We start from the raw sequence: 72,089 nt of genomic DNA, 5'->3' as shown, positions 1-72,089 counted from the left end.
CTGTAAATATTTGTTTATAACTGAAAAATATAAAATATATAGAGTTCATCATCGGTCCAAAGCACCTGAGAAAATTGGTTCTTTCTGTAGCAATATGTTCTACTGCTACTGCTCCCACTAATAGCAATCAACATTTATTTGGTGCTGATTCTGTGCCAACTGCTATTCTGTGAGTTTTGTATGTATCGATTAATTGTCTCTTCAACTCTATGTAGTAAGTACTACTATCATGCTTCTCATTATACAGATGAAGAAATCAAGGCACAGAAAGTTAAGTAAATTGAGTAAGGGGCAGTATTAAGGTTTGAACTCAGGCAGCGAGATTCATACGTGGTGTGCTCTTACTTACGTACCTTCCTTCCTCCCCAGAAGGAGCTGTGAATGCGACCCACGGTTTGATAAATCCTGTGCTGCTCTCACAAAGATTGCTCTGAGATGCACAGTTAATGCTTTATCCCAGTCGACCTTAAGTCAGTAGAGAGAATCAATGCCTAAAGGATTATAAACTTCCTTTCTGACAGGAAGACTTACAGGTTACCTGTTTTTAAATGTTCAAAATGTACCTTCAGAGTCATAGAAACTATTTTAGGGTATTCCAATGTCAAAGTAACTTGTGAAATTTCACATGACAACATTAAGAGATAATTCCAACTTGATTTCTCTCCCTGGTTGTTTTAGGTTTTGAGCCTTATCAGGGTGACCGAGTAGAAGTTGAGTTTTCCATCCATCCAGACACGCGGAGCAGAAAGGCCCTCTCAGTGAAGCCTCTTGAGACACAAGCACGTGCACAAGGTAGTTCATCTGATGTTGGCCTTGTTATTTGTTTTTGCTTAGCCTGCCTGTGGTGATAATTTTTGCTGCCCGGGATTCTACTGGATGTTTTGGGAAACCTAAAGGAAAGTATATTCTTTGCCAAAGAGAAGTTTATTTTCTTATTGAAAAGGTGGTGCTTCTGAAAGGAAATAATTAGAGAATAATATAGAAGACATATAATTAAGATCTAAATTTTACAGTTTATTCGGGAGGTATTAAAATGTTCTGAGAGCAACAAGAACAGACAACAAATCATGTTCAGGGAATTGTTGGGGAAGAATGAATGGCTTGGGTGGTGGGACTAGAGCTTACAGTAAATGCTGGGTGTGGTTTGGTAGTGGAGACTGAAAATGAGTGAGAAATACAGTTTGCACGAAGGTACAGATGAAGCTTGAAATGTGACAGAAGAAGTGGGGGAAATGATATTCTATTTGCCACCACATCCTTTCTTACTCAATCCCTTTCACTGTCTCCATTGTAACTACAGAGGTTAATGGAGGTAGTGTGTTATTTATTTAGAGCAGAGTTTCTAATCTTAGACTGAAATCCACAGAGACTCTGACTTAATTGGTGTGAGGTGGGGTCTTGGCATGGGTAGTTTTACAAAGCGCTCCACTCTGGTGTCTCAAATATGCCAACCAGGTTGGGAATCACTGATTTGGAGTGACCTACAGATTTTTCTTTTCTTCTTTTTTTTTTTGGCTGTGTTGGGTCGTAGTTGCGGCACACAGGATCTTCATTGAGGCATGCGGAATCTTTCGTTACAGCACACGATTTCTCTCTAGTTGTGGCATGCAGGCTTCTCTCTAGTTGTGGCGTGCGGTTTTTCTCTCTCTAGTTGTGGCGCCTGGGCTCCAGGGCATGTGGGCTCTGTAGTTTGCGGCATGTGGTCTCTCTTGTTGAGGCATGTGAGCTCAGTAGTTGTGGCACGTGGGCTTAGTTGCCCCACGGCATGTGGGACCCTAGTTCCCTGGCTAGGGATCAAACCTACATCCCCTGCATTGGAAGACGGATTCCTTACCACTGGACCACCAGGGAAGTCCCTGGAGTGACCTACAGATTAAAGCCAGAGCGAGGAGGTGCAGACCCTGTGACAGTGCACGACCCTTTTACATAAATATTTCCATTATTTGTAATTACAGGTCTGCATTACTAGGCTACAGGGAAGAAATGGGGTGGTAGATGATACTATCTTTTTCACCCTGGATTCTCTGAAACTTCCTGATGGCTACATACCTCAAGTATCTGACGTCGTCGATGCGGTCGTGGTGGAGAGCATTCAGTCCTGCTATGTTTGGAGAGCAATTCCTATGACTCTAGTGAAAAGGGGGTAATAAGAAAGCAACGTTTTTATTCCCTGTGCAGTTTTTCTTCTCTTGGCAGTAAAGGGCCTGGTTTAAAGGTGTTTTGGAAAAAAAACCCACCACAACAACAGCTTAGTAAACCTCAACAGTTAATTCAAAGACAACCTTTCAAATCCTGTGTGGGCTGGCTAAATGGAGTGCATCTTCTGGAGGGTGTTTGGCATTTTTCATTATTGATTAAAGACATTTCACCTTCATCCTTTGTAATAATCTTATGTCTATGATTTTCTGTTTTTAGTGGATCTGTTTATTTTAAAATATTAATCTACATTCCATGAGGTTTTTTTCACCTTTAGAATAGAGTTTCTAATCCGAGAAATGTTTCTTTAGAACACATTGTGCATCATAGTTCGGTTTTTTTGATATTCCGAGTTTGTGTCACAGGTCCAGTGGGACCACTCAACCATCCAGTGGTTAGTTCCCCACTTTATGGGTGAGTAGTTGGAGTCAATATTCTCTAAATTTTAGATAGTCACCTATTGGTTCACTTCAGAAATAGTGATTACCTCCTATGTGCTAGATGCTAGGGTTATAGCCTTGAACACAAAGGCCAAAATTCTGTGCCCTGATGGAACTTGTGTTTTGTGAACGCCCACCTGGCTTCCTGACCCCTGGAGTGTTCGGATAGAAAGGGGCATGTGGGAGCTGTTTTGTTGCGGCTCCAAGTCCCCAGGAAAGTGGTTATTCCAAAGCAGCACCACATGCTGCAGGAATTCCAGAAAAGTCCACCATTGGACTTGAGAGACACGTGGGCTGTGGATTCTACCAGCTCCCCACTGAATTCTCCTGTTTGGTTGTTGTGGAAGACTGACTGTTCTTGGAGAGTGACAGTGGATTATCATAAACCTAATCGGTGGTGATTCAATCCCAGCTGCCATTTCACAAACTTCCTCACTGGAGTGAGTGAATCACGTCAGCACCTGGGGTGCAGTGGTTGGGTGGGGGGGTGAATACTTTTCCTTCATCCTTTTAGCAAACTCCAGAATCTGTCTGCTTTCACAGGGCTGGCCCAGCAGTACTTTACTTTGAACATTTTGCCTCAGGGCTATGTTGACTCTGAGGCCTTTGCCACAGTTTTGAATGCAGGGTCCTTGATCATCTCACCCTCCTCAGTGCAGCACCTGGTCTCCCTAACTGGCTGATGTCATGGTGCTGGGACCGGGGAGCAGAAAGTATGAGTCTGGCTTGGGTTAGAAACGGGGTTTTAATAAGTCACATGTAAACACAGGGACCTGCCACCACACACTTCTGGGGCTCCAGTGTTCTGTGGTAGAGCTTCCCAACCGGTGTGTTGGGAACAGGTAGCAGAAGTGCTGATATACAGATTCCCCTCAGCTCATTTAGGGATAAATACAACGAAGGAAAAGAAAGAAGACAATCATTTTGAGCAGTGTCGGCAAACAACAGCCCTTGGGCCAAATCTTACCTGTGCCTTTTTTACTTTAAGCAGCTTTATTGAGATGTAATTCACATAACATTACAATTCACCCATTTAAAGTGTACAATTCAGTGGTTTTTAGTATCTTTGCAGTAGTATGTAACCATCACCACAATCTTAATTTTAGGACATTTTTCACCCCCGCTTGAAAACATCCCATATCAGGAATAAAAATCAGATTGTACATTTCACCTTTTTGATTCCGTCATAGACAAATTCGCTCTCTTTACTGCATTTTAAAGTCAGCTCTTCAAGTGGTTCTGAAGCCTTGTAAACATGAGACCCGAGTGCATTCTATTGGTCACACATATGGCACCAGATGCCACTTACAATCTGAATTTCAAATCTCCACTCCCACCCAGGTGTGCTGCCTAAGTTCCTTAAATGTGTAACCAATCACCTACTGCAGTCTGTCTTGAGCTCAAACTCAAGTGTCATAAAACAATTTTTCACCTGCCATCTCTGGAACTACACCTTGGACTCACTATATTCTATGTCCTAGTGACTAGGACCAGCAAATTCTTCATCCAAAGGGGACATGCACTGCTCTTGCAACGTGCTTCATGCTTTACTTTTGTTTTATTCTTGTTAATGCTGTTCACTCTTTTCTAGAATTTCATCTCTATAATCTTTACAATTCCTATTGCCTGTAAAAATCCCATCTATTTCAGGCAAAAGGCAAACATAAATGTGAAATAGAGACTTAAACAAAGAATCAGTTAGGAAAGTGTTTATTAGTTTCAAGTTCCACACATCATATTACTTTCTTATAGTATCTAAGAGCACGATTTGCACTACATTAATCAGAAAGTATGACAAAGGCTCTAAAATGCTGGCTCTTTGGTGTGAGAATGAGATTGGGGCTCTGTTGTTGGGGAGTGAATTTTTTTTTAATGAATGGCTGGATTTTATTTATTTATTTATTTATTTATTTATTTATTTATTTATTTGGCTGTGTTGGGTCTTCGTTTCTATGCGAGGGCTTTCTCTAGTTGCGGCAAGTGGGGGCCACTCTTCATCGCGGTGCGCGGGCCTCTCACTATCGTGGCCTCTCTTGTTGCGGAGCACAGGCTCCAGACGCGCAGGCTCAGTACTTGTGGCTCACGGGCCTAGTTGCTCCACGGCATGTGGGATCTTCCCAGACCAGGCCTCGAACCCGTGTCCCCTGCATTGGCAGGCGATTCTCAACCACTGCGCCACCAGGGAAGCCCGGGGAGTGAATTTTGACCAACGACATCCCCACAGCACTGGGCTAGGAATTTACATCCACAATCTCATTTAATCCTCAAAAATATGGTCAGAGTTAGTAAACACAGGCACAGAGAAGTCAAGTGATTTTGTAAAAGACAGGCCTTTTAACAAATAGAGCTGGGAATCAGTCGTGTTTGTCTGTCTGTCTCCAAACCTGTAAACTCAGTACACCTGAAAAGTGGAAATTCTCCCTACAGGGTTCTAATGGTTTTCACTCATTCATTCAACAGACATTTTTTTAAATACCAGGCTGGATATAATGCTCTCAATGCAAAGGTGAAAAAAAAAAAGAGGCCGTGGCTTAGCCTCTTGGTCAATGACACTTTTGGTCTAATGGGAAAGGTGGATGTGATCACTTAAGTAACCATGAAAATAAAAATTATGATGGACTGGGGAGGAAGAAATAGGCTGTTCTGAAAGTGAGATAATAGTGGTGATGGGGCCCATGTTAGATTAGGTGTCAGGGAAGACCACTTGAGGAAGTCATATTTAAGTTGAGAAAGGAAGAGTAAGTAGACATTTATTGAGTAAAGGCTATTGAGTAGAGAGGATGGTATGTGCAAAAGTCCTGAAGCAGAAAAGAGCTGGTGCATTTTAAAGACTTGAAAAGCCTTGGGGTTGGCCAGATGGCTCGATACAGCCAATGGGATGTGAGAGTATGTGATGTGAGTAAGTGCCCCTGATGTCGTGGTGACCCACCATGAGAAGCACATACCCCTTCATTCTAGGCCCAGAATGACAGCACACGGAGCTGATCTGAATCCGGCCTGCAGCGTGGAGCCAAACTCAGACAACTCACATCTGAAACAGGGCTACCCAGGCAAGAACTGGCAAACCCTAGCTCATAAGCAACATGCAGAGCTGTGAATATACAAATAAATGCTTGTTATTATAGGTCACTGAGTTTTGGACGTTATTGCTGTAATAGCTAACACAGACTTTTAACAGAAATAAGTGACCCTCACTAATACACACAGACACATGCACACACTATCTGCTCTGCACTGGTTCATCATCAGGCTTGACTAAAGCAAGAACAGGAAAATGATGACTAGGAGTCTATGCAGGGTGTAAAGCATGATTATTAACTATAACAACAGTAGATGATGAGCAGTTGGGTCATAATTTTGTCACTGAATTTAAACCGGGCTGCTACTGTTGATTGCGCTGCTCCAGGCTTTTTAATAAACCCATTATACATCATATTTCAGTTATCCTGCAAAATTACTTTAAAAAAAAGGTAGGATAATAGCACAATGCAATGGCAAAGAGAACTGTATTGACAAGCTACCACATTCATGATCTCAATTTCTGGCTTAGAGAAGCCTCAGTCTTTTCTAGCATATATTTTTTTCTTCACAGTCCAGAAGATGCTGGCACTTAAATGTATTATATTTCCCTCTCCTGTTTAGCCAGGGGATTTTTATGTTGCTGTAATGCTTCCTGCTTCTTAAGGGCTTTTGGGAAACAAATCTTTTAAAAGTGAGATTTTACTGCATAGACTCTAGGAGTGACATTGATGAGCATCTAAAAAAGAGACAATTACATTGATATATTTTGCCATTTGTTAGTGATTGAACTGGTCTAGTATCTGTGATTTTATTAAAATATATCTGATGGCACTTATGCATTATTGTAAGATAAAAATATAAATGCATTCTAAATGAGTTGTTCATGAAGTCTGGAATACTTTCCACTGTGCAGGGAGTCCTTACTATAGGACAATTACATTTCTTGTCCTTAGATATATGGGTTTGTAGAGGAGAAAAAACTTTTACTCTACTCTCTTATGTTCTGTAACTGGGACCTGGAAATTAAACTGATGAAAGCAAGATTAACAAGAGAAAATGCATACAAATTTAATTTTAATTTTATGTGCACAAAGGTTTGACAGAAAAGAAGTGAAAACTCAAAGAAACTATTAGACTTGGGAGTTTATATACCATTTAAACAAAGGGTGATAAATTGTGAAGAAGTGACTAGACAAAGAAAAGTGGGGGAGGGGGTGTTGGGCTTCTATGGGCAGTAAATTGGGGGAAGGTAAATATATGGGAAATTATCAAGATAAGGGTAATTTAGTAAGGGTTTTTTGGTACAGACTCATTTCAATGTCATCTTTAATGTCTAATGATAAGGGTTGTTTTCTTCCTCCTGGAACAAGAGGAGAAGGGACACCTTCAAAAGGGAAATTTATGTCCTGCTTTAGGCAGACAGGAGAAAGGCAAAGAGCTCTTCCTGTATTTGCTTTTTCTCAGTTGCCTTCAGCTCAAAATAATCTTTATGCCAAGATGGGATATTTGCAGTGGCATATTCTGATCCCTTTCAGGCTTGTAGAATTTTAGAGCTGGAAGAGGCTTTAGAAATCCTCTAATGTAGTGTATCTTAAACTTTTGTGAGTCAGTAATGACTTTGAAAATGTAGTGAAACCTATAAACCACCTCCCCAGAAACAATTTCAAATAAAAAATTGGTATATACTTACAGGGAGTTCAGACTCTCTTGAAACATGTCTATGGACACCTTACGAGTCTCAAAATGATTCTCAAAAAATGAGAATCAGGGGAATTCCCTGGCGGTCCAATGGTTAGGACTCTGTGCTTCCACTGCAGGGAGCACGGGTTCGATCCCTGGTCGGGGAACTAAGATCCCGCATGCCACGTGGCATCACCAAAAAAAATAAAATGAGAATCAGTTTTCCCTGTCCTTGTCTAGCTAATTCTCCAGTGCCCTATGGGCTTAGTGGCAGCCAAAAATAAAATGAGAGGCTGGATGATTGCATGATTACTGCTTAATTCATTAACTTGCTTTCGATTAATTTCTTAAGTTTTATTATAAAAAATTCAAACATTCACAATTTTTAAAAGATAAGTTTAACAAGTTTCCCGGATCTGTCCCCCGGATTCAATAAATGTCAACATTTGGCCACCTTGTTTCATTTATCCCTCCCCTGACAGCTTTTCTTTTCCTTTTTCTTTTTTAAAAATCAATTTAAAAAATTTAATTGAATAAATTTGACATGTATCATTGTGCAAATTTAAGATGTTAGATACATTTATATGTTGTAATATGATTGCTAATGTGGCTATATTTATCACATTATATAATTATAGTACAATATTGTCTATATTCATTATACTGTGCCTTAGATCTGTGTGACTTATTTACTACTTGTTACAAGTTTGTAGCCTTAAACACCATCACTCTTATCCCCCCTCCATCCCCTAGTAACCACCATTTTACTCTGTTTTTCACTAGTTTAACTTTTTCAGATTCTACATATAAGTGATATCATACAGTACTTGTCTTTCTCTCTCTGGCTTATCTGACTTAGCATAATGTGCTCAAAGCCATCCATGCTGTCACAAATGGAAAGATAACTTCCTTTCTCGTGCCTGAATAATATTCCATTGTGTATATGTACCACATCTTTTTTATCTGTTCATCTGTTGATGGGCATTTGGTGTCCCCTGACAATTTTGACTGAAGTATTTTAAAAGAAATCCAAGACATCATGTTATTTCACTCGTGATTACTGCATTATACATCACTAAATCATAAGGATATGCCATATCCCAATTAATAGTAATTCCCTGGCCAATTAATAGAAATCACGTAATATCATTTAATTCCAAGTTTATATTCAAATTTCTCTTAATTGTTTTGTTCAAATGAAGACCTAAATAACATCCACATAGTTAATTTGCCTTTTGTACCTCTTAAGTATCTTTCATTCTATTCATTCAATAGTTTGCTCCTGACACCCCTTTTTATTGATTTAAGAATGAGCTTTTTGTTCTTGAAGAATCTCCCACATTCTGGGTTCGGCCAGTTACTTCTTTGTGCCATCATTTTATTTGTTCCTCTATTCCATGTAATCATAAAACCTGGGAATTAGAGATAGATAATGTTTATGTTTTGCTCTATTCTGTTTAGTATAAAAGAGGAGCAAGAGTCTATGAGAATCCTCTTGCCTCATAGAGGGTGGGAAAGACATATCTTTTCATCCAAACTTTCCTTATGTCTTCTATAATATGGATTGTTTCATTATTTTGCTGGTTTATTTCTGTGCTAAGGAACACAGGCCTTTCCGGATATAGGGACCCTCCATTTCCTGCATATGTTTCTATTCTGAAGAGCATGTAGGCTGTAATAAAATGTATTCCAAATCCAGCACTGAGGCAATGTGCATGGAAGTTTCTGGCATAATACCTAAGACATCTCAAGCTGGTAACTGTTAGTTAATGCTGAAGCAAAATAAGTTCAATCCTCACTCAAAATAATTGTATGTCTAGTTATTAAAATAATCATTTTCTGGATTGAGGGAAACAAAATCCTCTAGAACCCCCCCATAATATAAACTAAGGTATTCTCTGTATTGGGTAAAGAATAAAAATACCCCTTCCTATTCATTGGCACAAACAATTTCAACTTCTAGAGAATTTTGTGATTGTCTGGTACCCCAAAATTGATCATAAAAAACCAACCAACAAATAAATAATAAAGCTAGTCAAAAGGCTGAAGGCCCAGCAAACAACTTAGGAGGGTGAAGTCAATTCTTAGTTCACATATAATAGTTGTAGGAAAAATGAATACTCCGTGTAATTATCAAAAGTTTTTCAGCTTATTTACTTCAATAACTATACAGTCAACCCTCAGTATCCGAGGGAGATTGGTTCCAGGAGCCCTGCGGAGAACAAAATCCACCGAAACTCAAGTCCCTTATATAAAATGGTCTAGTGCAGTTGGCCCTCTGTAACTGCAAATTCGGAAGCTGCGGATACGGAAGGACGATTGTCTATTTTCTCTCTTCTTTTTTTTTTTTTTTATAAATGTTTATACGTCTTTCTCCCCACTAAGCTATGAATACTTTTTTTTTCTTTTTTTTAAAATTTATTTATTTATTTATTTATGGCTGTGTTGGGTCTTTGTTTCTGTGCGAGGGCCTTCCCTAGTTGTGGCAAGCGTGGGCCACTCCTCATCGCGGTGCGCGGGCCTCTCACTATCGCAGCCTCTCTTGCTGCGGAGCACAGGCTCCAGACGCGCAGGCTCAGTAGTTGTGGCTCACGAGCCCAGTTGCTCCGCGGCATGTGGGATCTTCCCAGACCAGGGCTCGAACCCGTGTCCCCTGCATTGGCAGGCAGACTCTCAACCACTGCGCCACCAGGGAAGCCCTATTTTCCCTCTTCTTGAGTGGTGCCCAACGTTTATCCTCTTCTCTTCCTATTGCTCACACTCATTGATTCAGTCCATTATTTTAATTCCCACTTCTAGGGTCATACTAATGGTGTTCGCATGCTTGCAACTCAGAGCACTGTGCTTGGACATTGGCAAGAGTTTAATACCAGCTTGTGGAATAAACTTACAAATCTACTTTGTTAGCCTTGATTCTCTCCCAAGCTCCAAATCTACACGTTAGGGAACTAATATAGGGCAGTGGCTAATAGGGTGGGCTATTAGATAAGTGTTTAGGTATAAACCTTGGCTCAGTTACTAGCAAGTTGTGTGGCTCAGAGGAAGTTACTTAAATTTTCTAAGGCTTTTTTTCTTGATCTATAATAGAGGGATGGTAACAAAACAAGCCTTATAAAGCTATTGTAAGTATTAAGCAATGTAGTGCATGTCACGGGCTTAGCAGAGTGTCCAACCCAACACATAATAAGCCCTCTATAAACAATTCCCTGTGCATGGCACACTTTCTCACAGTTCCAGTACTCTAGTCATCGTATTCCCTTAGTGTAGAATACACTTTGTTTCAATTTCTGAATTTTGTACGTATACTTCAACCCCCTTCACTTTCCTGGTTTCCTTAATAAACTTTTTTGGAATTAAGAGCTTCCTTCTCCAGTGTTGTGTATTGAGTAATATGATTTCAAACCCGCTTGTTTTGATCTAAGAATGAAGCTGTTTACATTGCGGAAGTGTGTCATTATTGATATCTGTGGTTGACCATAAGCACTCAGTAGTTCAGCTTTAGCACTGCTGGGGGCTTATCGATAAGAGCATGTGGAGGAGCGGCTATGACTGGCGGACATTTAAGCTTTAAATACCAAGAGGTGTGAACAGCATCTCCAGAGTGTTTGGTCTGGGCGAGGCGACTCTTTGCTGATCTAAATAGCTCTCTGAAGACCTTGCGGGGAGCGGGGAGGGGAGGGACTCTTTACCTGCTGTGGTGAAAACCGAGCAGCGGCCCCTTGAAGGAGACCATCTTGCCCGTCAACATGGCTACTTCCCTCCCTAGCAACGTGCCCTAGCAACGTGCCCTAGCAACAGGGGACTTTTGCTTTGCTGGGGCAGCTGAATGTCAGCCCTTGGTTGCCTAAGCCCACTTGTAGAAAACCGACTTGTAGAAAGTTGCAGCTCAACTAAATTTGGACTTTATTCCTTTCATCTCCTCCTTGCCTGGAACCATAGTGTGCTTAAGCTAGTATTGGTTTGGAGTATGTTATTTCTTCATTGGCTTATTAAGAGATATTATCCTTTATGCTATTGGCTTGTGAAATTATTATAATTCCCCCAGTGAACCTGTGTTAAATAAATTATTGGCAAAGACAATCTCAGTCTCTGAGTATAATTTGCCCCCCCAAAAAACATTCAGTTTTCCATGATATTCCCTAAAACTGTCTTAAAACACTTATTTGTCTATGTTTAATAATGATTTGTGTATATATCTGTCTCTTCTAATAAAGTTAATTGAAGACTTTACTTGATATTAATCATAGGGCTTAACACAGAGGTGGATGGGTTAAAAAATGAATGAATAAATGTATGAATGTATTCTAGTGTATAAATTAAATTACGAATAATGGTATTTTGAAATGTACTGTAAAATATGTGGCAGGAAATACATTTTTCAAAATCATGTAAAATGAAACCCAAAAGTTGTTAGTTAACACTGACCTATTTATAATCGAAATAAATTTACTGGTCAAAAAAATTAAGACCAGAGTTCGAATGAGTTTGAATTACACTCATTTTGTGTAGGATAATTCACATATTCCTGATATAATGGTATAAATCACGTGAAATGTCTTAGTGCCTACAGGAGAATTATTTCAAGTTCCGCCATCTTTTCACTTTGAGCATTCACTGTCTTCTGACCCCTTCTATTTCAGTCCTATCCCATTTCTGGCAATTTCTTCCTCTCTGTATAAGCCCTACAGGTCCACAGCTCCACACAACTCAGGCATAGGACAACCACATTGTGTCCAACCCAAATTTCCAGAGACCACATTCTCTCCATGAACTTGGTACCTTGTCTTCCTGAAGACAAATGGATTAGAAAAAGAGAACACTGCAAATCATAACATTTCAATCACTTAAGTTTTTTTTTAATTGTGGTAAAAAAACTCATTTTGCCTTCTTAACTATTTTTAAGTGTACAATTCACTAGTATTAAGTATATTCACATTGTTATGCACTATATCTCCAGAATTTTTACCTTGCAAAACTGAAACTCTGTACCCATTCAACAATTCTCCATTTGTCCCTCCCCCCAGCCCATGGTAACCACCATTCTACTTTCTGTTCCTATGAATTTGGCTACTTTAAATACCCCATATAAGTGGAATCATACACTATTTGTCTTTTTGTGACTGGCTTATTTCACTTAGCATAATGTCCTCAAGTTTCATCTATGTTGCAGCATGTGACAGGATTTCCTTCCTTTTTAAAGGCCGAATAATATTCCATTGTGTGGATATATCACATTTTGTTTTATCCATTCATCCATTGATGGACATTTGGGTTGCTTCCTCTTCTTGGCTATTGTGAATAATGCTGCTATGAACATGGGTATGCAAATATCTTGTTGAGATCCTGCTTTCAATTCTTTGGATGTATACCCAGAAGTGGGATTCCTGGATCATTTGGTAGTTCTAATTTTAATTTTTCGAAGATTCAATCACTTACGTTTTTAAAAAGAAAGATGGTGCTTTTCAATAACTTTATAACCATTTAGGTTTGCTTTTTGAATCAATTGTTACAAGAAGAAATTAGTCTCAATTTAAAGAGCAGAGTGTACTTAAAAATAACTAGCCTTTTGAAAAAATATTTTTTCCCCTTTCATCTGCAGGCATCCTTCTGTGCAGGCTGAACAATACTTAAGTGAACAAACGAAGAAAACTTTCTGTTTCTTGTCCCATAAATCAGCAATAGGTCAGAATTGCTATCATAAAGCCAGATTATCTCTTAACAATAATAATATACACACCTATATACAAATGATGATTACCCTGTACCCGGATTGTCTTGCAAAAGTCAGTATATTTGTGAGTGTCTTCAATATTACTCTGGGAAGTGAGAGGGTGGGTCCTGCAGTGTGCTGGAGGTGGTTGACACTAGTTCCTGGGAGTACATTGCCTCACAACTGCCAAGAGCTGGTTGTATGTTAGTGACATGATGTTGGTGGGTTGAAATAGACCATAATGACAGTATTTACATGATGGAAATTGGCAAACATTAAAAATCAGGACTTTTATTTATTTATATATATATTTTTTGAGAGCCAGTTGGCAACTATTTACCAGCATACTACTGAGTGGGTACTAAGGAACTTTCAGTTCACTGTCTCGGAGATTAATAAAAAGCATAGTAAAAAGATTTTAAAAAGAGTCTTATGTAAAATAGATGTGAGTAAAACAAGAACCTTGATTAAAATTGAATTAAGTGAAACAAATGGCCTGGAAGAGGGTGAACTAACTTCCTTATTATAAATAGAAGTTTCCGTTTGTTTGCGTTTTTAAAACAAATAAAATAGAAAATATTTAATTTAATTTAAAGCACTTAAGAAATTTATCACAAAATTTTTTTTAAAACAAGTTTCTTATTTTCTTTCTTTTTTTTAATACATTTATTTATTTATTTATTTATTTTTGGCTGTGTTGGGTCTTCGTTTCTGTGCGAGGGCTTTCTCTAGTTGCGGCGAGCGGGGGCCACTCTTCATCGCGGTGCGCGGGCCTCTCACTATCGCGGCCTCTCTTGTTGCGGAGCACAGGCTCCAGACGCGCAGGCTCAGTAATTGTGGCTCACGGGCCCAGTTGCTCTGCGGCATGTGGGATCTTCCCAGACCAGGGCTCGAACCCGTGTCCCCTGCATTGGCAGGCAGACTCTCAACCACTGCGCCACCAGGGAAGCCCACCAAATTTTTAAGAGGCCATTTTTTTCATAAAACTTGATCAAATATTTGATCTGACAGTATAAACGTATACCTATAAAAATTGACTTAGACATCCAAAAATTAACTATTGCCCAACAAAATTACATTTTCTGCAATAAAAGTAAGTTTATAGACAAATTTATCTTCTTTTTAAAAAATTAATGTATTTATCTTTTGGCTGCATTGGGGCTTTTTCTAGTTGCGGCAAGGGGGTCCTACTCTTCTTTGCGGTGCGCGGGCTTCTCATTGCGGTGGCTTCTCTTTGTTGCAGAGCACGGGCTCTAGGTGCGCGGGCTTCAGTAGTTGTGGCACGTGGACTCAGTAGTTGTGGTTCACAGGCTCTAGAGTGCAAGCTCAGTAGTTGTGGCGCACGGGCTTAGTTGCTCCGTGGCATGTGGAATCTTCCCGGACCAGGGCTCGAACCCGTGTCCCCTGCATTGGCAGGTGGATTCTTAACCACTGCGCCACCAGGGAAGTCTCCAAATTTATCTTCTTAAGTTTGCCAAGTTGTATTATTTTACCCTAGAAGATATATTTTTGATAATTTTTCTACTTAAAAACAAATATTAAAGCTCTAGTACTCCATGTACTATTAAAGGAGAGGCTATTGAGGCAATGTTTGCAGTAGCAATCATACTTTACGTCAACCCTTTCCTTAACAGATGCCTGAATTCTGTTAACCTGATACAAATCTCTGGCAGGAGACTCAACAACCTGGTGTTTGAGAGAGATCTCCTTTTCACGTACAACAAAGGACAATCTGATTAAAAGCCACTTTCTGCGAGAATAAAAGCACTATTCAGATTATTTGCTTAAACAAAGCCATGTACAAAAGAGCTGTAAAAACTCTTCATTGAAAAGATCTTTGCACAAATTGTGATTTGTGTCCCTAGTTCAGTAAGCATTCAATGGATATATGTATATATTTAGTTGTAACTTATCCATATCCATCCATTCTCTTTAGGCTACACCAAATGTACCATTAAGTTAGTATGGTGCTAACTGGAGAACTTTTACCTTTTAGCACTCACTTCAGACAGCACTCTTTTTTTCTTCTGGCCGTGCCACACGGCTTGCAGAATCTTAGTTCCCTGACCAGGGATGGAACCCGTACCCCCTGCAGTGGAAGCACAGAGTCTTAACCACTGGACCGCCAGGGAAGTCCCCAGACAGCATTCTTCAGAGGACCGTGTCTGACCCACCCTGTAACGGTGCTTTACTTCATAACTTCATTTTAATATTTACCACCCAATTGTGCACTATTCACCTGACTTTCTCCTTCACTAGATTTTGAGTCCTTAGAGGATAGTAAGAAATTTTATTTGTAATATGTGTATCTCCTAATTCTATTAAAATCCCCAGTACAAAGTGACTGTCAGTTAAATGTTTGTGGAATGACTACTTCAAATTGAGAAATAACTGTTTCTTCTTTATCCCTATGTTTTTTCCCCAGAACTCCCAAATGGCTCATTCATTTTGGGGCAACACGTTAGATACCTTTGGAGCATGCAGTCATTCTTCTGGTATGACTGACTTATATTCTGACATAATTATAACTTAATGGTTCTATCATGAATGTGGGGCCTGTTGGGGATGGGATCTTGGAATTTTTTAAGCTGGAATGCTGCATTTATAAAAATTGCAGTTCCTGCATTTTACACTGCCAAATGGAGTTTGATTTTACAGAAGGATTCCTTTTTTAGGGTGGGATCGCTTTGGTGAGCCTGGTCAGTCATTCAGATAGTAGGCAGGTATGAATCCAGAAGGTACTACAGACAGGATTTTAACTGTTTAGCAATATAAATTGGGTGCATTTTAAAACAGATTATGCCTACACAGAGGCATATATAGACAAAAAGTGCCCTATGCCTGAGATCACTGTTGGGTTTGAAAGATGTCTATAAATATTCTGAACAGTTCTCAGCAAATCAGGGAGCATAAGTGGCCTGATCTTCCCTTGACTTGTCACTAAAGGAAAACCTTTGGCTAGAAATTAGACTGAGTTTGATCCCGCATGCCCTGCATTGGACCATAGGAGCCCTTTGTGGTGGAATTTAAGTCAGGAATAGGCCAAACGTTGGCTAAATGCTTTGTATTGTGACGGTCTTCTTCAGGCCATAGGATCCAGAGTCCCTTCTGTAGAGATGGGCGTGGGATTCCCTCTGAGAAAAACGAATGTCCCGACTCCGGAGTTGTATGCTTGGGGAAAGAATTTCCTCCTTTTTCTGTGGCTAAAGGTTCTGGGTTCTGGGGTGGGGTAATGAAGTGTGCCACGGCTCCCCACCTCGAGGCTGCTGAGATGCTTGGAACGGGCTGGTGATCAGCGAGCAGCCATGTCTGGGAGTAGGTATAAGCCGTTTTCTCCATGGGGTCTTCCCTAAGCCTCCAACAAGGGCTTTACAGCGCTCAGCTCCATGTGGTCTGTGCTGTGAGAAACTGGATGGAGCAGGGTCCCGTCCCACAACCTGGAGTTGGAGGATGAGTCGCCATCCACAGCAGAGAAACAACAGCTGTTCCCAGAAGATCAAGCACCTCTCTGCGTTATCAGCAGCGCCAGAGGCCTGGGAGCAATAGAAGTCAAGGGCAAGCCATGGAGCAGCATGTTCCAGAGCACAGGTGAGCAGGGCCCACGTTCAATGCTCCAGAATACTTAGTGATAACTCTTGGAGTGGGCTGAACTCCAGCAAATAAGGGGGGATAGGTAATTATGCCGTGATGATTTGGGCATGCAAAGAAGAGTAATTTTATTTTGTAGGCATTGGCTATTGAGGAAGGTGACACAGTTACATTATTGACTATATAACTTTGCCTTAAGGTCCTCAATTTTATCCTATGGCTATTGGGATTTAGAATTACTTTGAGTATATAAAATACTATTTTCTATAGGGAGTTATTGTCAGGGAATAATTCAGCTACCAAAAAAATCTGGCTTTGTGCTCTGACCAACAGAAATTTGCTTATAAACATTTCCTTTTTCATGGACAAAAGCAGGAATCTGCTTTGGGGCTTCCCTGGTGGCACAGTGGTTAAGAATCTGCCTGCCAGTGCCGGGGACACGGGTTCAAGCCCTGGGTCGGGAAGATCCCACATGCCGTGGAGCAACTAAGCCCGTGTGCCACAACTACTGAGCCTGCACTCTAGAGCCTGTGTGCCACAACTACTGAAGCCCGTGCGCCTAGAGCCCGTGCTCCGCAACAAGAGAAGCCACCGCAATGAGAAGCAACAAAGAGTAGCCACTGCTCACAGCAACTAGAGAAAGCCCGTGCGCAGCAATGAAGACCCAACACAGCCAAAATAAATAATAAATAAATAAATAGATTAAAAAAAAAAGAATCTGCTTTGGTGTGTTAAAGGTTCTCTTTTTCACAGCTCTATTTGAGTACAAGTGGTTAGGCTGCTGTGGGACCTGACTTTCTTGCATTTATGTTGATGGCCTGCTAGGCAAACAATTGCATACCATGTCCACAAGACTGAAACAATAGATGGAGAGCTAGAGCAGAAAAGTACTTTTTCTGCTCTGACATGATAATGTAGAAGAGAAAATTGGTTTTCTTTAAAGTAGCCCCAAACACCATACAACAAAGCATTATCAAATTAAATACTGACATGAGTTAGTTGACTTCTTAGTTATAAATTGCTATTTAACCATGGATATTCATAACTTTCATAAAATCTAAAGTATATATTTATAACACGCCACTTTTTATTAAAAACACTTATTAAATGTTTACAATGGTTCTTCTATAAAACTGGCACATGGGAAATGGCACATCCATCCTTAAAACTGCTTTTTGTTTAATTTGGTTATTTGCCTTTTACTTTATCAATATTTGAGTTACTGACTAAAGTAAACTGACAACTATGGGGCCAGAAATAAATTATTACTGTTTTCTACACATAGCTCTCAGCTTGAATTATTAAAGAAAGCTAAAATCATCATAACAACAACATTAATAATGAAAGCATTTAAAAAACAAATGCATTTAGTTTTCACTATTATTTTTGCCCTTTCTATATTGTCTGCGAAGAAATGGTCTTTAAATACTTGAAAACTATAGTCTAGGCAAACAAAGAAGAAAGGTCACTTTCCCTCCTTCCCAGGCAACCGTGCAGGCAGTTCCAGGCATCGTACTCATCTGCTTCCTCCCAGCACCATGGCTAAATGAACCATAGATGAGCTTTAAGAAATCACAAATGTAGTGGAGGAACAGCTCCCAAAGTCAGGACACTGCATTAACATAGTTTAATGTCTGGTTTCATTCACAAACAGTTTAAGAGAAAGCAAAGCAACATGCATCAGAGATCCCACAAACTAAGTGGTTGCCATCTTAATAAAGAAAATAATAGATTTCAGCCAGGCACAAAGGTCTCCATGAAAACGGTGAGTTTAGATCCCCATAAGCAACATTTGTGCAGCACAAAAGATCCATCCCACTAGCCTGTCTAGCAAATCTTACTCTTCTAATCTTCATTTCTTTGCCCTGAATTTGTATCTTAATCCTCAGCTATCTGTATCTTACTATTTAAACATCCTGGAAAATTGCAAAATAATTTAAAAACTGAATTTAGGGCTCTGTTTCCTTGATATTCACAGGGGAGAGAGATTCAAGGTTGTGTAGAGTTCATATTTAAGGCCAGTTTAATTTTATTTCAAAGATGGACAGTTGTTTAACAAACATGAGTTTATTCAAATTGTTTCATTTTTTGAAATGAGAGTGCAATTCAACAGAAGTTAAAAAAATGTGGTAAAATCGAACCAAGAAAAGGCTCACAGAAAAGAGAATGTTTGGATGCTGATTTAAAGACAACTTTTATGTACTGATATCCACCCACACCCACATCTAGCACCTGGAGGTACTCTTTTTTTTTAACTTTTTTTTTTTGGCTGCACCACGCGGCTTGTGGGATCTTAGTTCCCCCACCAGGGATTGAACCCGGGCCCTCAGCAGCGAAAGCATTGAGTCCTAACCGCTGGACCACCAGGGAATTCTCTCAAGGTACTCCTCTGAGTAATCTTTTTTTAAAAAATAAATTTATTTATTTTATTTATTTATTTTTGGCTGTGTTGGGTCCTCGTTGCTGCGCGCGGGCTTTCTCTCTGGTTGTGGCAAGCGGGGGCTACTCTTTGTTGCAGTGCGTGGGCTTCTCATTGCAGTGGCTTCTCTTGTTGCAGAGCACGGGCCCTAGGTGCACGGGCTTCAGTAGTTGTGGCACACTGGCTCAGTAGTTGCGGCTCGCGGGCTCTAGAGTGCAGGCTCAGTAGTTGTGGCACACGGGCTTCGTTGCTCCGCGGCATGTGGGATCTTCCCGGACCAGGGCTCGAACCCATGTCCCCTTCATTGGCAGGCGGATTCTTAACCACTGCACTACCAGGGAAGCCCTGAGTATTCTTTTTAGCCAAAACTTTCTATTTTAGCCAAGACTTTCACAATCATAAATTCAGCAAAATATTTTAGACATGTTTTAATGAATTATGTACTAAATGGATTCAGGGTTCATATTTTATAGTTAGGTAATCTGAGGCAAGATATTTTAAAACAGAGATAACATACATGCTCCAATGTAATTAGGTTGCTGTGAGAATTAATAGGGTGGTGCTGTAAAATTATTTTTTAATTCTATAGCAATATACAAATCTACATTGTTAGGGTGATATTTGATGTTGTTCAAAGGAAACAGTAATAGTGCTCATTTATAAAGACTTGTATTTAGTATTATTAGCTCAAATAAGAGCTAAACAAAGTGACTTAAAAATTAGGTTTTGATTATAAAACAAGCTTAGTATAAAAATATTTGAATAGTATATACTTTTATAAAGTAAAAGGTAGTTCTTATTCCACACACTTCCAACCCCTGTCCCACTGTCCTTTTAATATAATTGTTCGTCCAGTCCTAAATCGTTTTCCTTTAGGTCGTGGTTGATTCTGTTTTGCCTTCAAGGCAGTTTTGCAAGATGGGTTCACGGCTGCCTGTGTTTCCTGTGTCAGTGCATATTTGAGATTTCCTGTTGCCTACAAAATAGGTGAATGTCCCTTGCTGTCTCTGAGATTGTGCCCCCTGGAGTTGTGCAACTCAAGACCCTGCTTAGAAAGTTTCACAATTTTTGTCATATATTTCCTCCCTCCTAATTCTGAAAAAATCATTGATATGCCTTCTGTGATGGGATTAATTGTGCCCCCCAATTCATATATTGATATCCAAACCCTCAGTACCTTAGAGTGTGACCTTATTTGGAAATGGGGTTGTTTCTTTTTTTTTTAATTTTTGTATTTCATTTTATTTATTTTTTTATACAGCAGGTTCTTATTAGTTATCCATTTTATACATATTAGTGTATACATGTCAATCCCAATCTCCCAATTCATCCCACCACCACCACCCCCCTCCACTTTCCCCCCTTGGTGTCCATATGTTTGTTCTCTACATCTGTGTCTCAATTTCTGCCCTGCAAACCAGTTCATCTGTACCATTGTTCTAGGTTCCACATACATGCATTAATATACGATACTTGTTTTACTCTTTCTGACTTACTTCACTCTGTATGACAATCTCTAGATCCATCCATGAATCTACAAATGACCCAATTTCATTCCTTTTTATGGCTGAGTAATATTCCATTGTATATGTGTACCACATCTTCTTTATCCATTCGTCTGTTGATGGGCATTTAGGTTGCTTCCATGTCCTGGCTATTATAAATAGCACAGCAAAGAACATTGGGGTGCATGTGTCTTTTTGAATTATGGTTTTCTCTGGGTATATGCCCAGTAGTGGGATTGCTGGGTCATATGGTACTTCTATTTTTAGTTTTTTAAGGAACTTCCGTACTGTTCTCCATAGTGGCTGTATCAATTTACATTCCCACCAACAGTGCAAGAGGGTTCCCTTTTCTCCACACCGTCTCCAGCATTTGTTGTTTGTAGATTTTCTGATGATGCCCATTCTAACTGGTGTGAGATGATACCTCATTGTAGTTTTGATTTGCATTTCTCTAATAATTAGTGATGTTGAGCAGCTTTTCGTGTGCTTCTTGGCCATCTGTATGTCTTCTTTGGTGAAATGTCTATTTAGGTCTTCTGCCCATTTTTCGATTGGGTTGTTTGTTTTCTTTAATACTGAGCTGAATGAGCTGTTTATATATTTTGGAAATTAATGCTTTGTCCGTTCATTCATTTGCAAATATTTTCTCCCATTCTGAGGGTTGTCTTTTCGTCTTATTTGTACTTTCCTTTGCTGTGCAAAAGCTTTGAAGTTTCATTAGGTCCCATTTGTTTATTTTTGTTTTTATTTCCATTACTCTAGCAGGTGGATCAAAAAAGATCTTGCTGTGATTTATGTCAAAGAGTGTTCTTCCTATGTTTTCATCTAAGAGGTTTAGAGTGTCTGGCCTTACATTTAGGTCTTTAATCCATTTTGAGTTTATTTTTGTGTATGGTGTTAGGGAGTGTTCTAATTTCATTCTTTTACATGTAGCTGTCCAGTTTTCCCAGCACCACTTATTGAAGAGACTGTCTTTTCTCCATTGTATATCCTTGCCTCCTTTGTCATAGATTAGTTGACCATAGGTGTGTGGGTTTATCTTTGGGCTTTCTACCCTGTTCCATTGATCTGTATTTCTGTTTTCGTGCCAGTACCATATTGTATTGATTACTGTAGATTTGTAGTATAGTCTGAAGTCAGGGAGTCTGAGTCCTCTAGCTCCGTTTTTTCCCTAAAGACCGCTTTGGCTATTCGGGGTCTTTTGTGTCTCCATGCAAAATTTAAGATTTTTTGTTCTAGTTCTGTAAAAAATGCCATTGGTAATTTGATAGGGATTGCATTGAATCTGTAGATTGCTTTGGGTAGTATAGCCATTTTCACAGTACTGATTCTTCCAATCCAAGAACATGGTATATCTCTCCATCTGTTTGTGTCATCTTTAATTTCTTTCATCAGTGTCTTACAGTTTTCTGCATACAGGTCTTTTGTCTCCCTAGGTAGGTTTATTCCTAGGTATTTTATTCTTTTTGTTGCAATGGTAAATGGGAGTGTTTCCTTAATTTCTCTTTCAGATTTTTCATCATTAGTGTATAGGAATGCAAGAGATTTCTGTGCATTAATTTTGTATCCTGCAACTTTACCAAATTCATTGATTAGCTCTAGTAGTTTTCTGGTGGCATCTTTAGGATTCTCTATGTATAGTATCATGTCATCTGCAAACAGTGACAGTTTTACTTCTTCTTTTCCAATTTGTATTCCTTTTATTTCTTTTTCTTCTCTGATTGCCGTGGTTAGGACTTCCAAAACTATGTTGAATAATAGTGGTGAGAGTGGACATCCTTGTCTTGTTTCTGATCTTAGAGGAAATGCTTTCAGTTTTTCACCATTGAGAATGATGTTTGCTGTGAGTTTGTTGTATATGGCCTTTATTATGTTGAGGTAGGTTCCCTCTATGCCCACTTTCTGGAGAGTTTTTATCATAAATGGGTGTTGAGTTTTGTCAAAAGCTTTTTCTGCATCTATTGAGGTGATCATATGGTTTTTCTTCAATTTGTTAATATGGTGTACCACATTGATCGATTTGCGTATATTGAAGAATCCTTGCATCCCTGGGATAAATCCCACTTGATCATGGTGTATGATCCTTTTAATGTGTTGTTGGATTCTGTTTGCTAGTATTTTGTTGAGGATTTTTGCATTTATATTCATGAGTGATATTGGTCTGTAATTTTCTTTTTTTGTACTATCTTTGTCTGGTTTTGGTATCAGGGTGATGGTGGCCTCATAAAATAAGTGTGGGAGTGTTCCTTTCTCTGCAATTTTTTGGAAGAGTTTGAGAAGGATGGGTGTTAGCTCTTCTCTAAATGTTTGATAGAATTCACCTGTGAAGCCATCTGGTCCTGGACTTTCGTTTGTTGGAAGATTTTTAATCACAGTTTCAATTTCATTACTTCTGATTGTCTGTGCATATTTTCTATTTCTTCCTAGTTCAGTCTTGGAGGGCTATACCTTTCTAAGAACTTGTCCATTTCTTCCAGGTTGTCCATTTTATTGGCATAGAGTTGCTTGTAGTAGTCTCTTAGGATGCTTTGTACTTCTGTGGTGTCTGTTGTAACTTCTTCTTTTTCATTTCTAATTTTATTGATTTGAGTCCACTCCCTCTTTTTCTTGATGAGTCTGGCTAATGGTTTATCAATTTTCTTTATCTTCTCAAAGAACCAGCTTTTAGTTTTATTGATCTGTGCTACTGTTTTATTTGTTTCTATTTCATTTATTTCCGCTCTGATCTTGATGATTTCTTTCCTTCTGCTAACTTTGGGTTTTGTTTGTTCTTCTTTCTCTAGTTCCTTTAGGTGTAAGGTTAAATTGTTTATTTGAGATTTTTCTTGTTTCTTGAGGTAGGCTTGTATAGCTATAAACTTCCCTCTTAGAACTGCTTTTGCTGCATCCCATAGATTTTGGATCGTCGTGTGTTCATTGTCATTTGTCTCTAGGTATTTTTCAATTTCCTCTTTGATTTCTTCAGCGATCTCTTGGTTATTTAGTAATGTATTGTTTAGCCTCCATGTGTTTGTGTTTTTTACGTTTCTTTCCCTGTAATTCATTTCTAATCTCATAGCGTTGTGGTCAGAAAAGATGCTTGATATGATTTCAATTTTCTTAAATTTACTGAGACTTGATTTGTGACCCAAGATGTGATCTGCCCTGGAGAATGTTCCATGCGCACTTGAGAAGAAAGTGTAATCTGCTGTTTTGGGTTGGAATGTCCTATAAATATCAATTAAATCTATCTGGTCTATTGTGTCACTTAAAGCTTGTGTTTCCTTATTAATTTTCTGTTTGGATGATCTGTCCATTGGTGTAAGTGAGGTGTTAAAGTCCCCCACTATTATTGTGTTACTGTCGATTTCCTCTTTTAGAGCTGTTAGCAGTTGCCTTATGTATTGAGGTGCTCCTATGTTGGGTGCATATGTATTTATAATTGTTATATCTTCTTCTTGGATTGATCCCTTGATCATTACACAGTGTCCTTCCTTGTCTCTTTTAACATTCTTTATTTTAAAGTCTATTTTGTCTGATATGAGTATTGCTGCTCCAGCTTTCTTTTGATTTCCATTTGCATGGACTATCTTTTTCCATCCCCTCACTTTCAGTCTGTATGTGTCCCTAGGTCTGAAGTGGGTCTCTTGTAGACAGCATATATATGGGTCTTGTTTTTGTATCCATTCAGCAAGCCTGTGTCTTTTGGTTGGAGCATTTAATCCATTCACGTTTAAGGTAATTATGGATATGTATGTTCCTATTCCCATTTTCTTAATTGTTTTGTGTTTGTTTTTGTAGGTCCTTTTCTTCTCTTGTGTTTCCCACTTAGAGAAGTTCCTTTAGCATTTGTTGTAGAGCTGGTTTGGTGGTGCTGAATTCTCTTAGCTTTTGCTTGTCTGTAAAGCTTTTGATTTCTCTATCAAATCTGAATGAGATCCTTGCTGGGTAGAGTAGTCTTGGTTGTAGGTTCTTCCCTTTCATCACTTTAAGTATGTCATGCCACTCCCTTCTGGCTTGTAGAGTTTCTGCTGAGAAATCAGCTGTTAACCTTATGGGAATTCCCTTGTATGTTATTTGTCATTTTTCCCTTGCTGCTTTCAATAATTTTTCTTTGTCTTTAATTTTTGCCCATTTGATTACTATGTTTCTCGGCGTGTTTCTCCTTGGGTTTATCCTGTATGGGACTCTGTGCACTTCCTGGACTTGGGTGGCTATTTCCTTTCCCATATTAGGGAAGTTTTTGACTATAATCTGTTCAAGTATTTTCTCGGGTCCTTTCTCTCTCTCTTGTCCTTCTGGGACCCCTATAATGCAAATATTGTTGCATTTAATGTTGTCCCAGAGGTCTCTTAGGCTGTCTGCATTTCTTTTAATTTCTTTTTCTTTATTCTGTTCCGCAGCAGTGAGTTCCACCATTCTGTCTTCCAGGTCACTTATCCGTTCTTCTGCCTCAGTTATTCTGCTATTGATTCCTTCTAGTGTATTTTTCATTTCAGTTATTGTATTGTTCTTCTCTGTTTGTTCTTTAATTCTTCTAGGTCTTTGTTAAACATTTCTTGCATCTTCTCGATCTTTGCCTCCATTCTTTTTCCAAGGTCCTGGATCATCTTCACTATCATTATTCTGAATTCTTTTTCTGGAAGGTTGCCTATCTCCACTTCATTTAGTTGTTTTTCTGGGGTTTTAACTTGTTCCTTCATCTGGTACATAGCCCTCTGCCTTTTCATCTTGTCTATCTTTCTGTGAATGTGGTTTTTTTTCCACAGGCTGCAAGATTGTAGTTCTTCTTGCTTCTGCTGTCTGCCCTCTGGTGGATGAGGCTATCTAAGAGACTTGAGCAAGTTTCCTGATGGGAGGGACTGGTGGTTGGTAGAGCTGGCTGTTGCTCTGGTGGGCAGAGCTCAGTAGAACTTTAATCCACTTGTCTGCTGATGGGTGGGGCTGAATTCCCTCCCTGTTGGTTGTTTGGCCTGAGGTGACCCAACACTGGAGCCTACCCGGGCTCTTTGGTGGGGTTAATGGTGGACTCTGGGAGGGCTCACGCCAAGGAGTACTTCCCAGAACTTTTGCTGCCAGTGTCCTTGTCCTCAGGGTGAGACACAGCCACCCCCTGCCTCTGCAGGAGACCCTCCAACACTAACAGGTAGGTCTGGTTCAGTTTCCTATGGGGTCACTGCTCCTTTCCCTGGGTCCTGAAGCGCACACTACTTCGTGTGTGCCCTCCAAGATTGGAGTCTCTGTTTCCCCCAGTCCTGTCGAAGTCCTGCAATCAAATCCCACTAGGCTTCAAAGTCTGATTCTCTAGGAATTCCTCCTCCCGTTGCCGGACCCCCAGGTTAGGAAGCCTGACGTGGGGCTCAGAATTTTCACTCCAGTCGGTGGACTTCTGTGGTATAAGTGTTCTCCTGTTTGAGAGTCACCCACCCAGCAGTTATGGGATTTGATTTTATTGTGATGGTGCCCTTCCTACCGTCTCACTGTGGCTTCTCCTTTGTCTTTGGATGTGGGGTATCTTTTTTGGTGAGTTCCAGTGTCTTCCTGTTGATGATTGTTCAGCAGTTAGTTGTGATTCTGGTGTTCTTGCAAGAGGGAGTGAGAGCACGTCCTTCTACTCCGCTGTCTTCAATGGGGTTGTTTCGAGTGTAATTAGTTAAGATGAGGTCATTCTGGACTAGGGTGGACCCCTGATCCGATATGACTTGGTGTCCTTGTAAAAGGGGGAAATTTGGATACAGGTATGTACACATGGAGAACACCATGTGAAGATGAAGGCAGAGATCAGAGTGATGAAATGGAAGCTAAGTGTGATGGTTAATTTTATGTGTCAACTTGACTGGACTACAGAGTATCCAGATATTTGGTCAAACATTATTCTGGGTGTGTCTGTGAGGGTGTTTTTGGATGAGATAAACATTTGAATTGGTAGACTGAGTAAAACAGGTTGCCCTCCCTAATGTGGGTGACCATAATCCAGTCAGTTGAAGGCCTGAATAGAACAAAAAGGCTGACCCTCCTATGAATAAGAGAGAACTCTTCCTGACTGACTGAGCTGAGACGTTGATCTTTTCTGACCTTCAGATTTGGACTGAACCATCAGTTCTTGGATCTCCAGCTTGAGCCTACTGACTTTCAGACTGGAACTTAGACCATCAGCTCTCCTGCTTTCTCAGGCCTTTGGACTCAGGGTCTCCACCTTGCTGATTGCAGGTCTTGGGACTGCTCAGTCTCCATAATCACATGAACTAATTCTTTATAATAAATCTGCCTATCATCTATCTATCTATCTATTGATCATCTAGCCATCCATCCATCCTATTGGTTCCACTTCTGTGGAGAACCCTGACTAAGGAACACCAAAGATTGGCAGCAAACCACCAGAAGCTAGAAGAAAGGCCTGGAATAGAGTGTCCCTCACAGCCCTCAGAAGGAACCAACCTTGCCAACCCCTTTATCTCAGACTTCTAGTCTCCAGACTGTGAGACAATAAATTTCTGTTGTTTAATCCACTGAGTTTGCAGTTAATTAGTACACGTTTTGACACTAAAAATTACAGAAGAGAATTTTAAAACCAGCCTGATAGCTCCCCCTTGTAAAAAATGACATTTCTGATTTGAGCATTGTGGTAGGAATAACAGCAACCCATAGGTTAGCGCTTTGTTCTCTCCCTTCCACATCTATTGCCTTCTTTTAGTGGCTTTTGTTTCTTTGTGTTTTTTCTTTTCTATTCTATTTCCTAGTATCAGTCCTTTTTCCCCCTGCATTATCCATTCTGATTCCTGATGCCTCTAATATGGTTTCATTTCAGCAATGGCTTTATTTTTTTCCTATTTTTACAAGAATTTTGTCAGCTCATTGTTATCTATTTCTTCCCTTCTTTAATTTCATTTTTTCCCATTATTTCAAATTTCTTAGTGGTATTAAAGAAGAATATGACTAACTTCCTCTTACACTACCTGGGAGTAATTCTTTTTTTCTAGAATTATACTCTCTGCCTTTTGTATATTATTGTTGTGTTACTTTATTCTCTTTCTTATTTCTTTGTTTCTTACTTTCTTTTCAATAGTGTCAACCCATCATCTCATATTTAAACTTTTCTGCTCACTACTTGACTTGAATTACAGCAACCTTACCTCAGCCTAGCATTGCTTAATAACAGATTGAGTCCAAACAATGGGAAGGCCACTGATAGTTTAAAAGGTAGTTCTTGTGTGATTCCCACCTCTGACTTTACTCCCTTTTGTTGGAGCAGAATGTATAGGGCTCTCCGACTCTCTCATGTCCTCTCATGCCTTCTGAACTCAGTGTTCAAGAGCTCTGGGTCACGTCACGTTATGTCTTCCTTCCCTCCTTCCCTCCCTCCCTCCCTCCCTTCCTCCCTTCCTTCCTTCTTTTGTTTAATGAAATCTGTACATTGTGTAATATCTGAAAAAAGTAGTCTGAGCTCTGCATTCCTCCTTTCTATGTGGTTTATGGCTGATTCTGTTCCTACTGTTCTTGTAAATGCAATTTTATTCCCAATATTTGTATTTGTGGTTCACAGCTATAATAGTGAGTTTCTAATCTCTATTCTATAAAAAGCCACTTAGGATCAAGTTGGGTAAACTAAAAATATCTGTTGAAACCCTATAGAGAAACACAGTGTACAGCTCTAGGCAGCATGACTGAGTCTTACCATCACCATGATTGGGCAACAGACCAGGTAAAGCTCCAAGTCACTATGTCCTGCCTATGTCTCAATATCCTCACATATAACATGAAGGGTTTGGAGGAAATACATTCTAAGCTTTCAACAGTTTTAAAATGTTATGACAATAATTGTGATTTTGTGCTTTCATGAATCATGATTGAGTTATTTCAAGGAAGAGAGACAAATTTTAAAAAGGTTTGTGCAGCTGTGCTATATCTAGGAAAAAGAACAAGCAAAGGCGTATTGCCTTTGCTTGCTGTTGGTTGGTTGGTTTTATTGAGTGATTGCCTCATGTTGACCTGTGTTCCACTCACTAGAGAAGTGTGTGTCCAAAGGGGCAAAGCAGTTTTTATGGCAATTTTGCTTTCAGAGAGAAGTTGCAGTCTTTGAGTCTGTACTTAATGCCAGTAGAACTTTAGTTCCTGGACAGATAGAAGTATGCTTTCTTCAGAAAGTTTCCTTCTAATTATAAATGTCAAGGCAGCTTTCAAAGCCAAGGTTATGTTGGCCAGACTAATCAGGGAAATCAGAATGGGAGACCAACAACTGGTTATATGTTCACAGTTTTGATTTTGCTAAGTGGAACATCTGAACAAGATAGAATACAGAGTGGAGGAGAACCCCAGTAAAGAACACAAACTGCATAAAGACAAAAAAAAAAGAAATAATGTTTTAGATTTACTATAAATATCAAGCTAAAACACTATCAAAGTAATGCTGTTAAAAGGCTGGATGTTGTACAGTATAATAAAAATTAGTTGTACTATGTGATCCACCATTTGTTTCTATAGTTACTCTGTTCTCAGTCAATCTCTTTGGAAAGTCAGCTCACCTGCATTGCTTCTCATTTTTATGCAATTCATCTACTTCTTTCAAGGCTTTAGAGACAGGAAGATTTTCTCCATTTCTGAAACTCCTTGAACTTCCTTCCTTAGAATGCTTCCCACTATCTATAGTCAAATAAGCAAGAACAAAGAGAAAAATCCACCCCCTCTTCCCTGTTACTGTGATGACCTACTCATCATCTTCATGAAATCACCGTTAAGCTAGTATTTTGCAGCTTACTACTATAAAAAAGATTAATAAACAGAAACTTCAATTAAAGAGTTGGGAGACCAGAAGGGGGAGCTCTCACGCCCTGCAACAATAGCAGAGCTCAACAGGAAGAAGAAAGTCTCTTCTTTCTGGGCAAGGATTTGGCCAACGAAAAGCCATGGCCTCTTTGTTTACTACAGCCTTCCCAACTTCCCTTTCCCCTCTATAAAAGCGTTCTCCTTCCCTTGCCACCCAAGTACTTGCACGTGACTCGCTGTGGTTTCAGACCCCGATTGCAATTCTCTGCTGATCCCAAATAACACCCCCCCTTTTTTTTTTGCTGGAGAAATAAGTGGCAGTCTATTTGTTTTAGGTCAATACTACATTCACATTATTATCAGAACCTAGAGAAATTGCCATTTTTATAAGTCTAAAAGTGTCTAATATCAGCAGTTCTTTATGGTTTATTGTAAGTATATCATTATATTAAAAAGTAGATCATTTTAAAAACCAGATGATAGTTCACAGGGATATCAATATTGTGTTGACCCCTAAGACATTTTATTCACCTGTAGCTAGAGTCACAAATTCAATTTAGATGCATGTAGCAGATGACATAGGTGTGTGATGTGGCTGGACGTAAGAACTCAGGGTGTCATGGAGACAAAGGTGAACTGAAGAATCCATGCTTAAGGAATTCCCTGGCAGTCCAGTGGTTAGGACTTGGCACTTTCAAAAAAAAAAAAAGAATCCATGTTTATCCAAAATCTATTAAAATCTTTAAACAATTAAAGCAAAATGACAGTCATCATAATGAATTGTCATCATAATGACAATTAACAATCTCACCTGCTATACCTTTCTCACAACAAATACACAATTACTTGAGGGTTCTGTTTGAATGTCAAGCAATATTTTTTTTTTTTTTTTTTTTTTTTTTTTTTTTATTTTATTTTTTTTAAAGTATTTGTTTTTTTTTTTATTTATTTATTTATGGCTGTGTTGGGTCTTCGTTTCTGTGCGAGGGCTTTCTCTAGTTGTGGCAAGCGGGGGCCTCTTCATCGCGGTGCGCGGACCTCTCACTATCGCGGCCTCTCTTGTTGCGGAGCACAGGCTCCAGACGCGCAGGCTCAGTAGTTGTGGCTCACGGGCCCAGCTGCTCCGCGGCATGTGGGATCTTCCCAGACCAGGGCTCGAACCCGTGTCCCCTGCATTGGCAGGCAGACTCTCAACCACTGCGCCACCAGGGAAGCCCAGTCAAGCAATATTTGATTGCATGCAAACTAGGATCATAGTGGCCCACTACTTGTTTCAACAAAGACTGACGGTTTTAGATGCAAAAATTTTAAGTTAAATAGAACAGTTTCTTCTAGCTGTGGCTTACTTTTCCAATCATAAAGATTAGGTTCTTAAACTTTTATGTCTTAATATAGAGACTTTACAGATAGCAAGCTTTGCAGTGTATACACTGAAAGGTTTTCTAGATTAAAATAACATCAATAAGTAATGTAATAATCATTCAAATGATGATACTAATATTACTTCTAATTGCCATTTGATGAACATCTACAAAATTATTGATCTTTGTTCCAAGAACCTCTACAAATATTATCTCATGTAATTTCCACACATTAAGCCTATGTGATATTTTTCCCAGTTTAGAGACAAGGAAATGAGGATCAGAGGCTATCCTTAAATCTTCATTGTTCCCTAAAAACAAGCAAACAAACAAACAAAAAACAGCAACAAACCTCAGCATGCAAACCCATTAGGTAAACAAAGTATTTTTAAAAATCTCACATAAAGCATTACTTGTGTAAAACAAATGATAACTTGATTTGTTATCAGCAGTAGTTCACTTTAATTTTTGGTAATCTTTTTTCCAGGCAGGGTTAGGAAAGCAATCTTTTGGAGGAGTAAGTTGCTGATAATGATGATAATACTGTTACTAATAAAATATATATATTTTTTCATTTTTGCCATATTCAAAGGGATTTCCCAGGAGCATTTGTGAGCAATAGATAGGGGCCCCCACAGCCAGTATCTCTGTTGTGAGTGTAGACATCAAACACAGAACCCACCTCCTCAAGGCATGACTCTCTAAAGAATTGTGTGATGGGGAGAAATGCAACACATTCCTAAATGTTTGCATATTAAAATATTTAACAGCATGATTTATTATTGGAAGTAATATTTTTAAAATAGAGAAGTAGAAAACTTAGTCAAAAAGTTAAGAAAATGGAAACCTCCTTCTCCCATCCTTCCCATAAATATGTCATCCTGGACTCTTCCTCTCAAATGCCCTTCATATCTACTTTTACTACAATTCAGTCCATTTTGCCTTCAAAATGTCTTCTTAACCTATCCCTTCTCCTGATTTTCACTGCCATTCACTTGGTAAAGTTCTTTGTCATGTTTTGCCTGGGCTACTCCAATAATCTCCTAACCTATTTCCAAAACACAACACTGAATCCTCTCCAATTCATTCTAAAATACAAATCTGATCATGTCACTCTCCTGCTTAACATCCTTCAATAAGTGACACATATATGCAATACAAAAACCAAACTGCATCGCTGCTATGGTCTCAATGTTTATGTCCCCCCCCAATTCGTATGTTGAGATTCTAATACCAGTGTGATGGTATTAGGAGGTGGGGCCCTTGAGTACTTAAGTCATGAAGGTGGGGCCCTGATGAATGGGATTAGTGCTCTTATAAAAGAGTTCTCACTGAGATCCCTCCACCCTTCCACCATGTGAGGACATAGTGAGAAGGTGCTGACTATGAACCAGGAAGAAGACCCTCACCCGACCATGCTGGCCTCATGATCTTGGACTTCCAGCCTCTAAAAGTGTGAGAAATAAATTTCAGTTTTTTATAAGCTATCCAGTGTGTGATATTTTGTTATAGCAGCCTGAATGCACTAAGACAATCGCCAAGCATACAAAGGAACTTTATCATTGGCCTCCTGCCCATTAACCATCACACTTATCATTTTAAGCCGTTCCCAGTTCCCCAGACAACTCATGGTCTCTTTTCTGTCTTTGACCTTAATCACTTTGCATGAACTGTCCTTTGTCTTTCAGTACTAACCATTACCTAGACTCTAGGGTAATGATTAATTTAAACATGTGGACTCTAGCAGCAGTATACCAAGATTCAAAACCAACTTCTACTACTAACAAGCTGTGGCTTGGGGCAAGGTACTATACCTACTTAAACTGTTCTTTTTCTGCTGTAATATGGAGTGGGTAACTGGATCTAACTCATAGCTTAGCTATAAGGGTCAAATGAGGTAATTCATGTAAAGATTTTCATACAGTGCTTGGTTCAAGTAATGAAATTTATTTCCTCCAATTTAATACAAGGCTCCTGATCCTATCTCTGTTTTCAATAGTGTATAACCTAATGCAATGGGAGTTATTTTGCTACAGCAGTGGAGACTTTAGTCTAGGACAGGAAGTGAATACATGATTGAATCGCCATTCTTCTTCCTTCCTATACAACATTGTGAAGAATATTTAGCATTAGTCAAATATCAAGAGAAATCTGTCTTGTTCTTTTAAATAATAGTCTGGATATAAACTGTAAAGGATCACCATTCTAAATTTGGCAATTTTCAAATTGCCACAACTGAGGAACAACTTAAGCTAAAAGTGATAGAGACAAAGATGAAAGTGACAGAGACAAAGACAGAGAGACTAAGGTGCACTTTGTTGGGAAGATAAAATCAGTGTCAGAATGGGCTGGAAGAGAATGAAGTCCATTATATCAGCCCACTAGCACGCTAATAAAAATCATGAAACTGTTGACTAACATTAAGCAACAACACAGCAACCTAAATGCATAACTAAAAAGAAAAGCCAAAAAATCTGGAGAGTAGATTTAAACTATATTTGTCAAACAATGTTACAAATAAATAAGAAAGCATGTTTATTGAAAATGACATGAATCTCTGATGCTACTTCATTTCTATGGTAACAAGGGAGGTGAAACACAGTAAAAAAGCACGTGTGACTCCACAATCTCTTGTGCTCATCCAAGCAAACATTAAAAAAAAAAAGCTTTTCTACCACAAAAAGCTTGATCATTAAAAATTTTGATATAAAGCATCACTGTATACACTATGGGTTTAATATGAAATAAGTAATGCCATTCAGAAAAATTGTATCATACTGACATGAAAATCTGTTGAGAGAAAAAATTAAAATTTTTATTAACAAAATGTAATGATTTTGACCACTACACCAGCTGCATTGTTTTAATGTTTCTATCCATCAGGCAGTGAATCTCCATTAGACGAAAGCAGAGGAAAGTGAATAAAGCAAATATCTTGAAAGAAATTGTGTTTTGCTAATTTATCATAAGATGTGGTATTTTTTGTGAGTTTTGAGAATTATTGTGTGTTCGTTTGATATTTCAAACCCACTTGTTCTAAGAATGAAGCTGTTTTGCTCTAAGAGGGAAGTTGTTCACACTGAGGAAGCTGTGTCAGGATGTCATCACTGACATCTGTGGTTGTCGATAAGCACACATTAGTTCAACTATTGACAGGCACTGCTGGGGGCTTATCCATAAGAACGCGAGGAGGAGCGACTATGGCTGGGGAACATTTACGCTTTAAATACCAAGAGGTGTAAACAGCATCTCCAGAGTGTTTGGTCTGGGCAAGACGACTCTTTGCTGATCTAAATAGTTCTCTTAAGACTTTGGGTTGAGAGTGGGTGGGGGTGGGGATTAGCTCCTGCCTGGACAAAGCGACTCTGCCTGCAGTGGTGAAAACACTGCAGCGGCCTAAGGAGACGCTTTGGCCGCCAACATGACGTCTTCCTTCCCTAGCAACGTGCCCCGCCGGCCAACATGGCGTCTTCTTTCCCCAGCAACGTGCGCTAGCAACGTTTCGCCCTGGCAGTTGAACATCAGCTCGTGGTTAGATAAGCGCACTCTTTCGAGAACCCACTGTAGAAATTTGGACTTAACTAAATTTGGACTTTATTCCTTTCATTTCCCCCTTGCCAGGAACCATAGTGTGATTAATCTAGTATTGGTTTGGAGTATGTCATTTCTTCATTGGCTTATTAAGAGACATTATCCTGTATGCCATTGGGTTGTGAAATTACTCTAACTCCCGCAGTGAACCTGTGTTAAATAAATTATTGTCAAAGACAATCTCAGTCTCTGAGCATAATTTGCTGCCTGGAAACCAAACAAGCAATTACGTTTTCCCCAAGCATACATGTACTCCACAAAAAGTCAATGTTTTTCAAAGATGACTTTCATTTCAAAGGTACATATTTCAGGGACTAATTTTATTATTTTTAATGAAGATTTAAATATATAATAAAGAAAAATAAATATTTTGATTCCTAATTATGTAACCATGTTTTAAAAAAATGTGTTCAATGCTTTTTCCATACTCTATGTTAACATTTTCATTTGATTAGTTCTATAAATTCTAAAGCTTATGTACTAAATTAAATCACAAACTATAAAGGTATATGGCTGAAATTTGTTTAAAAATTATTATTTACTCTATATAATATGTCAAAAACACCATACATGTTAGAGCACATAAGTAGAGGTCCAAAAATATGTTTTAATGAATGAATGAGTACATGATGATGCAGTCAGTAAAAGACTATGTCATCTGACAAGTATTTAATCATATGGAAACATAGTTGCAATATATTTCTGAATTTTAATTCTGGTTAATTCTTGAGCATGTAATTATAGAAGATTCCTATTTTTTTCTTTTACATTTTCACTGTTCTAAAATTTCCACTAAAATAAATGATTTTTTAAATATGAGGTATGATTTTTAAGCTATTACAAAACTACAAAATATAAAATTCAAACTGTAAAAATATTTGTAAAATGTAATGTGTTAAAATGAAACTAGCCAGAGGCACAAAGAGAGTGGCTGTGGAGCATATCTGCTTTGCTGAAATCTCATTGCTCCACTTGGATTTGAAACCCATTTTTACAAGGTACTGTGCTTTATCTTAGGCAAGTTATTGAAGTTATTTGAATCATAGCTTCCTTATCTGAAAGACAACGCTAAAAGTACCTACTCCATAGCATTATTGAAAGGAATATACAATGCCCATGAAATGTTTGGCACGGGCCCTGAGAAATCAACAAATCTTAATTATAATGTAAGCTCAATGAGGGCGGGAATATTTATATCTTTTGGTCACTGTTGTATGGCTAGCACACAGAAATGTCAATAAATATTTTTTGAATGAATTGATGAGTGTTGTTATTATCAGTAATTATTTCAATAATTAAAGTGCCAACTTAAATATAGTATATCTGGAAATATATGTATACAGGGAATATATGATATTGAGGGAGTTTAACACCACTTGTCCCTCTGTGCTGTCTCTTTCTCCAGGTCCTGCCCCTCTCCATCCAGGCTGAGAGCTTCTAATTGTCATTTAAAGGCTCCCTGGGGGAGTCAGGGTAGCGGGGTGAACTGGCCCTAAGTACTCCTTGGTCTGTAGATCGTAACAACTCTTAGCTTTATCACATCCATTAATAAATGGATACAAAGTTGCAAATGGTTTCAAAATTTTTTCATGGACCTCCATCAACTAATTTTGCAAGCACAGTATTGAAATCTACAGTTTTAGAATTCCTCTATTTTTACTACAAGTTGTCCTACTGTTTCTCAGAATAAATATTTTTAGACATTATGTAGAAACACTCCTTAAGCCAGTTTTGTAAAGGCATAGGAAGACATATCTGGAGCTGGAAGAGGGAAGTTGGTGAATATGGTTAGTGGTGGATTTTGTGTGCCCAGGCAAGTTCTGAAGAATCTGGTCTGAAATACCTGCACCTGTGGGATCCCAGAGGCATCATCTCCAACCCATATGGCATGGCATCACCTGAGAGCAAAAAGGCAAATGGCCTACAGATTTTGGAGGAGAAGTTGTGAGCGCTAGAGAGATGATAGAACTAATACCAGGATGCTCTAAAATTCCTTGCATTGTAGGTACACCAGAACATCAAGCCATGTCCCACTGTATCGTAGCTTCTACACCCATCACTCGTTCTTCCTGACTGCCTAGTTGCTGTCTATCAATTGCTGAGTGCACCCTTAAAGTCTCAGCCTTCTTCAAAGTTCTTTGTGGACTCACTCCTCTCCTCAGTGATTTCATCCGCTGCTGTGTGTCGCAAGGCCTGAAATTCTGTGTGCTGCCTTGACATCTCTGAGCCTCACAGGGTCCCAAAGGTCTAGCCACGATTCCCCCTGCTTTTGCAAAGTATGCTCCCGACCCAGTGGGAAAAGCTCCACACCCAGGTAGTTCCCATATCGGCTGGACTGGCTGCAGTCCGCCTGGTCCTTAACCAGAATTATTCAAACAAACCAATTACATCCTCCCATATGAATGAAGGGCTAATCCGCATTCTTGTCACTACAAAACCTACCTCCCCCGGTTCCTGCTGGTCCCCTCAGCTCCTGAATGCAACCCCTGTGTGGTCCTGCATAATGTGCCGTGTCCTCCTTTCCTGGGCTGTGAGTATATGTGACTAATAACTGCTGCCAATCTCATCTGTCCAGAATTGGATATTGTGTGTTCAGGTATCTCATACTATTTAGGCCAGGGAATCCCTCCTTCGTCCCTTGTGCAAGGGTGCTGAGATCAATGTATTATTCAAATGTCAGGAGAGCCACTGGCTTCATGAGAGGTTAGGAGAAGTCAGTTCTGGTTCAGAAAACCACAAAGGGAGGGCATTGGCTCACTTCCACTCATTTCCCTAGAGAAGAGCATTTCCAAAGTTCTCTGAAAATGAGAGGCACTATTTAGTACCTCCTTAAGTTCTTAGCAAACACCCAATATGTGCCCAGTATTAATTCACCAGGGAGAGCTGCTTAAATTTTCCACAAAAGGGTACACATGTATTCAGGATTTAGATTTGCCTTCCTCACTCTTAGTCATTCTATGAGAGCCATAATTCTTGGACTCATGAACAATTTTTCTGACATTACTTTTGTCCAGTAACACTTTTAATAGCAGCTGAATTTGTATATGAGCCCAGGCCCTTGTAATCCACTGGTCTTGCCATCCCACAGAAGCATCTGGCCTCATATGGTGCTGGAATAGTGTGCTGAGACTTCTATATAGGAGACAGAAGCCTGCAAGGCTGGAGGGCTGTCCGAGAGAAGGCAGATCAAGCTCTGGACCCACAAGCGACCTATGGTGCCATTCCCCCAGGCCAGGATGGGGAGACAGTGACTCCTCCCATTCTTATACCTAAAAAGACAATTACAGATTTTTTTTTTCCTGTCTTTCCCCTCAAAGCTGGACTTGGAGGGTCTGAAGGTTAAAGTACTCAAGGCAAGAACGCCTCTCCCATGGAACATTGTCATAGTTCTGTTAAATTGGAAACTGACATTAATCATTGTCTCCTGCCCATTTTTAGGTCTTTGGGCAACAAAACTGATAGCTGACCACTAAGGTTATAGTTTAGGTTCCAGACAGGACTATGGCCAAATTGATCTCACCTTTCAGTGATAAGGTGACTGATAGCACTATGTTACCCTGTGCTGGGCAAAGCGTTTCTTCATCTGAGCAAACCAACAGTGGGTGCTAGCTGTGGAAAAAGCAGCGGATTGTTCTACTTATTCTGTTTGTCCGAGCAGGTAAATCCTACTCCCTTCTTTCCACTGCTCTATGCCCCAGGAGGCTGAAACCCATAGACCGCGTTACTGTGGTTTTCTTGCCCTCTGGCTGGCAGATAGCTTTGGCCAATGAGAGACAGCAGGCAGAAATTCAAGAGCTGAAGGAGACAGTACGTAATTCCGTGACACAGTCGTGAGGCGCTCTCCAATCAGCCTGTAGTCCCCGAGCGTCACCTGCATCCAGATTCTCTGTTACAGCCTCCACAAACATCTCCTGAGAAAAATTCATTTAGGAGGATCCCAACCAAATCTTTCTGCCTCTATCTCTGTCTGTTTCTGTCTGTCTCTCTCTCTCTTTCTGCCAGCCACTCCCCTTTTGAATTTGGCATTTGTGATGCTTGAGACCTCATGCTCCTGGTACGTGAGGGATATTTTCCTCCTGTAAGTTCAGCACATCACCGAACCTCTGTGAGGAGGCCCTCTCTGGGCTTGAACCCACCCAGAATCTCACGTGAGTCCACGCCTCCCCCCTGTGCGGGTGCGGGGTCAGAGGTCACACGAGTGCACGTGATGCCTCCCTCAGCAGTCTGTCCTCCGCGGATGGTCAGGCCACCCCTGGGAGATGTGGAGTATGGGTACCAATCGCTCTGGGGAGTCAGCCAAGTCTGAGGCAGGCAAGATCAGCCAAACATCTCACTGGTCAGCAGGCTTTTTCCCGCACCCACACTGCTCCGGCCGCGCAACTCTCCCTGTCCTTCCTCCAGCTTAGCTCCCACTCTGAGTGCCCGATTTCCCACGTACTTCCATTTCCAATGTCTCCCAGTGAGCATCTGGCTCTCCCGGCACATCCCTTTGGGAAGCTCTCTTTGTGGGCGCCCTCGCAGTTGACCTAGGAGCTGGCCTCATTTCAGTCCAGTGGATTTTCTCCCCCCAGCTGTGGCCTGAACAGGTGTGCTTCACATGGCACAAATAAAGGGAACTGGGGATTCCACTTCTTTGGTTACAATAACAAGAACAAGTACCTTTAGAAGGCCTTGAAGGTACGATGTTCCCATTTCTAAATGCCTTGTGTTCTGATGTTTTCATATTAAATAGAACCAACAAAGACTCCTTGATGCTGTAGAATATCTAAATGATATTCTCATGAGCATCAAAATTTTAAAAAGAGTATCCTAAATGCCCCCCAACCCCGACTCATGACCTGTTCTTAATGTCTTCTCACCAGGATAAGCAACCAGGTTTTAGAGGGGAACACAGTGGATGTCTTTCCAAAACACCTAGGGGACAGGAGACTTGGGTCCTTGAGTGACCTAGAACTACATTAACTATTCCCTTGCTTTTTTGTTTGGATTCAAGGTGAAAGAAATCTGACATGCAGTGTGATCTCACCATCTCTGCTGTGTCTGAGAACCCCTGCATAGACTGTTAGGATGAATAGAATCCCCTCTCCAGTGTAACCCAGGAAAACTACTGGTATAAAAAAATATCAAGCCAAGAGGAGTGAAAATGCAGCTTTTATTTTAACAGCTGAAACAAGGGAGGAGTTTGTTATTCTACATTTTGTTGTCTTTTTTTTTTCTAAAATTACAAGCAGGCATAAGTAGGTAGCTTTTTTGACTTTTTGGCCCTGGGTGTGACTTAAGTCAGCATCCACAGCCACTTGGACAAATCCACATCACTTCTGTGTCTCCCCAGTTGCCTACAAAGTAAAAAGATCACCACACTTTTGGGAACCTCCTTGGATTTGAGGCATTTTTCTTTCTTCTTGATGGTCAATGTAGGCGTGTCGGGACTGACTTCAGAGGTTCCTTTATCCATGACTGGTTGACGCCACAAACGGCTTCAGGAAGAGAGCACAACCGAGACGGCCTGAAAAAGATGATGAAACCCACTTAATCCAGTGGACCCTGGGGCCTCTTGCTCTAACAATCTCCCTGCCACACTCACACATCACTTCTCTATAAGCAAACGACAGTCCCATACCCTTCCCCTTTTTCTCTAGTAGGGTTGGGGTTCATCAGGTGGAGTAGTATGGTGATGGTACAAAACAATATTACATTACCTTGGTATATATGGATACCTTGCCTCCCAGACCACTCAGGTTTCTCTGGAAGGAGCGTCCTGAAGAGAGGGCAAGAAGTGAGAGGGAGAATTCTCTCTCTCCCTGTCTTATTCTGAGTGCCAGGGCCTGATTGGTCAGAACCAAGAGGAGTCATTTAGTTGCGTTCATGTATGTCAGCATTCTTGGAAATAGAACACAGATTAATCTCTCTGCTTTGTAAAACTACAATATGTCTTGGCCACTCAATAGTTAGAAAATAAAAGCCTCCATGGGCTTTGGTCTCCATATATATTTATTTTGTGTAGACAACAATGACTTTTCACCATTTCCTTTCCAATAATTCCATGATTCTCAAAATGATAATTTCATTCGTTCATAGTAAAAAGTTCACCAAACCTTTTAGTACTGTTAACATTTTCACATCTGTTTGGGGATATAGCTAGTTGATTTTCTTCTGATTTCTTCCATTTTTGGAATCCCACATGACTGTAATGTTAAAGTATACCAAGAACAACAGGAAGTTCAATCAGGAGACAAACACACCAATACAGAAAAGAAGTCCGGTAATGTCTGAGGAGGATCCAGTGTGACAGTCATCAGTGTCACAAGGACCATAGTGATTGTTGAGATAAGAAACAAACGTTGCATAATTCTGGGAAGAAATGTAAAACATGGAAGATATTTCCTAACAGAAATGGAAAAGGACTTCAACTGCAGTTCTTCTTCAGAAGTCTTTTCAAATATTGAAAAGGAAGTTGCACAAGCTATAAAAAATGCCATTATTGTCACAACTGTGGGCATCAGGAGTTCATCCTTCAATAGAAGAGGTAGCTTTCTAAATGTTGACACAAGTAAAAACCAAGCAGACATGAAAGGAAGCTCACTTAACACCAGGCAGACTGGTAATGATACCGAGAGAATGGACTTTCCATGTACTTGAAAAGAAAATGAAAAGAATGATAGTGCACAGCCAACTAGAGTGAATTTGAATCCTTTGGGAGAGGGCTGAAGTGTTCATTTTACATACAGGAAGCAGGCTGAAAAATGTAAAACGAAAGCTGATTATTATGTGGATGTGATGTGGCAGAATATCCTTAATGTTCAGAAAGACACTGAAGCCGCACCAGATCTTGGCTCCTTTATCCTCAAGTAATCCACGATCACCTGGAAAGAGTCTTCTCAGAACTTGCAGGGTTTGTTCCCTTTCTGTAAAGGATGACAGCCAGCAGAGAATGAAGGAAGCCACAACAGTACAAGCTAGCTTAATTAACAAACCAAATCCCTTTCCTTTGAGGCCTTTTTAAAAAACACTTTCCAGGTTAAAAAAAAAAAAAAGGTAAGGGGTGGTAAATTTTCAACTGTTTATAGCTAAGCAAAATGACAGTGACCCTAGCACATTCCAGTCACAAGATACTCCAAGAATACCACACAAAGCAAAGCCAAGACTCACAGAATTATACTGAAAGTGTCCATAGTTGATTAGAATGAGGCCTGGGCACAGCGATATGCATAATGCATTAGCAATCTTTTTCTTACTTGAGATTTCTTTTAAACAACAACAGTACAAAACCACTTCAGGTACGTCAATCAGCCAATCAGCAATTAACACAGTTGTACGCATCAAGAGTTTATCTCCTATCCACGTGATATATAGAGAGCAATCTAGTCTGGATTTATAAACTCTGCCATATATGCATCTAAAAGACAACAATAAGCTTAAGAGGTGAATAATCAAATCCCCAATACTGTACATTTTTATCACTGCTGTTAAAATTCCCTTGTTTGGTAAATTATAAGTCATTTCTTTCCAGTGTCTCTCTGCTTCATAACCACCAAACATAGGAGGTTTTCCAGTGCTAGATGACCGGTTTATTATAAAAGGATAGAGCGCAGGAACAGCCAGATGGAAGAGATGCATAGTGCCAGGTATGAGGAAAGGACACAGAGCTTCCACGCCCTCGCCAGGCGCACCACTCTCCCTGCATCTCCACGTGCCCACCAACCTGGAAGCTTCAAAATTATTGGGTTTTGACTCCTGCTTGTTCTCCGTAAGACTTCCACAGACATGAGAATAGCAAAGCCCAAATTCAGGATAGTGTTTACATGAGGGACAAATGTAGTCACTGTGTTTGAAGTTTTATTTCCTTAGCTGGGAGGTGAATATACAGACATTCCTTATACTGTTTCCCATACATTCCATACATTTTCATATTCCTGATATACTTCATCAACAGGGAAAAAGAACAAGGGAGATAATGAGGCAAGCAGTAACGCCCAAGAGAAAAATAATGGTATAGAGTATATCTTTCAAATATTGGTGGAAAATAACTTGGAGCCTAGAAGTCTACTTCCAGCCAAACAATCGAGTGCCAGGGTGAGTTAAATGCATTTTTAATACATGAGGTGTCTGTGTGTGCGTTTCCAGGAAGCAGACCCTGAGAAAGACCCATGAATATAAATAGCTTACTTGAGAGGGAATCCCAGGGAGCCGTGGTATGGGCGTGGGGAAATGGGCCTTAGAAGGAAGGCAGCCAATTAAGGGGGATGATCTAGGAGGTGAGAACTGTGGGTAACTGGAGCTTATTCAGAGAGGGGGGACTATGGGAGACTGTGTAGAATGCACCTCAAATCCATCTCAAGTATGGGACAAGGAAGCTGGCGTATGTAGCCACCAAAACCCCAACTATTATTTAATAAAGCTACTTCCAGGGGTAATAAATCTCTCGCACTTCCGGCTGGCTTTGGGTCATGTCCAGCATGCGCCAAGGGTGAGGAAAAAAACCCTAACGCGGAGAGTCATGGGTGGTTGTAGAAAGCAGTCTAGTGGGTGTAGAGGTGAGACCTGGCTTTGAGGAGCCAGAATCAAAATACATAAGCCAAGGTCAGAATCTTTTTGACACTGTATGCAATACTCTACCCACTGTTTGTGTGAAATTTTCAATAAACTGGAATTACATTTCCTCTCTCAGGCTGATCATGTATTAAACATCGTACCAATTAGCATTTTTAGTTGAAAATTGGTTTCAGGAGCCCCAGTCCCAGAGAATTGTGAGATGACTTTTCAGCTGCCTAAGAAAATGTTTGCATTGCAGACCTTAAAATCTTCTAGAGAAAAAGAGAGCAAGACCTCTGTGGTCTGTTCTGACTGAAGATGTGCCCACTGGGTGGGTGGGAACGGGTCTTTCCCCGGGATTTTATGAAAACCTTGGGCTGCAGGTGTCAGCAACTCAGTTCATGTCATCCAGTCTAAAGGGCCCCAAGCTGCAACGTGTCACATCCTGCCTGAGGGGTTCCTCAGCATGCAGTGGTCAAAGAAGCTCCCCTGGTCTTCCATAGCACCTGGAACTTTTTAATATCCCTATTATTAAGCTCTGTGTTAAGGAATGAGTCGCCCATTAGGGTGTGAGCTACTCCCACCCAGCTATGCTCACCCTCAGCCCAACCAGTATACTGTCCCCATAGTGTTGTTATTGAAAGTGGGGTCCGACTGCTCGCTGCTCTGAAGCCAATAAAGAGGCAAGGCTGGTGGAAAGGAAAGTTTGCTTTACTTCGGAGGCTGGCAGCCAAGGCGGGTGGCAGGGGAGAACTCCTGTCCAAAGGCCAACTCGACTCCCCGCCACTGACAGTCAGTGGGCAAGAGTTTCAGGGGTGTATAGGTGGAGGGAGGGGGCTACGTGCAGAAACAGCACAGGCAGCTCTGACCGTCATCTTGAACTTGGTCATACGGTGGTCTGATCAGTGACCTCTTGATTGTTTCAAGAACAGTTAGTCTTCAGTTCCAGGGTCGGTTTGTTCCCATTTCTTTGAGGCCAGTTCTCGAAATTGTGGCAGCTTCTGTCATGGCTACAGCCTGGTCATCATGTAGTTAACTTCTTCCACCTGGTGTAGGTTTCAGTATCTATAAGACAGCTCACAGGATACGGCTCAGAATGTTATCTATAGCCCTTAAGGAGGAACTAACTTCGCTTAATGACGAAGTTATTATTATTTTGTCCTGTTTGACTGTTTTCCTTTGCTTCTAAATTTTCTCACTTCTCTGATTAAACTTATTCTTTGACTAAAGCTTTTCTACAGATAAAAGGCAGGTGGCAGACATGGGGGGCAGTGGGGAGGGAAGGACCATAGGGTCCTGCTCTGTTTCAGTGTGTATTCCTCTCTTCAGAGATTCTCAGAAATGCTGTTCTGGGTAGTGAGCAGCTTGTAAGGGACTGAGGAGTTAGATGAGCAGAAGTTCAGTGACATTTGGGGTATTATTACCAACTAGACTCCATTTCAGCCTAGCATGGCCACATGTGGCAACGGATGGCCTTCCCAAGCATGTGATGGAAATCCAGTAATAAATCTTTGTCACAATTCAGATGTGGCTTGGATGCCTGGGTCCACTGGCTGTCCAGCCAAGTGTGCGGTGTCTTCCCTCAGCTGTTGGAGGTCCTCTGAGCTATCACCATCCACAGACCAGGGAGAACTTGGGGCTGGTTCAACCTCCCACCCTAACACCCCCAGAGGGACTCAGTGGCAATAAGAGGTGCCTGCTCTGGATGGAGGGGGCCTAGGTTTGAGGAAAGAGACATAATGGGAAGGGAGGTGTTACCTCAACAGAAAGGTAGGACCTACAGGGCAAAAACCAGGAGAAAACTTTGGGAGTCTTGGAGGACTTTTCACATCTGCTTTCCATTTGGGATTAGCAAGTGTAAACAAACAAACCAACACACACTCATAAACAAACAGGCAAGTTGGATGTTTGCTCCTGACTGTAAGCTGAGGCAATACTACAGTTCACTTTAAGTGTTTTTTCACGTGTAGGGACTATTACCCTGGTTGCTTGATGTCCAATGTCACAGAACTAGTGTCTCACATACTTTGAATTTTTTTTACTTGTGAATAATTCTGTATTAGCCGGGCCCACAAGAGATATTTTGCACTTGAAGGTCATGGGATCACCAAGCACTGTTGCAACTCAAGCAGGTGGAGACAAATTTGCTGTCACCTTGTTGGTATGGGGCAGCACCTAAGTCCACACCTCCTCTATCTCCTCACACAGGGAAAATTAACATCTTTAAGATGTTGTGCCATCCTATTTCAGACCTGGGTATGCATTTGTGTTTGCCTGAGTATTCCTTTATATCCCCTCGTTAGCATTTCAAAATGTTCTTTAAGTGACTTTTACGATTTTTCAAGTATATTCCTAGGCACTATTTTTTTTTAGTTGCTTTTCTGAATTGAGTCATTAAGAGTATTGTCTATTTTAACTGATTACTTTCTGAATTATATGAAAGCCTGTAAAGAATATATATTAATTTTGTACTCAGCCACACAAATGAATTCAGATATAACCTGTAATGGTTACTCTTCCCTCCTTCAACTGGTTAATGTCTTAGTTATTTCTTTCCCTTATTCTCACGTATGGAAATGTATAACGTCGTATTTGGAAAGCATCCAACACCTCTTTTGTCTTTCGTTTTCTATACTGATAATCTTCTTTTGGTCTCTTAATATACCAAATTAAGAGATTTCTTATCATTTAACCCTCTTTACATTAACTGGTCATGGTGCATTATTCTCTGACTATGCTGCTCTGAATTATGTTGACCAATATTTGGGCCTTTCCTATTATGATGCAAGGCAACCACACCTACAACCAGCGGTGCGATACGTCTCCAACTGAGAGATGCAAAGATAAGTAGGAAAACGTGTTCACAGAACTGCACCCAAGTAGTGTCCAGGTCCGAGCAATCGGCAAAGGATACGCTAGGGCTGAGGGGCAGAAGGGGTGAAAGGGAGGACTCCTCAATTCCAAGAAGAGGAACTCTGTTCCCCACGTGCTGAGTGAGACTCACCCCTAGTCCTGTAGAGCGGAAAGTCCTGGGCCCCTCCACTCGTCTCCGCCCCTGGCCTGCGGCCCGCCTTGGCAACCTAGGCCCCGGCCCTTCGATTACGCCCCGCCCCCCCCGCCCCTACAAGCGACCATTGGCCAAGCCCCTTTCCCCTTCGCGGGGCGGGGCCCTGGTCCTCTCCAAACAGCGTGCCCGACACCCCGTGTTGCGCCTGCGCACTGCAGACCACCCGCCTCATGGGCGGAGCCTACACCACTCAAGATTCCCGCATCCCGCCTCAGGAAACTTCGGCCCCGCCCCCCAGATTCTGACCCTCCAGGAGCGGGCGTTAGCCCCGCCTCTTTCCCCTACTCCCGCCCCGCCCAACTCGGCCCCCCAGTGTCGCGCCTGCGCACTAGCAACCGCCAGGCTCTGAGGGCAGAGCCGCGCAGAGCCAGGTACCGCCCATGGCCCCGCCCACCCCGGGCTCGGATCCACCTCCGCACACACGCACTTCCCGCCACGCCTCCTCGCAGACCTCGGCGGAGCCCTGGGGAGACCAGCGAAGCGAGCGAGGCGCGATGGACGGCCGAGTGCAGCTGATCAAGGCCCTCCTGGCCCTGCCCATTCGGCCCCAGACGCGTCGGTGGAGAAACCCGATCCCCTTCCCCGAGACGTTTGACGGCGACACCGACCGGCTCCCGGAGTTTATCGTGCAGACGGGCGCCTACATGCTAGTGGACGAGACCCTGTTCACCAACGATGCCCTGAAGGTGACGTTCCTCATCACCCGCCTGACCGGGCCCGCCCTGCAGTGGGTGATCCCCTACATCAGGAAGCAGAGCCCCCTCCTCAACGATTACCGGGGCTTCCTGGCCGAGATGAAGCGGGTCTTTGGCTGGGTGGAGGACGAGGACTTCTAGGCCGGGAGCCCCTCGGGCCTGGGGGCGGGTGCTCGGGGGAGGGTCCGCCGCGCCAGTCGCCGCCGCCCAGATCGCCACAGGCGGCGTCCTCCCGCCGCGCCTCCCCCGTCCCTCACCTTCGGGTCGCCGCGATCTCCCCCGCGCTCGTGTCCCCTCCCGCGTAGTGCTTGCCTTTGTTCCAGGAATAGCGCTCCAGGTTCCCGCTGCTGCCGCCGCCGGGCCTGGCTCTGGAGCGGCCGCCGCCCTCTCCCTCTCGGGCCAGCCCGGCCCCTCCCCTGCACACTTGGCCTCGGTCGTGCGCTCCAGCTGCAAGCCGGGCTCCTGTTACACACCGGACAGACCACCCTCAGCCCGGCCGCTGCCAACCGCCCGCCCTCTGCCAGACTCCCAGGCCCGCATGCAGGTGCCCAGAGACCTGCGCTGCCGCTGCCGCCGCCACCGCCACCGCCACCGCCATCCACCGCATCCCGCCTACAGCCTGCAGCCTTCAGCGGTCTGGACTCGCCCGGGAGGTGTCTGAGCTGGCCACAGCCTCTGGACAATGCTTCCAACAGCTCGCCACCGCCCTGGAGGGGCCGGCCAGCCTTTCACCTTCGGCGGGACCCAGTCCCTCCCTCCTCCCAGAGACATCTTCCGCTCCTGCCAGGTGGCCGCCAGGTCCCAGGGGTGCCTGGCAGCCAAATCGAGTCACTCATTGTCTCCTGTGGACCTGTTCGTTTCGCCCAGCATCCAGTTCTCTTCTGAATGTGCAGCTGTCTCCCTGATGTGTGCCTTTTGTTCCACACAGTAACCCCTGCACTCTGCCCAGCTCTTCTACACTACCTGGACAAACGTCTTTTCCTTATTTTCAATAAATGTCAGACGCTGTTCAAAAAGAAATTGAGTCTCAGTGAATATGGCACCTCTCCCTCCCTGGTCCAGTAAGTGGGGTCCATGACTTGCTCAGAAGGTATGTCCCCTGCCATGCTGTGGCTGATGTTGAGTCTCGCTTTATCCAACAGAAAAGATCGCCCTGTGGTGGTCCTGCTGATGGAGACCCCACTGGTGATCATTCATTCCCGGACGCTGACTCTTCCAAACCAGTCAGTTCCGTGCCCCTTCGGAAATGGATCTCGATCTGATTTTGGCCAAGGCGATGTTAAGGAGAAATTAGCTAGGAGGCTTTGGGGAAGAGTTCCTTGCTTCCGAACAGCCGCTTGAAAGCACAATACCTAATTTCTACAAATCATGAATCCTGCACATTTGTTGGTGAACACCTGTCAAAGTTTTATTTAATCCATTATTCTGAGAACCAGCACAATGACAGGTGGTTCAGAAAAAGCATTTACATTTATGCAGCCTTGATTGTTAAGTGGAGGAGAAGGGAGTGCAGAACTGCTCTTGTTAATCTAGGTAGAAAGCAGGTTGAGAGCCTGCAGGACAATAAAATGATAACTTTCTTCAATGGGCAGAAAAGTAAAAAATGTTTCTCCTCACCGTTTCTCTTCATGCCAACCTGTTAAATCATGAGTGCTGAAAAAAGCCTCTGCTACTTCACCTATGGCTGGGAAAGTTAAATATCCTGATAGTCAGATGATCCTCAGATGGACTTATAGGGCAGTACTCTGGTGTGATGTTAAAAGGCCATGGAATCAACCCTGCCTCATTTTTAATTGGGGTTATTTTTCCAGAATACATGAAAGAGGTGGGAAAATGCTGAGCTTAGTTCAGGCATGGGTTGGCTTAATATGTGGTAGAAAGCAAAACTGGACCATGACTGCAGGACAAAGAGGGCTGAAGCTCACAGGCCAGTCCTTCGACTTCTCTGCCTTCTGCCTCTAGATCCTTTGGCTTTCGACTTTATGCTAAATTGGTGTTCAATCATCCTTAGCCTTTCATGGTCTTTCTGCAGTTCATCAATAGCCTTGTGTAACAATCATCCGTTTTCACAATCTTTATAATTACTACTTACTCAAGACCACTCAAACTCCGGAGATATTTCACCTTCCATAAAATTTCCTTCCAGTGGTGTCCAATCTCAATTTACCACTAGCGAAAGTTTTGACAATTGCACCACGACCACATCACAGGGCTTATCATTATGTCGCTTACCACCAGTGATGTAGTCCCCATTTCTAGCCAGCTGGCAGATTATTGTGCTCCAAAATCCTATTTCATAATCTGCATCTTAGGACCACTTCTAGAACCAAATATTATACTTGTAAGCTCCCCCAGAAACAGATCTCATAAACACTTGTAAGAGAGTGAGGGAAGCAGGTTTGAGTAAAGGGAGAATTTGAAGAGCTATGCAGTTGCAAAAGAGGCCTCAGCTGATCCTACAGGGATATCTAAAGCTAGGATGGCCATTCGGAAAAATTATGAATGGAGGAGATGAGGCCAGGCCTTTGTGCCTCCACACTGAGTAGTCATTGGATGTGGTCTTACCTGGAGGAAGTAGTGTACCGCTGGGCAGGGCAGCTCCCTCCAACCCATAGCAATTCCTAGAGGGTGATTCAGCTGTGACTCTCAGCAGCCTATACTCCTAAAAGCTGGGGGAATGAGTGCCTCAATCCTAAAGGTGGGATCTGGGCAGTGCATTACACCATCCACTTCACTCATCAAGGGGGGGATAGAATCAACACAATGGAACATAATTCAGCACTTAAAAGGAATAAGATAAATTTATGCCAGCTGATTTGGAGAGACTGTTGCAAGGTTTTGAAATATAATATGCAGAAAACTGCATAATGTGCCCCTTTTTTTGTTAAATAGACATTAACCCCAAAAAGCTTACATATGAATACACACACACACAAGATTAGCTAGGTATGAAGAAAATATAGAAATATACAAACTAGGTTGTTAGTATGGGTCACAAGAGGTGGGAAAGTGTTGATGCCATAGATGGAGTAGGGACTTTTGCGGGGTCCCCCACAAAAAAGGGAAGAAAAAAAGCAGCACTAAAATGGGGGGCTTAATGTGTGTCCCTGAAAACTGGAAAATCTATAGAAATTTGTGAGAATGACATAGTCTTAATCAGCGTTCCGACAAGAAACAGATGCTACACACAAATGCAGTAATGAGGGAGAATTAAATGAAGAGACTGTGTAGAAGGGTTTCGGTGTGGTGAAAAGAAATTGTAACACATTGGATAACTGTTGTGCAAATATTCACCCCTCACTCCCCCACCCCACCCCCCCCCCCGCCACCTTTGGGATGGAGTGTACACACCTGTTCCTCTGAATCTAGGCTTGGTCCTACATTTGCTTTTATCAGTGAGATATGAGCAGACATGAAGCACCTAGAGGGTTTCAACATGCTTGTGCGGTTTTGCTAGTCTTCTTGCACTCCTGTGATTGCCTTGAGAAGAGCTTGCCCCAGGTAGCTGCTAATCCTACTGTTTGGGCTACACAGTAATTCACGTGGAGCAGATCTGAATGCAATTTGCATCCCAGAGCCAAGCCCACCCTAACTGCATCCTGAAGCAGAATAGCCCCAAACAGTCCATAGCACATGAGCAAGAAGAACAGGTGACTGTCATAAGTTTTGGGGAGATTTCTTATACAGCATTATTGTAGCAATAGCTGACTAAGACTGACACCAACAAGGGATTTTGAAATACCCTGAGGCTATCAATAGTGAGGAACCATTACCTCCCCCCAAACATGAAGGACAGGGAATGGTTACTGGAACACAGTGGCTATAGAAGAGAATCCCTGGGTAGAATTTGTGGCCTTTGGTCGAGGAACTCAGCCACAGCCACCTTTCAATCTGGTTGAGATGGAGCCTTCCCATTGGCCAAACTCAACCAGAATCCAGAAGGCAAGGGAGCCATTTATGCAGACCATAAAGGTCAGCCTCCTGGGCACAGAGTAGGGTGGAGGAGAGTCGTTATAGAAGGACAGATGGAAGATATCCAGGAGATACGTGAACAATTCATTCCAAGTGAGGAACATGGAAAGAGATGCACAATCACATTAGTAATCAGAGAGATTTTAAATAGAACAAAAATGGGATTCTATTTCAAAACTATTATACTGGTAATAGTAAAAAATAATGACAATATCAAGTGTTGAAGGGATATGGGGAAATGAGAATTCTCATATACTGCTTTTGACAGTGTACAACAAAGTTGGAGATGAAAGTGGCAATGACCTATAAAATTTGACATACATACCCTACAAACAAGCAATTCCAATAAGGATGTTGACCACAGCTTTTTTAAAAGAATGTGCGTACGATTAGGACCTCTGCTAAGCTGTATAACACCTTTGCCTGCATTAATAAAAGGTGCCCCCTTGTGGTGAAAGCAGTCTCACGTGTGCACAGTCTGGCAAGCACTTCAGAAGTGAATAAACTATTGGACCGTATGCAGCAGCCCGTTTGCAGTCCCTGAAAATTGGAAACAACGTAAGCATCATCAGTAGGAAAATGCATACACACACGTATATACATTTCCTTTTGTCCTCTTTTAAAAATGTAGATAGTCATTTTAAATTTCAGAAAAGTTTCAAGAATAGTTCAAGTAACTCCCATGTCTCTTTATCCCATTCACTATTTCTCTCTTTCCCTATCTATGTATCTACCTGTAATATATGTACAATGTGTATTTTCTGAATCATATGCATCCTTATGTACATATGTACATATACATGTATAACACTATGTATATATAATTTTTTCAGAATTATTTGACAGTAAGTTCAAAATTATAAAGTATATCTAGAAAAAAACTACAACTAAGATAATATTTAATGGTTAAATATCAAATGCTTTCCTCTGAGGTCACAAACTAGACAGAATTATCCACTCTCACCATTTTTGTTCACAATGTCTTGGAGGTCTTAGCCAGCATAACTAGCCAATAAAAGGAAATAAAGGGTATTAAGATTGTAAATGAAATAAAAGCCATTATTTGAAGATCTGACTGTGGACATAAAGCATCCCAACGAATTTACAAACAATTAGAAATAATAAAGTTAGTAATTTTGCTGAATACATGAATGATGTATAACAATTAAAAACAGACAATAACAAGCATTGGTGAGAGTGTGGAGAAATGAGTCCTCATATTTGGCTAGTAAAATGGTGCAGCTACTGTGGAAAACAGTCTGGCAGTTCCTCAGAAAGTTAGGCATAGAGTTACCATACAACCGAACAAGCAATTCCACTCCTAGGTATGTACTCGAGAGAATTGAAAATATACATCCTCACAAAAACTTGTACATGAATATTTATAATAGCACTATTCCTAATTGCTCAAAAGTGGAGACAACTCAAAAGTTCAGCAAGTGATGAATGAATAACCAAATAAGGTATATCCGTATAATGGAATATTATTCAACCATAAAAAGGAATGAACGACTGATACATGCTACAACATGGATGAACCTAGAAAACATAGGACTTAAGTGAAAGAAGCTAGCACAAAAGACCACATATTGTATGATTCTATTCATATGAAATGTTCAGAATAGGCAAATATATAGATGCAGAGAGTTAGTTGATTAGTGGTTGCTGCAGCTTGGGAGAGGGAATAATGGGGAGGCACAGGGATTCTTTCTGGGGTGATGGAAATATTCTAAAATTAGGTAGTGGTAATGGTTGTACAACTCTGTGAATACAGTAAAAACTACTCACTTGTATAGTAATTTAAAATAGTGATATTGGACTTCCCTGGCGGTGCAGTGGTTAAGAATCCACCTGCCAATGCAGGGGACAGGGGTTCAAGTCCTGGTCTGGGAAGATCCCACATGCCGCGGAGCAACGAAGCCCGTGTGCCACAACTACTGAGCCTGTGCTCTAGAGCCCCTGAGCCACAACTACTGAAGCCCGTGCACCTAGAGCCCGTGCTCTGCAACAAGAGAAGCCACCACAGTGAGAGGCCAGTGCACCACAGTGAAGAGTAGCCCCCGCTCGCCACAACTAGAGAAAGCCTGTGCACAGCAACGAAGACCCAACGCAGCAAAAATAAAATATAAAATGAATAAATAAATAAATCTTTAAATAAAATAAGTGATATTATAGTGTGTGGATTATATCTCAATAAAGCTGTTATAAAAACTTAACTGTATTCCTGTTTACTAACAATGAACTAGTGAGAACAGTATTTAACAAAAATAATGCCATTTATGATAGTGTTATAAATTATCCAATGCCCGAGAATGAAATATTTGCAATACTTCAACACTGGAAAATCCAAAATATGACTGAGCTAAATTAAATAAAATAAATGGAAGGCTATAAGATGTTAATGAATTGAAAGACTTAAAATTGTTACAATATATATTCTCCCCAAATTTATTTTTAGATTCAATGCAATTCTAATCAAAATCAAGCAGGCTTTAGAAGAAAATACAGGAGGATATCTTCATGATCTTGGGTTATTCTTAAACAGGATATAAAAATTATTAACCATAAGAAAAATTGATAAGTGACTCTAAAATTTATATGAAAAGGCAAAGAATCTAGAATAGCCAAGTCACTACTGAAGAAGAAGTACAAAGCTGAATGACTTACAGTATGGGACATCAAGGCATATTGTTTAAAAAAAATAGAGCATGTGGTATTAGTGCAAGGATAGACAGATAAACAAATGGAATACAATAAACAATCCAGAAAGAAATTCACACGTATATGGTCACCTGATTTATGACAAAGACACCATCTCAGTTCAGTAGGGGAAAGAATGGTCTTTTAAATAAATGTTATTGGGTCAATTAGATATCCACAATGAAAAAAATGAACATTGGCCCCTACCTCCCAGCATACATAAAAATTAATTCAGTATAGATTACAGACTTAAAGTTGAAAGCTAAAACAATTAAAGTTTTAGAGGAAAATAAAGGAGAATATCTTTATGATGTTAGGTTTGGCAAAGATTTCTGAAACAGGACACAAAAAGGCATTAATTATAAGTCTGCCTGCCCTATAGATAATATTTATTAAGACACCCAATCACACAATTTCCCCCACTTTCTGACAGCATCCAATCCAGAGCAAAGCTTCACTTCCTTAAACCCTCCCCAAATTACCCAACCAAAGCCCAAATATCTTACAAAGTCTTTTCTAACACCCGCTTACTGAGATGCCCCATGGTTCTCCAGGATTTGTGTTCTCCTTTGCTGCAATGAATAACAAACCCAATTTGTTCAATTACAGATGTGTTCCTCGTGGTCTTTGGCTGGAGGACATTAACATCAAGAATATATAAAGAACTGCCACCAGGCAATAAGAAGATAGATAAACCAGATTTTAAAAATGGGTGAAATTTTTGAATGGGCATTTTATAAAAGAGGATAGCAAAGTGGCCAGTAAACATATGAAGAAGTACTCAATATCATTAGTAATAATAGAGATGCAAAGTAAAAACACAATGAGATTTCACCACAGACCCATCAGCCTATACTTTGATAAATAAGAATGAAACTTGAAACACAACATAGACGAATCTCACAGACACACAGAGTACCTACGATATGATTTCATTTATAAGGAGTTCAAAAACGGGTAAAATTTATCCATGGTGACAGAGGTCAGAAGAGTCTTTACACTAATGCCTGAAAGGGAGCATGAAAGCACCTTTTTGAATGCTGGAAATATTCTATTCATTGATCTGGGTGGTGGTTACACTGATGTATACATATGTAAATGTTCATCTAGACCTATGCTTAAGATTTTTATCCTTTACTGGATGTAATTTATATCTCATTTCTTAAATATAAGAAAAGAAAAAGAAAAGTAACGTGTTTTTAGATTAAATAGTAGAGAAGCTGCAGAACATCAAATACAAAGAGAAGATCTTTAAAACAACCAAAGAAGAAACACAAAATTAGACTGACAGCTGATTTATTAACAGTAAAAAATGGAAGCTAAAAGACCATGGAATAATATTGTTTTCAACACTATGACTCAAATTTTTCACATTTTAATATTTCTAATATAAGGGTGTTTCTTACAATGAATCATAGCCTTATAAATTGTTGGCCAGGTGCAAAAAAAAAAGGATAAGTATGTGGCTAAATCTAAACAAACAATAGGACAAATATTTAATTTTAAAATAAAAAAAAAACAAAAACGAATGAAGCTAAAGTAATGACAGTATGAAGAGTATTTACCCTGGGAGGTGATTATTTGTAATTAAAAGGTTCTAAGTTCCTTGCATTCTTTAATTACTTTCTTCAACTAGTTAAGAAGTTATATTCTCTATTTCCATACTTTTAGTGGTTGCTCTGAAAAGTTAACATGCATATTTAACAATATAGAAAGTTAATCAGTACAAGGAAATTAGAACTATATAATTGACAAAAACTTAGACTCTGACAATGCCAAGTACTAGTGAGGAAATGGGAACACATACATTGAAGGTAAGAGAGTAAATTAAGAAATATTTTGGAAAACAACTTGGCAGTGCCTTTAGATTAGGTTCCCTATAAGCTGACTTTGACCAAGGACTCATGTAAAAGTCGTATATATCAAGAAGTGGTCCAAAAAATATACAGACAGGAGAGTGGGGAAGTGGACTTGGGGGGAAGGGAAGAGAGCCAAGCAATATTTTGTTATCAACCAGTCTCACAGAGGATCACTTTGGCACAATCCAATAGGAGAACTCTGGAGGCAATGTAGGTCACAACTCAGAGTTCCCCTAATCAGGAGCAAGAGAGCTGAGGTATTTATACCTACATATCCATCAATCATTAGCTATGGCTTAAATTATGAGATACTGGCTCTTCATGCTTACAAACAAAGGGGGTTCTGGTAGCCTGTAGGCAGTCCTGTGAGAAAGAGCCACAGATTCTGGCTATTGTGAGCAAAAGCACAGGGGAGCTGAGGTGCATGAAAATGGTCGAGAGTTCTAGAGGGGTAAAAACGGAGCATTAACTGCATCTGCTTCAATGGGCATTAGTTTTAATACTCGTAGTACCATGAAAAATAAAATGACAGCTAGAACCTGCCCCTCCAGCCCTTCTTACAGTTACTTGCACTAAGTGCTTAAATATACCTGCTTAAAATACCTGGAGTATATTCCTTTGTTTGCAGATACCTGTTTCTCTATCTGTGCCATTCCAAAGGAGTAGGCATAAACATGGACCTCATCTAAGATGATGATGAAATAAGGTCATGTGAATGAGGCACACCTAACATTTCTTGGTACATATTAGGAACTCAATACACATAAGTCTTCATCACTTTTTTTAATGAAGTTATTTAATTTATTTATTTCTTTTTGGCTGCACTGGGTCTTCATTGCTGTGCATGGGCTTTGTCTAGTTGTGGCGAGCGGGGGCTACTCCTCGTTGTGGTGCACGGGCTGCTCATTGCGGTGGCTTCTCTTGTTGCAGAGCACGGGCTCTGGGCACGTGGGCTTCAGTAGTTGTGGCACGCGGGCTCAGTAGTTGTGGCTCGCGGGCTCTAGAGCGCAGGCTCAGTAGTTGTGGCGCACGGGCTTCGTTGCTCCGCGGCATGTGGGATCTTCCCGGACCAGGGCTCAAACCCGCAGGTGGATCCTTAACCACTGTACTACCAGGGAAGTCCCTTTCATCACTTTTAATATTAGATATTCACATGTTTTATTTTAGGCAGAGTGGACAGGGCTGGCCCTGATGTTATGGCTGCCTTACACAGCAAGTTCTTTTCTCCTCATCTTTATGGCCTTGATTACATAAATTGTGTGGATATCGATTCATCAAATAATGGACTTAAATGACCCCTGGTGGCCTGAGGTCCCAGGATTTCCCAGGAGTGTCCTACTCAATGCACGTAGCTATCTAGTGACCTGTTAAAACTGGACATTCAGGCAGAATATCCATTCAACTCATTTGGGAGATAACTGGATGGTTGAGGAGAGAAGGACTCTGGATGCAGCCAAGGTGATAGTCCCATTCAAGTAATGATAGTACAGAAAAGAGCTGAGAATGGTGGGTATAGTCAAGATGTTACCCAACTTTGGCTTCCAAGATAGGCTGTCTCTGTGTGATTCCATGAAGGTAGAACAAACTGGAGTAGTGGAGCCCTTGGGAGGATTATAGACAATCCTCCAAGTTGAAAGTCAGTTTGAATGTTCATATCCTTTAACCCTATATTTTCTAAACGACCAGTCCAGAACCACTTTATTTTTTAAAATATTTATTTATTTATTTATTTATTTATTTGGCTGTGCCAGGTCTTAGTTGCGGCACATGGGATCTTTAGCTGTGGCATGCGAACTCTTAGTTGCACCCTGCGGGATCTAGTTCCCTGACCAGGGATTGAACCTGGGCCACCTGCATTGGGAGCGTGGAGTCTTAGCCACTGGACCACCAGGGAAGTCCCAAGAACCACTTTAGACTAAATCCTCTGCTTAAGATTTCTTGGTGGATATAACTGTGGGTTCCACATTTGTGGGTAGTTATATCTGAAGTTTTGTTTGATGTTCGATCCTTTTATTTTCTCTCAACATCTCATGGCAGGTATTCTTTCTTTTTTATTCAATATTCTACTTGGCAACTTTGCTAACTCATTACTTAAACATACTTGTATTTCTTCTTTTGGGAAGATGGGAACCCCTCATTGTTGTAGACCTCCCTGGATTTTGAAAAGGTCTCAATTCAACTTCACCATTGTCTTCATCGCTAGAATGTCTTTTAACATCCAATATCTGAAATTTGATTGATAGGCTTTCATATTACAAGTTAAATAGTGCTCCTTATAGAGACCTAAAAATGATCAAAATCCTAGCTATATTATTTTCATACTTTCAGATGTCACCTATCTCCACCAACCTCATCACTTGGGGATGAGAGTGAGGTGTGAAAGTGGAAATAGAAGGGTTCCAAATGTCTTGATTATGGTAGGGTAGAAGAGAGGAGAGGCAGAAAGTATATATATTCTAAAAGCCTCATCTTGTTGGTGACAGAGGTGAAGCAGGACAAAAGAGAACATTTTATTGAGAGAAAGAGTATTTATCGTTGGCATATTGTATCTTGATTGAAAATTGAAAATTTAATAATGACAGGGGCAAAGAGACATTCCCTCACACTACTAGTGAGAATGTAACTTGAAAATCTTTCTGGGGTGAGATTTTGACAGGTTAAAATAGTTAGTGTTATACGGACTTTGATCTATACATTCATTTTAGGACTCTAGCCTAACGACCTTACAAAGAATGTGCTTGCTTCTAATGAATGTAAATATGCAGTCCTCCACTCAGCTTGCACAACAGGTACGGCTGCAGTCTTTGGCTCAAGGCCCAAATTCAGGCTTACTATATCCATAGGTCCAACAAGGTTCTAAAGTTCTAAAAGTTCCCCCTCTGATCATGTGACAATATGCTCTTAGTTGCCATAAGACATAAAGAAACAGCAACAGCAGGGATAGGAAAATGGGATCAGCAGGGCACTTGAGGCATCTGATGGCGGGGCCTCTGCCATCAGAGGGCTAAAGAGGGCAGGCGAGGAGGGGATGGTGGTGCAACCCCCGAGGGAACCAAAAGGAGCAAAGTACTGGGAAGGTTAGGAGCTGCGGTCCAGGCCAGCGGCCGCTGAATCCAGCCAGACAGGCTTCTCTGGGCCATGACCTCCCTTATCATGATGTCAGGGATTTCCTCCATACACAAACATAAACACGAAGTCCAGGTACTTTCAGTCCGTAGTCTGTGACTAGCTGCTGCGGTGGGAAGGTAGAGGGGGATCCTGATTGCCCTCACTATGTGTTAACTGCTTTTATTCCTTCCTGTTCAGGTATGCCGTTTCCCCATGCCACTAAATACTCTGACATCATGATGGGCTTTCATTTTACTTTTTCATGTTATTTCACTGAGTGTGTGTTTTGACTGATCTTTGTCCTTTCCATACCCGGTCTCATTAGATGTCCTACGTTTCACTGTAGACTCATTACTGCTCAGAACTGCTTGATATAAACTGAAGTAGTCACAGTACCTCCATGATGGAAGCCAAAGCGTTATGTCAACACCTGTAGACACAAGCAGGGCATCCCTGCAAAGGCTACTGGAGGAAGCTTTGGTGCACCCAAGATTCCTGGTACCCACTCTCTCATCCTGCTCCTTTGGCTCCCTCCAAGTTTCTGGTAGACAGATCGGAGACTTTCACAAAGGGTACATTTGGAATCCCCTTCCCTACTCCATCTCCACCCTAAGGCTGCCTTTGTGTATAGGGTACACATAGGCCACTGGCGTTAAGGGAAGAATAAGGTATTTCACCAGTACATTCTACAAGGATTTCCCTGAGACCTGAGTGTCCCCTGGGACACTAAACCACCCAAAGGTCACTTTGTTCCCATATTAAATATTTGTGGATTTCAGAGTCACAAAATTTGTGTGTTATCTTAATAATAAGTTTCAAGTTATTATTGGCCCCAAGTACAAACAAAAAAAGGTTAATTGCAATTCTCTCTGGTCCCTCTTATAGTCATCTTCTCTTTTGTCAATCTTTATATTTCTCTCCCCTTCTGAGGTAAGGCTTCTTGGTTGAGTATTCAGGAGATTGCTAGAATGTGGTGAGGGAAACAAACTAAGAATGACGACTGCAAAGGGGGCGATTGTAAAGTTATGAGAAAAAAAACCTCCCTTCTCCCTTAAAAATGCCATTCCTTTGTATCAGTATGGGAACTTGCGAAGATGTTCATGATTAATTCTTACAAAATATTGCCTCTCCCCAAGACATTTGTATCACGAAAAAGGACTTGGGATGATACAACTAGTGTAGACCAAGGAACAATCCTTAAAAGAGCCATTTGGGCAGGAGGAAGAAGACTGCAGGGACATTTCTGTTGAGGGGGGTAGGGGGTTACCAACACTGTTCAAAGGACTTGAGGACACGGGGAGGGGGAAGGGTAAGCTGGGACAGAGTGGCATGGACATATATACACTACCAAATGTAAAATAGATAGCTAGTGGGAAGGAGCCCCATAGCACAGAGAGATCAGCTCGGTGCTTTGTGACCACCTAGAGGGGTGGGATAGGGAGGGTGGGAGGGAGGGAGACGCAGAAGGGAGGAGATATGGGGATATATGTATACGTATAGCTGATTCACTTTGTTATAAAGCAGAAACTAACACACCATTGTAAAGCAATTATACTCCAATAAAGATGTTAAAAAAAAAAAGGATGCCCAGTCTTCACAGCCCATTCTACCTCCCTCGAGAGGCAGGTGGACAGATTGTAGGGAACATGCTGAATCCACTCCATAAAGTAAACTGCTTCCAAGCCCTTTTCAAACCACTTCAGCAGAATCTATGTTTAAAACCAAACAGTGAATATACTTAACACAATCGTCTTTCATACCCACCCAGGAAGGCTGACTGCCAGGACCTTGAATTGGAACCTCATAATTAGCCTGCTTTCAATTATCTTAAGAACCTGTGAATCAAAAAACTCCATTTCATTAAGCAATTCAGAATTTGGATCTGACTTTAAGACTTTGCCCTGTTACATACCAAATGCAAGTTAATGATGTTTCCACTATTTCTGGTAATAAAAACATTCTGATACAAAATGAGGGTAATGTACCTCCAGCTCCACGTACAGCCCTACAAACCAGTGCACAAGTTTACCTGTCCACATGAAGAGAGTCAATGAAGTGAAAAACCACTGTAGTGATTGATTCTTCTTTGCCCTGTTCTGGAAAAATCACCCAAATTAGAAATGAGGCAGAGTCAACTGAGTGTCATCCTATAAGTCCATTTTTTATAACTCTACTAGGAAACTTTACTTTTCCCAGACATAGATGAAGTAGCAGCACCGGTGATTTAACAGGTTAGCATGAAGAGGAACGGTGAGGAGCAACATTTTTTGCTTTTCTGCCCATTGAAGAAAGTTATCATTTTATTGTCCTGCAGGCTCTCAACCTGCTTTCTACCTAGATTAACAAGAGCAGTTCTGCACTCCCTTCTCCTCCACTTAACAATCAAGGCTGCATAAATGTAAATGCTTTTTCTGAACCACCTGTCATTGTGTTGGTTCTCAGAATAATGGATTAAATAAAACTTTGACAGGTGTTCACCAACAAATGTGCAGGATTCATGATTTGTAGAAATTAGGTATTGTGCTTTCAAGCGGCTGTTCGGAAGCAAGGAACTCTTTCCCCAAAGCCTCCTAGCTAATTTCTCCTTAACATCGCCTTGGCCAAAATCAGATCGAGATCCATTTCCGAAGGGGCACGGAACTGACTGGTTTGGAAGAGTCAGCGTCCGGGAATGAATGATCACCAGTGGGGTCTCCATCAGCAGGACCACCACAGGGCGATCTTTTCTGTTGGATAAAGCGAGACTCAACATCAGCCACAGCATGGCAGGGGACATACCTTCTGAGCAAGTCATGGACCCCACTTACTGGACCAGGGAGGGAGAGGTGCCATATTCACTGAGACTCAATTTCTTTTTGAACAGCGTCTGACATTTATTGAAAATAAGGAAAAGACGTTTGTCCAGGTAGTGTAGAAGAGCTGGGCAGAGTGCAGGGGTTACTGTGTGGAACAAAAGGCACACATCAGGGAGACAGCTGCACATTCAGAAGAGAACTGGATGCTGGGCGAAACGAACAGGTCCACAGGAGACAATGAGTGACTCGATTTGGCTGCCAGGCACCCCTGGGACCTGGCGGCCACCTGGCAGGAGCGGAAGATGTCTCTGGGAGGAGGGAGGGACTGGGTCCCGCCGAAGGTGAAAGGCTGGCCGGCCCCTCCAGGGCGGTGGCGAGCTGTTGGAAGCATTGTCCAGAGGCTGTGGCCAGCTCAGACACCTCCCGGGCGAGTCCAGACCGCTGAAGGCTGCAGGCTGTAGGCGGGATGCGGTGGATGGCGGTGGCGGTGGCGGTGGCGGTGGCGGCGGCAGCGGCAGCGCAGGTCTCTGGGCACCTGCATGCGGGCCTGGGAGTCTGGCAGAGGGCGGGCGGTTGGCAGCGGCCGGGCTGAGGGTGGTCTGTCCGGTGTGTAACAGGAGCCCGGCTTGCAGCTGGAGCGCACGACCGAGGCCAAGTGTGCAGGGGAGGGGCCGGGCTGGCCCGAGAGGGAGAGGGCGGCGGCCGCTCCAGAGCCAGGCCCGGCGGCGGCAGCAGCGGGAACCTGGAGCGCTATTCCTGGAACAAAGGCAAGCACTACGCGGGAGGGGACACGAGCGCGGGGGAGATCGCGGCGACCCGAAGGTGAGGGACGGGGGAGGCGCGGCGGGAGGACGCCGCCTGTGGCGATCTGGGCGGCGGCGACTGGCGCGGCGGACCCTCCCCCGAGCACCCGCCCCCAGGCCCGAGGGGCTCCCGGCCTAGAAGTCCTCGTCCTCCACCCAGCCAAAGACCCGCTTCATCTCGGCCAGGAAGCCCCGGTAATCGTTGAGGAGGGGGCTCTGCTTCCTGATGTAGGGGATCACCCACTGCAGGGCGGGCCCGGTCAGGCGGGTGATGAGGAACGTCACCTTCAGGGCATCGTTGGTGAACAGGGTCTCGTCCACTAGCATGTAGGCGCCCGTCTGCACGATAAACTCCGGGAGCCGGTCGGTGTCGCCGTCAAACGTCTCGGGGAAGGGGATCGGGTTTCTCCACCGACGCGTCTGGGGCCGAATGGGCAGGGCCAGGAGGGCCTTGATCAGCTGCACTCGGCCGTCCATCGCGCCTCGCTCGCTTCGCTGGGTTCAGCGAGGCTCCGCCGAGGTGGGCGAGGAGGCGTGGCGGGAAGTGCGTGTGTGCGGAGGCGGGCCTGGTCCTGGGGTGGGCGGGGCCGCGGGCAGTTCCCGTCGCAGTGGTGCTCCGCCCACATGACCGGCATTTGCTAGGGCGCAGGTGCAACAAGGGGGAATACCTCGCGGCAGAGAGGACGGGGGAAGGGCGCCGTGCAGGAAGAGGGGGCGGAGCTAATGGTTCTCGAGGAGTTAGGGGGTCGAGTCAAAGGGCCGGGACCAAGGGTTTTTTGGGTGGGCTGCAGGGAGGGGCAGGAGCCAGGGGCAGAGCTCAGGACACTGAATCTTTTTTTCTGTTTAATATCAAATTATTTCTATTACCGTATTTTATTTTTTCACTGAAATATAGTATTATATGTTATAGGTGTATAATATAGTGATTCACAATTTTTATTGGTTGTACTCCATTTCTCGTTGTTATAAAATATTGGCTATATTCCCTGTGTTGTATGGTATATTCTTGTAGCTGATTTCATACCTAATAGTTGTACCTCTTAATTTCCTACCCCCATATTGCCCCTCCCCCTTCCCTCTCCCTACTGGTAGCAACTAGTTTGTTCTCCATATCTGTGAGTTTGCTTCTTTTTTGTTATACTCACCAGTTGGTTGTATTTTTTTCCATTCCCATATAAGTGACATCATATAGTGTTTGTCTTTCTCTGTCTGACTTATTTCACCTAGCATGATACCTGCCAAGTCCAGCCGTGTTGCTTCAAATGGCAAAATTTCATTCTTTTTTATGGCTCAGTAGTATTCCATTGTATATCTACCACATCTTCTAAATCCATTCATCTGTTGATGGACACTTAGGTTGTTTGCATATCTTGGCAATTGTAAACAATGTTGCTATGAACATTAGAGTGCATGTATCTTTTAGAATTAGTGTTTTCATTTTTTTCGGGTATATACCCAGGAGTGGAATTGCTAGGTCATATGGTAGTTCTATTTTTAGTTTTTTGAGAAACCTCCATACTGTTTTCCACAGTGGCTGCACCAATTTACATTTCCACCAACGGTGTACAAGGGTTCCCTTTTCTCCACATCCTTGCCAACATTTATTTGTGTTCTTTTTGATGATAGCCATTCTGACAAGCATGAAATGATAGCTCATTGTGGTTTTGATTTGCATTTCCCTGATGATTAGTGACAAAACAGTATAGGCTTATATGATTCTTTTTTATATCAGTGGCAAGAATACACAAAACTAAATGTTTATAGAGTTCAGAATAGTGGTTATCTCAAGAGAGTGGGAATTATATTCTGCAAAGTTGCATGAAGGAATCTTACAAGATACCAAAAGTGTCTTCCAAAGTGGCTCTACTATTCTGTATTCCCATCAGCAACGTATGAGAAATTAATTTGTTCTTCAAACTCAATGACACTTAGTATTGTCAAGTTATGTTTTGGTTCGGTTTTGGTTTTGGTTTTTTTTACTTTAGCCATTCTAGTAGATGTGAAATGGTAACTCACTGTGGTTTTAGTTTGCAATTCCTAATTATTAATGATGTTGAACATCTTTTTTGTGTGCTTACTTGCCATATATATATTTCTTCTTTTGTCTAGTGTCTGTTCAAATAGTTTTCTCATTTTTAGTTGAGTTGTTTACTTTTTCATTGTTGAGTTGTATTCAAGTCTTATAAAGATATGCGATTTACACACATTCCCCCCACCAGCCTGTGCCTTTTCATTCTCTTAACAGTGTTTTTTGAAGAACACAAACTTTAATCTGAAGAAGTCCTATTTACCTAATGTTCCTTTTATGGATTATATTTTTCATGTCATAGGTAAGAAATCTTTGCCTAATCTAAGGTTGATCAGGTTTTTTCCTGTCTTCTTCTAGATGTTTTATAATTTTAGATTTTACCATTAGATCTATGAACAACTTTGAGTTAATTTTTTTGTATGGTATGAGGTATTGATAGAAATTTATTTTTTTTGTAGACGGATATCTAATTGTTCCTGTATCATTGTTGAAAGGACTATCCTTTCTCCACTGATTTGCATTTACACTTCCATACATGTGTGGGTCTATTTCTGGATTCCATATTCTGTTCCATTCATCCGTTTGTCTATCTTGATGGCAATATTACACTGTCTTAATTACTGTAGCTTTATCATAAGTCTTGAAATCAAATAGTATTAGTCTTCCAAGTTATTTCAATTTCAAACTAGTTTTAGTCATTGTGTGTCCTTTGCATTTCCATATGAGTTTTAGAATCAGTTACTTTTTACATATTAAAATTTTTCCTGAGACTTTGAATCTATAGATCAATTTAGGGAGAATTGATATCTTAAAAATATTGTTTTCCAACCCATGGACATATATCTCTCCATTACTTAGATCTTCTGTCATTTATCTCAGGAATGTTCTGTATTTTTCCATGTACAAGTTCTGTATTTTTACATTTTTTGTCAAATTTAACTCTAAGTTTTTCACATTTTTATGGTATTTAAAAACTTTTTTAGTTTCTGGGACTTCCCTGGCAGCCCAGTGGTTAAGACTCTGTGCTCCCACTGCAGGGGTCACAGGTTCGATCCCTGGTTGGGGAACTAAGATCCCACATGCCATGGGGCAACTAAGGCTGTGCACCACAACTACTGAGCCTGCGTGCCACAACTACAGAGCCCATGCACTCTGGAGCCCGCGTGCCACAACTAGAGAGAAGCCTGTGGGGTGCAATGAAGAGCCCTCGTGCCACAACTAACACCCGATGCAGCCAAAAATAAATAAATAAATAAAACAAAACAAAACTCTCTTGTTTGTTACTAGAAACATAATTGATTTTTGTGTATTCACCTTGTGTGCTGCAAACATGCTAAATTCACTTCTTAGTTCTACTTTTTTGTTGTTGATCCTAGATCCTAGAGATTCCGTTTTCTATATATATGAACAAGTCATCTTTGAATAATGAGTTTGCCTTCTTTTCCTGCCAATCTAGATGACTTCTGATTCTTTGTCTTCTCTCTCTTTCTTTTATTTATTTATTTTTTTAAAAATTTATTTTATTTTATTTATTTTTGGCTGCGTTAGGTCTTTGTTGCTGCCCGCAGGCTTTCTCTAGTTGCGGCGAGCGACTCTTCGTTGTGGTGCGCGGGCTTCTCATTGCGGTGGCTTCTCTTGTTGCAGAGCACGGGCTCTAGGTGCGTGGACTTCAGTAGTTGTGGCTCGCGGGCTCTAGAGCGCAGGCTCAGTAGTTGTGGCACACGGGCTTAGTTGCTCCACAGCATGTGGGATCTTTTTGGACCAGGGCTTGAACCCATGTCCCTTGCATTGGCAGGCGGATTCTTAACCACTGCACCACCAGGGAAGCCCCTCTCTCTTTCATTTTGTCTCCCTTCCTTCCTTCCTTCCTTCCTTCCTTTCTTTCTTTCCTTCCATCCTTCCTTCCTTCCTTCCTTTCTTTCTTTCCTTCCATTATTGCACTGGTTGGAACCTCCAGTACAATATTGAATTGCAGTGGTGAGAGTAGGCATGCTTGTCTTCTTGATCTAAGGGTGGAATGCATTCGGGCTTTCACATTTAAGTATGTTATCTGTAGGTTTTTGTAGATCCCCTTTATTAGATAGAGTATTTTCCTTCTATTTCCAGTTTGGTGACAGGTTTTTTGTTATTGTTGTTCGTTTGTTTGTTTGTTTGTTTGAATATGACATAGAAATCCTTCTTCTAGGCATTTTCCCTACAGAAATGAAAACATATGCTCACACAAAAATCTGAATGTTTGTAGCTGATTTATTTATGATTACTAAAAACCTTAAACATGCCACATGCCCTTCAACTGATTAATGAATCACCAAACTGTGGAACATACAACCATATTGCAGCAGACAGACTTTAGAGTGGCACTCACAATCCCAACCTTCTGATAATGCCATTGAGTGTGGGTGGGGACTGTGTTTTTCTTCTAACCCATAGAAAATGGCAGAGGTGATGAAATGTCACTCCTACGATTATGTTACATTATACACAACTCCATCTTGCAAGCTGACTCACTTTCCATCTCCTGCTGGCCATAAAAAGCAAGCTGCAGTGTGGTGAAATGCCTATAGGGTGGGCAACTGGCAGAGAATTTCCAGCAAGCTTTGTAACAAATTAACAGATTTTTTAACATTTAAGCCTCCTTTACATTCCCTGGTCACTGTGCACTATTCTTTGATTATGCTGCTCTAGATTGCGTTGGCTAATATTTGGGGGGTTCCATTATGGTGCAAGGCAACGAAATCTATAGCCAGCGGTGCAATACTTCTCTCATTGAGAGATACATAAATAAGCAGGAAAATGTGTTCACAGAACCGCATTCAAGTGGCAACAGGAGACGAAGAGGCAGACGATACGCTAGGGCTGAGACAGAGGGGTGGGAAGGATGAAGTGGGAGGACAACTCAACCCCCTGAACAGGGACCCTCTACTCTCCTCCCTCACAGTACAGAGCCATGTCCAAGGATCCACCACTGGTCCCAGCCCACTGCCGACCGCCCGCCTAAAGAACCCTTGGCCCCGTCTCTTTCGTCCCGACTCTCCCTCCTCAATAGGGCGGTAGGCCCGCCCCCTTCACCAACACGGCGCCCCTTCCCCCTCCTCTCGGGCCCTAGATTGGCCCTTTTGTCGCTCCTGCGCACTAGCAAATGCCAGGCCATGTGGGCGGAGCCCCACTGCGACAGGAACTGCCCGTGGCCCCGCCCACCCCGGGACCAGGTCCGCCTCCGCACACACGCACTTCCCGCCACGCCTCCTCGCCCACCTCGGCGGAGCCTCGCTGAACCCAGCGAAGCGAGCGAGGCGCGATGGACGGCCGAGTGCAGCTGATCAAGGCCCTCCTGGCCCTGCCCATTCGGCCCCAGACGCGTCGGTGGAGAAACCCGATCCCCTTCCCCGAGACGTTTGACGGCGACACCGACCGGCTCCCGGAGTTTATCGTGCAGACGGGAGCCTACATGCTAGTGGACGAGACCCTGTTCACCAACGATGCCCTGAAGGTGACGTTCCTCATCACCCGCCTGACCGGGCCCGCCCTGCAGTGGGTGATCCCCTACATCAGGAAGCAGAGCCCCCTCCTCAACGATTACCGGGGCTTCCTGGCCGAGATGAAGCGGGTCTTTGGCTGGGTGGAGGACGAGGACTTCTAGGCCGGGAGCCCCTCGGGCCTGGGGGCGGGTGCTCGGGGGAGGGTCCGCCGCGCCAGTCGCCGCCGCCCAGATCGCCACAGGCGGCGTCCTCCCGCCGCGCCTCCCCCGTCCCTCACCTTCGGGTCGCCGCGATCTCCCCCGCGCTCGTGTCCCCTCCCGCGTAGTGCTTGCCTTTGTTCCAGGAATAGCGCTCCAGGTTCCCGCTGCTGCCGCCGCCGGGCCTGGCTCTGGAGCGGCCGCCGCCCTCTCCCTCTCGGGCCAGCCCGGCCCCTCCCCTGCACACTTGGCCTCGGTCGTGCGCTCCAGCTGCAAGCCGGGCTCCTGTTACACACCGGACAGACCACCCTCAGCCCGGCCGCTGCCAACCGCCCGCCCTCTGCCAGACTCCCAGGCCCGCATGCAGGTGCCCAGAGACCTGCGCTGCCGCTGCCGCCGCCACCGCCACCGCCACCGCCATCCACCGCATCCCGCCTACAGCCTGCAGCCTTCAGCGGTCTGGACTCGCCCGGGAGGTGTCTGAGCTGGCCACAGCCTCTGGACAATGCTTCCAACAGCTCGCCACCGCCCTGGAGGGGCCGGCCAGCCTTTCACCTTCGGCGGGACCCAGTCCCTCCCTCCTCCCAGAGACATCTTCCGCTCCTGCCAGGTGGCCGCCAGGTCCCAGGGGTGCCTGGCAGCCAAATCGAGTCACTCATTGTCTCCTGTGGACCTGTTCGTTTCGCCCAGCATCCAGTTCTCTTCTGAATGTGCAGCTGTCTCCCTGATGTGTGCCTTTTGTTCCACACAGTAACCCCTGCACTCTGCCCAGCTCTTCTACACTACCTGGACAAACGTCTTTTCCTTATTTTCAATAAATGTCAGACGCTGTTCAAAAAGAAATTGAGTCTCAGTGAATATGGCACCTCTCCCTCCCTGGTCCAGTAAGTGGGGTCCATGACTTGCTCAGAAGGTATGTCCCCTGCCATGCTGTGGCTGATGTTGAGTCTCGCTTTATCCAACAGAAAAGATCGCCCTGTGGTGGTCCTGCTGATGGAGACCCCACTGGTGATCATTCATTCCCGGACGCTGACTCTTCCAAACCAGTCAGTTCCGTGCCCCTTCGGAAATGGATCTCGATCTGATTTTGGCCAAGGCGATGTTAAGGAGAAATTAGCTAGGAGGCTTTGGGGAAGAGTTCCTTGCTTCCGAACAGCCGCTTGAAAGCACAATACCTAATTTCTACAAATCATGAATCCTGCACATTTGTTGGTGAACACCTGTCAAAGTTTTATTTAATCCATTATTCTGAGAACCAGCACAATGACAGGTGGTTCAGAAAAAGCATTTACATTTATGCAGCCTTGATTGTTAAGTGGAGGAGAAGGGAGTGCAGAACTGCTCTTGTTAATCTAGGTAGAAAGCAGGTTGAGAGCCTGCAGGACAATAAAATGATAACTTTCTTCAATGGGAAGAAAAGCAAAAAATATTGCTCCTCACCGTTTCTCTTCATGCTAACCTGTTAAATCACCGGTGCTGCTACTTCATCTATGTCTCGGAAAAGTAAAGTTTCCTAGTAGAGTCATAAAAAAATGGACTTATAGGATGACACTCAGTTGACTCTGCCTCATTTCTAATTTGGGTGATTTTTCCAGAACAGGGCAAAGAAGAATCAATCACTACAGTGGTTTTTCACTTCATTGACTCTCTTCATGTGGACAGGTAAACTTTTGCTCTGGTTTGTAGGGCTGTACGTGGAGCTGGAGGTACATTACCCTCATTTTGTATCAGAATGTTTTTATTACCAGAAATAGTGGAAACATCATTAACTTGCATTTGGTATGTAACAGGGCAAAGTCTTCAAGTCAGAGGCAAAATCTGAATTGCTTAATGAAATGGAGTTTTTTGATTCACAGGTCCTTAAGATAATTGAAAGCAGGCTAATTATGAGGTTCCAATTCAAGGTCCTGGCAGTCAGCCTTCCTGGGTGGGTATGAAAGACTAGTTCTCTCATTTGGCAGTCAGGCACTTATCACGTACTTCCTGTGTCCCAGGCACTGTACTATGAACTATGAATACATCATTGCAAAGTTATGGTCCAAGTCTTCAAGGAATTCTGAGTCCATTTGGCTGTAGTGGATAAACAACATGTATATATGGAATCTCAGATTTGGATTTAATTAAGAAGTTCTTGAATCCGTGCTTGGGCACACCAGCTGTATGACATTATGCAAATTTCTTAACCTTCCTAAGCCATTATTTCCTCATATGTAAAGTGGGTTAAATAATACATTTATATTGGGTTCCTTATGAGAATTCAATTAAGTAACAAAAATAAAATCTGAGCACTGAGACTTCCCTGGTGGCACAGTGGATGAGACTCCGTGCTCCCAATGCAGGGGACCTGGGTTCCATCCCTGGTCAGGGAACTAGATCCCACATGCATGCCGCTACTAAGAGTTCGCATGCCACAACTAAGGAGCCGGTGAGAGGCAACTAAGGAGCCCGCCTGCTGCAACTAAGGAGCCCACCTGCTGCAACTAAGACCCCGTGCAACCAAATAGATAAATAAATAAATAAACATAAAAGTAAATAAATGAAATGTAACATAAGAAAGCTTTCCAGAAACAAAACTATTTTTTAAAAAAATCTGAGCACTCAATAAATGGGGCTTGCTGTAACTATAAAAACAACAACAATTTAAATTATTTTTTAGGGCATGATGATAACTTGGGGCTTGTATATAACACAGTTGGAGCATAAGAAAAGAACATTTAAATCTGCCCTTGGGAATTCTCTAGTGGTCCAGTGGTTAGGACTCCGCGCTTTCACTGCCGAGGGCCTGGGTTCAGTCTCTGGTCAGGGAACTAAGATCCCACAAGCCACGCAGCACAGCCAAAAAAAAAAAAAAAAAAAACTTCCCTTAGATGAGGCAGGGACCATCTCAATAGAGGAAGTAGTAAATGAGTTGAGACTTGATTCCAATGAAAGAGGGCCACCTCTATCTGAAGTTCAGAAGAATGAGAGAATGTGTTTAGTATATAAAAGTCAGGAAGAGGGCATGGTAAGAGTTAAGATAGCAAAGGTAGAAGCTCCATCATGAACATTCTCATATGTCATGCTAAGGCATATATCAATTATTCTGTATTCACTGGGGAACAATGGAAAGATATTGAATGGGGGACTGATGTGATTAGATTTGTGTTTTAATGTTCACTCTGCTGATGTTGAAAATAGATTGTGGGAAGATGGAACGTGGGCCGAGTCCAGTAACGAGTATTTTGTAGGTGATAGTTATCCAGGGCTTAAAGACAAAGAGGATGGGCAAATAAAAGCGACATTCGGATTCATTAGAACTTGGTGATTAGTTGGAACGTGGAGGTTGGGGAGAGATAGAGATCAGGGATGGGACCAAGTTTCTGGCTTAGTAATTGGACCATTCCTGGATCTGACATGGGCCAGTCTCTCTCTAGCTTTTTGATTCCTTTGCCTGGAATATTTTGTATTTCCTCTTTGCTTTCCCATAACTTTCACTAGACCAATTCCTACTCACTGGATCTGTTGACTTCATTCAGAAGTTCTTCCTGAGCCACCAAGTTTATTTTAGTAGTTTCTCTAATGGGTATCTCATAGGTCCTCAAACTTTTGTATAGCACCGTATTGAAATAGAATGACTCTCATTAAATTGCAGGTACTCAACTCACTTTTTTACAGATTTAAAAATCAACTGTAGGTTGAGTTACAATTTACATGCAATAAAATCACCCATTTTAAGTATATATTTCAATGCATTTTGAAATAATACATACATATATACAGGAATCCCCCCTTATCCTCCATTTCTCTTTCTGTGGTTTCAGTTACCTTCAGTCAACCGTAGTTCAAATATATTAAATGGAAAATCCCCAAAATAAACAATTCATAAGTTTTAAATTATGTGCCACTCTGAATAGAGTGATGAAATCTATCACCATCACGCCCCACCCCACCCTGCCCCTATCGCCTGGGATCCCCAACCATGACATCATCTGCTCCTGACATCCAACCATCCACAATGTCATGGCTTTATGATCCAGGATCACCTAAAGCAGATGATCCTCCTGACGTATTGTCAGAAGGCCAATGGTAGCCTAACACTACGTCACAATGCCTACATCATTCACCTCATTTCATGTCATCTGTAAACATTTTATCATCTCATGTCATCACAAAAATAAGGGTCAGTAAGTACAGTACAATAAGATATTTTAAGGGAGAGAGGGAAACCACATTCACATAACTTTTATTCTTGTATATTGATATAATTGTTCTATTTTGTTATTAGTTATTGTTAATCTCTTACTGTGCCTAATTTATAAATTAAACTTTATCATAGGCATGTATGTATAGGATAAAACATGGTATATATAGGGTTCAGTACTATCTGTGGCTTCAGGCATCCACTGGGAGGTCTTGGAATGTATCCCCCGTGGATGTGTATATGTGTGTGGGTGTATGAGTGTGTTTTAATTGCCTCCTATGCACCCCATTGGTGAGGGAGGTATTCCTACCCTAGGGTTATGGGGATGGCTGAACACATGACACCTGACACTGGGCAGACATGATCAATAACAGTTTATTGGTCACATATACTCACAGCTCAACAGAGGAGGGCACTGCA

At 41.9% G+C, this 72,089-nt stretch overlaps 1 protein-coding gene, 1 long non-coding RNA gene and 1 pseudogene across 2 annotated transcripts; all 3 read right to left on the bottom strand.

The window, feature by feature from the left end:
* Positions 1-39,718: 39,718 nt before the first annotated feature.
* LOC132357503 (uncharacterized) lies at positions 39,719-45,868 on the bottom strand. The gene is made up of 3 exons (XR_009500230.1): positions 45,790-45,868; positions 39,953-40,078; positions 39,719-39,759 (listed from the first exon to the last, which is right to left on the bottom strand). It is a non-coding gene; the product is annotated as an uncharacterized LOC132357503 (long non-coding RNA).
* Positions 40,392-42,673, bottom strand: LOC132357584 (dolichyl pyrophosphate Man9GlcNAc2 alpha-1,3-glucosyltransferase-like; annotated as a pseudogene).
* Positions 45,869-61,034: 15,166 nt separating the features above from the next.
* Positions 61,035-61,915, bottom strand: LOC132357191 (CAAX box protein 1-like; the record flags this gene model as incomplete). Its single annotated transcript, XM_059910472.1, has 1 exon — positions 61,035-61,915. A coding segment is annotated over one exon (522 nt), but the record flags the coding sequence as incomplete, so codon positions are not given.
* Between the last annotated feature and the right edge of the window lie 10,174 nt (positions 61,916-72,089).

The sequence above is a fragment of the Balaenoptera ricei genome, chromosome X, assembly GCF_028023285.1.
Source record: "Balaenoptera ricei isolate mBalRic1 chromosome X, mBalRic1.hap2, whole genome shotgun sequence".
NCBI classification, from domain to species: domain Eukaryota; kingdom Metazoa; phylum Chordata; class Mammalia; order Artiodactyla; family Balaenopteridae; genus Balaenoptera; species Balaenoptera ricei.
This window is presented reverse-complemented; position numbering and strand designations above follow the sequence as displayed.